General features: G+C 31.4%; 1 protein-coding gene and 1 long non-coding RNA gene across 2 annotated transcripts; both read left to right on the forward strand.

Annotated features, from left to right (window-relative positions):
* The first annotated feature begins 8,449 nt into the window (after nt 1-8,449).
* LOC134687552 (transcription cofactor vestigial-like protein 3) lies at nt 8,450-17,266 on the forward strand. The gene is made up of 4 exons (XM_063547935.1): nt 8,450-8,737; nt 8,942-9,230; nt 15,772-16,161; nt 17,015-17,266. Exons 1-4 carry the CDS (start codon nt 8,666-8,668, stop codon nt 17,059-17,061), a joined length of 798 nt encoding a protein of 265 aa, XP_063404005.1. The 5' UTR covers nt 8,450-8,665; the 3' UTR covers nt 17,062-17,266.
* A 33,283-nt stretch (nt 17,267-50,549) lies between these two features.
* Nucleotides 50,550-55,709, forward strand: LOC134686309 (uncharacterized). The gene is made up of 3 exons (XR_010101590.1): nt 50,550-50,717; nt 52,250-52,316; nt 55,528-55,709. It is a non-coding gene; the product is annotated as an uncharacterized LOC134686309 (long non-coding RNA).
* The last annotated feature ends 6,015 nt before the right edge of the window (nt 55,710-61,724 follow it).

Genomic DNA, 61,724 nt, shown 5'->3' on the forward strand with positions numbered 1-61,724 from the left:
CCAACAACCACGCATAAATGTTACAAAAATTAATAGTAAAACGGTATTTCATGCAAGGTAATATTTCTTGTTGTGTTGCAAAAAAGGAGGAGACGAATATGATAAAAGTAGAAAAGAAAAGAAAGGAAAAGAAAGAAAATAAAATGCTCAGTGCCAAGATCAAATTTTCTTTTGGATTCTAAAACATGTTTGGCATTATTTTTGTAATTAATTTTCTATTTTGGATCAGTTCTTTCAAAGGTGAAGCAACCGTCTTGTTATCTATGCATTGACAATACTAATTTACTATTATCATCCTTAATAACTTTTAATGGCATCAATTGGCCACTAAAATTGGCAAGCGTGACGACAGTCCAGTTGTTACCCATTTATCTGTAAATTGATTGGCGTATCAAATCACGCCGCTACTGTAATCCCGTGAGATCAAAAGTCATCTATGTCATTATCATTAATTGCAGCCATTATGATATAAAGAAATTTTAATTGAAAACATCACCACTGTGTTAGTGCGAGTATGATTTTATAAACATAAACTGTTTGATTTTAATATCAAAAGTTTCATTTATTGTTTATTTTGGCTTCAAAAGTTGATTTTATTCTGACAATGTTAAGATTAATTGACTTAAACCGAAACAGATCTCCAATGCACCAATGATCAAGTTGTATAGTAAGACTATACAGATATATTTATACTAAATCATTGGAGGCACAAGAAATGTATCGTTTACCAAGAGTTACTTATTAGTTGTTATCAAATCAAGGTTTTTATCAATGTTCTGGTTGGAATAGATCTTAATCAATTCATCGGATTGCTATCAATTCGAAATTTGCTTTGTTTTAATATTGATCGCGATAGACCAAACAAGATTTTGTGTTTAACTGAGACTTTAAAAGACCCTCACTTTCAGTTGGACCAATCATGGTCGCTTGTAATCTATAGCTATTCCTTATATCACCAAGAAACACTAATTGTAAATCAAGATCGGTTTTTATTTCCTAAGCATGAATTTAATTCTATAGACAATGTCCTAAGTCAGGAACCTGATGTACACTTGTTGTCGTTTGCTAATATGATATCATACATTAGACCGTTGGTTTTCCCGTTAGATTGGTTTTAAACTAGTATTTTTGGGGCGCTTTATAGCTTGCTATTCGGTGCGGTCCAAAGCTCCGTTTTGAAGACTGTACGTTGGCCTATAATGGTTTTTCTTTTACAAATTGTGACTTTGATGGAGAGTTACATCTCATTGACACTCATACCACACCTTCGTATGTCTAAATAATTTCATTAATTTCGTTTTCAGTTAATTATAAAAATTCAAGCTGACATTAATTGTGAAAATTTAATATTAAAATAATGAGGGAAAAATGAATGAACAGTATTTGTTATATAAGGTAGTTCAATAACATGAAAACCAATGTTTAAAAACTTTTTACACATATTTTAAATAGCAAACTTCTATTAAAATAGATTATTGATTTATTTTTGGTTTAAAAAAGGAAAACGGAACACATAATATAACACTGTTTTTGCGTAAGGTTTACTGACATTTCAAACGAAGATTTCTGTAAACACCACAAACGATCAAATTGCAGGAAATACATACAAAATCCACACAGATGAAAAATAATAAAAATATTTTGACATTTCTTGACATATGAACATGTGATGATAGAATGAAATCTTAACCCGTTGCGACATGGTCCGAGATTTCACGAGAACTCATTTCGCAGTCAATTAACATTATGGCATCCTATATTGATGAAGAGAAAACTATTTACATAGTTGTATAGCCAACATGTTTATCTACATATGCTTTAAATATCACCAATATCTTGACCAGTAATTGCATCAAAATATTTTTACGTGAAATATGATGGATTACTGTGGTCAGTTGTCATAACTAATATTACAACGGCTTTGAGAGTGCATATTACATTTTAGTTTACTTTATCAGTTTTTTTGAAGTCAAGTATAATGTGTTTACCGGTTGGAAACCATGCCGTAATACAAGGCCATGCCTGGATGTTAATATTTGCACGTGTTATATTATTCTTCATTTTTTAACAAACTCGGTCTGTTCGTCCAGTTTCTCTGCTGTTTAATTGTTAAACTGGTCTGCCGTTCCATCTTTTGTCAGTGTAGCGATAAGTGAACACAACAGGGGGCCAGTTTATTTAATTGTTCGATTGTATGTGAAATGAGTTTTTGCAAATTTCCCGGTTAGAGGATGGTAATTTTATCAAATCATTTAAAGTAATACTTTACTTCAGTCGGTAGTATTAAACTGTTCCAGTTTGAGTATAGGTGTAAAATAAAACCTAAAACAAATTTTTTTTTCAACAAAAAGATAGAAAAAAACTATTTAAAAAATAAGTATTTTTTTTTACATCTGATTTAATAGTGATTAATTATACAGTAATCTTAAAATTAACAACATCTTGTGTTCCAATCACCTTCCTCAAAACAAATTCCAATAAACCCACTATAGTCTTCGATTACAACATACAGCCGAGCAATAAGACAGAACACATAAGTTGCATTTTTCTTTAAATAACAAAAAAATCTTAAATTTCGATAAACACAGATTTGTCTGTAAATTAGGAAACCCATCAACTAGCAATGACTAGTTATCCTTTGACCTTTAGTTAAAGCCGAGAAAAAAACGTGATACTTTCATGCTTTATTTAATGTTCATAATGTTGATAGCTAGTTTATACATCCTTATGTTAAAATGTTTAGAGCCAGAACTATTCCCTCACTGAAAAGCAAAAAAACACTTTTTTTTTTTCCTTAACAAGATGTTCTTTTTGGTGATCAATTTATACATTCATTTTTGCAAGCACACGGTACCACAACATATAGTCGTTCCTCTACTAAAGTCTTAATTTTTTTTATCTTGCTCAGCCCGACAGAAAGGCTTTCGGTCGGTTTTTTTGGTGGTTTTTTTACCAACCCGCTTAAAAGTCGTGTTTATTCCAAACAAAATTCAAGTTCAGTGGAAAACATCCAAAAATGTACTACATTGTAGTTTGAAAATAAAAGAAGTAAAAAGAAAAAGTTAAAAAAAATATAACAATTAATAAAAATTAAAAAAAATAGTTTAAAATAGTAAGGTGTGATATAAAGATTTTAAGTCTCAATGACTGAACCCTAATTTTTCTTCTTCGATGTCCCTCCCGAGTAGTTCCAACAATTATTCCTGATCTAACGCTCACTATTGTGTGTAAATACACAAACATAAAAATAATTTAACAAATTAGTTTTCCTTTTTAACCTGTAGTTTGCTTCTATAATGATATAGTACAGCACAACTTTAACGTGTCATGGAAAATAAAACAAGCTCGGAACAGCATGAAACAAGAAAATTACACCGAACTTGTATAATACGACAGAAAACAGAACGCTGGAATGTCATTTACCAATAATAAATACTATTTAAAATGTTTTTGTATAATATTTTGTCCATCATAACTAATTAAACTGATGATGATTTTTCTTACATCTTGTTAGCCACAAGTTGTTTTTTCAGCTTGTCAAAATCTGCTTGAAGGTACTTCAACTTTTGTTTTGCATTAAGAATTGAGTCTTTGTCTCCGTTTTTTCGTAGTAAGATTGTTTTTTCACGCCAATTTTATCTGGTTTCCCAGCACAACACAGGTAGGCGGTGATTAACGGATCTTATGATGTAGATACAAAATTAGCCAGATGATGCCTTTTTATTACTGAAACGGAGGAATAGTGAAGAAAAACATTTAATGATCACATGCAGACAAAGTCATGACACTGATTCAATCCTGCCGATTTCGGTAATTAAAATACTTAGTTTTTATATCCATATTAATTACTTTTGGCCGTATATATTTTCAGAAACTAATTTAGAAGGCCTGGTCCACTTAATTATTTTTGTTTCTACAGATATTATTGAGAACTATCACCTCTGGTATAGGTCAATAATTTGTTTTTGTTATTAGCTACATCGATACGGATGTGTTCCACTTTTCGTACCATAATCTTACCCTTCCATGCAACATCGAACGATTCTTATTCCCAAATCTTTACTGAAGCTTGTCATTTCGTCATATTTTGTTGTTGGCTTTAATGCTTAGTGTAATGTTTCTTTCATCGAATAGTTTTCAATTCCCCTATCATCTGATATATTTCCTTTCCTTTTGGTTTGATGCTTTAGTAACTTCGGTATCTTATCCATATTTTCAAACTTTTTTCTGAAATTGTCCTTTTTTTCTAAAATAACTAAATGTTTAGAATGAGGTAGGTATTTATTATATTCAATGCACAAACGGCCTTAGCCAGACTTGACGAAATTTTGGGTTTCAGTGACCCTTAACTTAAAATTCGGTATTGCCTTTTAACTGTCTGCATGGATGGCGTACCGAATCATTAGCAAGGTATCTTCGATATTTGTTCAGCATTGGACCTTAGACGATGAATTTGCAACCTAAATATTGGTACACCAAAATTCTTGACTTATAATTAATTGATAATTGACTTAATTTTTAAATCAAATTGTGTCATTTGAAATAAAATTCCAGGAAACATCCATTAGTTTCTTAGCGGATGGTTTTTTTCGGAGATTATAAACTTGTACTTCATTTGAAAAATAACTACATACAAGTGTAAACTAGAATACCGAAAAGCGTAATCTGCCATTTGCATTATATTTATTTGGTGGCCGGATGCGGCCATTTCGCGTTTTCTCCTTTCACTTTTACGCGAAATCGAGGAAAGCGGGAAATAGGTAGTCGGGAAATCGAGAAAGAGAGAAAGCGAAATCGAGAAATTGAGAAATCGGGAAAAGAGAAAGCGAAATCGAGGAATTGGGAAATCAAGGAATCGGGAAATCAAGAAATCGTTTCCCATTTTTGCTTTCTTGCTTTCGCGTTTTCGCTCTCTCGATTTCTTGATTTTCCATGTTTAGGGCTTAAAATAATTTTTAAATTCAGAAGTCATCCAATATAGACGATTTGCAGCATCAACAACATAAGAAGTTTTGTACCCGTTTTGACTGAAAAACGTTGAAGAAAGATTTGGAAGGTAGGAAGGCAATCATTTATAACTTAAAAGATATTAATGGCGTTATATTGCATATATGCAAGGCAAAATGCATCTTTCGATTCGGAATGGAAACTGGAAAGCCGGATTTATCAATTGTTAACTACGAAATTAATTCGGAATTTCGATACGAAATTTCTTCATGCTATCAAGTTGTAGTTTATATTTATATGAATGTATATTTAACTTTGTAAAGGATTCAATATTATCGATAACTTCTGTACTATGCTGTCGTGTTATTTTTATTTTCAAAATGGTAGTGCGCGGTCATAAAATATGTCATGGGGATCTCTTAACTTGCACTAGTATAACAGTCCCAGCTCGGAAAAAAATGGTTTAATGCTTGTATATACCTTTCTTTTATGTATATGTGTTTAAATCAGTCCCTCGTAACTCTAATTAGAGTGGCTTATGTATACGCCGACGGTTATACATGTATATGTTTTATATGCATGTACATAAGGTGAGACTTTAATAAAGTATTTGTCTTGTTTTGTCTTGCATGAACCAACAATGAACATACGGAATGCAAATATATTGAACATTATGGTTCCTCTGATACATTTTTGTATATTAAAGTATAACCATGCAAACTCCATTACATTTACGTTTTACTGAATATTGTAAAATTGAAAAAACAACATACTGGCCAAGGTGATGTTCTCTTTGCAAAATGTATTGCATAACAGGTTTGTATTATAGAAATAGGTATAAGTGAGCTTCCTGAACCTTTTCATCATATCCAAATAAATAGTTTAAGTAAAACATATAATATGTACTTAATGCCATTATTGCAAATTAGGCTATTTACGACATTGCTTTAAAACTTTTAAGTACTGCAAATTGCTATGCAGCGTGACTCAATCAAACTAGTCTTTCACCACAAGGTACTTCTTTTATCAGACGTATTAATTTCATAAAGAAATATTTCTGTCAATTATACTAAGTAGTTTTGTTGTGGATTTTTAGCACACCACCCAGGGACAGAAATACTTGTTTCATCATTTGTGAATAATAGCAGCATGCACGACCATAATACGCTAATTTTTGTTTTGCTCCAAAAAATTTCTTCAACTTTTAATTTAAGGAAAATTATTTTTTAAGAAATTTGAAAGTTGGAAATGCGAAACTAATTGTTAGCATGAGTGCAAGTGCGAAAATAATTAAGTGACACAGCATTTTACATCACTAAACTGTCAAAAGGTAAACTTTTGATGACGAATTAATTAAAACCCTGCAAAAGTTTTATTTTGTATTATGCGTTCAAAGAGATTTTCAGTCAGTTGTCATAATGGCGTCGCCATTTGGGAAATTAAACACCAATGTTTTTATGACTATTTTGAAAATGATTTGTTTTAGAAAAGTGCACGAAAAAAAGGCGGATGGAATATTCGTTTTTCTAATATTGTACTTTTGATGTTTGAATTTCATTTTTAGAATACCAATAATTGATGCAAACTTCGTAATAAGTTATTTGTTCTAATATGATTAAATTGTTCGATAAATAAATTTTCTTAACGTTTATTTTTCATTCAATAATGCAAGAATATAAAGTTAAGCAACTGTCGCCGTGATTACCAAAGCAACTATGGCAAACCGTTGATGAATTTGTGAGTCGACATTTTCTCCCTAATTATCTAAATTTCATAAAAGAAGTACATAGTAAAACAATTTTTATATATATCTAATGGTTACCCTACAGCTGACTATTTTAAATGCAAAATAACGCTCTTTTATTTGGTGCGACATAAGATCGAGTCTGGATCCAACTTCACCTGGAACTCTAAAACCATGAGAACAGCAGAACATTTAAGAGGTATCAATATGTCTGGTATCATTGTTAGTATGACCGAAAGGGAGCTAAACATGTCAAATGTTTGACTAAGGGTAGGAAACTAAAAATTCTTATTTTAACACCAAATTCTTAATTTAGCAACAGTTAAGATTTTTTTTTAAATCGTTTTCGTATTTCGGTACGAAGTACTATGTCAAGCTTCTTAGTTGATAATACTATAGAAAAAATATTCACATCACTACCAATCCGTCGCCTGCAACTAAAAACTGTAATAATGACTGGTATAAAGATACTGACAGATAAACGTTTAGATTTTGATCTTGAATTTGGTTAAATAAGGAAAATCATTCATTATTTAGTTCTCTTAACAATGAAATATGCAAAATCTGGGAAACATTAAAGTATGTTGGATTTAAAGCAAATCGAATGCTATTGTTTCTTTCACGATAAGCACACACATACAGACTGATTAAACGATTACCAGTTTTTCATCACATTGAAATTTCAAAGTATACATCAGCTGCTCAACACGAATATAAGAAGCCTATTAGAATTCGCTCTCCGCGCTCACTGGACAATAAATCTTTGTACGGAAACAATATTAATTGCAATGACAATCTTTGTGTCCACTAGATGATTTGTTATTTGTGTGTTTGGGTTGCTGTCTCAATGCTTCGTTTTAGTTATATCAGAAAACGTTACCATTTTCGTGATGATGTGGAATTCTATTTTAAATTATTTTGTATGTAAATAAATTTTATCAGATACATAATTATGCATATTTTTATATTCGCAAACTCAAACTACTGGAAAAGCCATAACTATTTAGAATTAGGCATCAAATGTCCCATCAATTCGTCCCAACAAATGTCCCATCAATTCGTCCCAACAAATGTCCCATCAATTCGTGTTTAGTGCTTATGACTTTATAAAACAGTTGCATTATGTATTGTAAACCCCTCCTCCCCCGTTCATCATCCATATGATTTATTTGATACATTTTGACAAAAATTACGTAATCTGCTCGAAGACTATATTTAATTCTTATTGTCAAAACTCTACGAAGGTGATTGATAGTACCTATATTTGTATATATTTACTAGAGTTTCCATCTTATTGAAGATCTATCATGTATAACTGCACATTTGTGATGCAAAGTATATATATCAGAAATGAACGTCGACAAGGCGGCTAACCCTGTTCATGCATTCACGAGTCTCAGTTTATCCTGTCCATTGCCTCCATCCAGAAATGTGAACGTTACGTCGGTTTTTGTATATACATGTATATTAACTGTTATTATATTTCATTAAATATTTCATCAGATGTTAAATTCTAGTACCTTGTCTTTTATTATAAATTTTTTTACGATAATCGATTTTTTTCTTATATTTATATGAGATAAGTTAATAAAAATATTTTTTGTTGAATTCTAAAAAAAAATATTTATGCTTAGTCATTTTATTTTTAAATATGCCTTTTAAAAATTGTTGTCAGTTACACTTATACTGTGTGTTTAAGTCGTTTGCATACTTTAAGTGATTTTTTACATGTAAACATGAGAAAATCTGATAAAGAACCAGCATGATAAGGAGGAGCAATCGTCAAAACACTTGATTTAATTGGCTTTCAATAACTGTCATTTCTCATCAGCAATGGTTACACACGGATTGCATTTGTATCGCATTACTAGAAATTGCTAAAAGATATTCTGCAATAACACATAGAATACGATGCATTCCTATACATAGTTGTAAAGGAAAGTCGCGAATCCCGAGAATTTTTACATTGATAGTATGAGCTGCTCAGAATTAATGTACCAATTTTATCCGTCTGCTGTTCCGCATCGGACTGTGCCTGAATCATTGGTGAGTTTTTCGATACATTATAGATTAATTAAACAAAATATTTTCAATGTAAATATAGAAGTAAATATCTCATAACAATTATTCCATATTAATAGAAAAAAAAATGATTTTTAGGCTACATATTCCAAAAAAATATGTGAAAATGTTATATTCCTTTCCGAGTTATCTAAAATTTGTTTATAAACAGAAATCCTTCCTTTTTAGAGATATGGTTCCCAGACACTGGATTATACACCACACACCGGAAGTTATCCGTATTTAGGAGACTCTCGGACTGTTAGCAAAAGGGAAGTTACGGAAAGTGCAACGTACGATCCGGAATCAGAACCAAGAGGTTCTCAATATTTAAATGCAAACTGTTTATTATTAACTTATTTCCATGGTGACACTTCTACAGTTGTTGATGAACATTTTTCTAGAGCATTAAGTCAACCAAGTAGTTTTTCTAGCGACAGAAATGGAAATCCGTCATTGAATACGAAACGGCAACAAGGTATGTTAAATATATCTACATATATTTATTTTACTCTATATTGAAATTAAAATTCTTCATAAACTAACATCAATTAAATTCATGCAACACTAAATATTTGTTTGATATAATAAAAAAAAAGGGAATATGAAATAATTGTTTTGTTTGAATGAACTTATGGACTAACTATATATTGTAAGTGTAATACTAATAGTCCCTGGTTTCTAGGTTGGCTAGAAAAATATATATATATGCCGATCTGGGTCTCGTTTTAGAAAAAAAATAATGAAAAGAAATCTACAATTTTTTATGATTTAAAAAATTTAATCGAAGATGTTTTATATCTCATATGTTTATGATTGCTATCAAGCAATGTGGATGTAATGACAAACATACAACAACCATGACAAACATACAACAACCATGACTTGAATGCACTGAAATGTTAGCGGCAATGAAATGTTAGCGGCACTGAAATGATAGCGGCAATGAAATACAACTGGATCAAACGAAGAGATTAAAGTATAGACTCTTGTGGATTATTGCAATTGACTTAGCTCTCATTTGCAATAATTCTTATTATCCTTATAATTTCGTACATCGCAATATATGTTTAGTATACCAATTTTCCGGTTGAACATTTACTTAGCTTTGTCAATAATTACATTTGCCTATCATTTGTTCCGGTAAAATAGGAATATGTAAAAAAAAAAAATGATTTTTAAGGACAATTTTTTTTCCATGTTATTTTCCGCTCAGTTATTTCAATCAATAAAACAAGTAAAGGAATACAATCTGAATTCAAAGATTATTCTCAATTACAAACTATAGAAATACGATACAGAATTTTACAATTATCAGATCAGTGGCTGTAAAGAAAGTAATGATTATTCGAACTAAAAAAAGGCGTATGCGTAATACGGTTTTCAAAATTTTGAGTTTGGACCTGCATTTTTTATTTCTCAAGCATACTCTTCGTCAAGATTAACTTCAGCGTTAATAAATTTAAGTATTTTAACTCCGTTAAGTTCTAACAGAGGTATATCATAGTGTTAGTCATTTAATAAAATTATACAAAAATAATGAAGTTTGAGGTACACAGTCAAATTACAATCTTCTAAAAAAAATAATGCTATTAATATTAGTATACGAATTTGGTGCGTCGAAGCGCTTCTATAGATTCTAAACAGGGCTATATGTTACCGGTATGGGAATTGAGGGAACACGTCATTTCTGCTGGTACAATATAAAATTGTACTGGTTCTCAATATTGTATTTTAATGTCAATAATTTTTTTTAAACATGTAAAAGTTTTAATATTATTTAAGTATCAAACCGACCGTCTTTCACAGCAATATATATGGTCGGAAAAAAATAATTGCACTGATATTGGTAAAAATTATAATAAAAATATACTTGTATTATATATACAAGTCACTTTATTTCATATTATTTAAATTCACATTTATTATTTACTCTTTACCCACAATACATCTGTTTGAATCTATAACTATTGATAACTAGGTCTTACTTCTTTATATTTCTCAGTTTTACGCATTTTCTATGAAACATTTTGCGAATGGTTTACGGAAAACGGTGAGGGTTGTTTTTAAAGTTTTCCGGTCTTATATTACAAAATAACAGCATTTTGTTTATTTCATAAATTTTTTAAAAATAAGGAAATGTGTAATATTTGCTCATGAGATAGATATAAAACAAATGACGCAGATGTTAAGGTTATAACCCTTGTCCAATGAACAAAATCTACAGTGTATAATATAAGATGTAAAAAAAATTAAAGTCTTCTTTAGTCCTTGCGTTTAATATAAAAATGGACAGGCGGTATGATTGCCAATGAGACAACTCACCACTAGAGACCAAATGACACAGAAATTAACAACTATAAGTCACCGTACGGTCTTTAACAAAGAGCAAAGTACATACCGCATAATTTAGTCAGCTATAAAAGGCTCCGAAATGACAAATGTAAAACAATTCAAACGAGAAAACTAACAGCCTAATTTATGTACATAAAATGAACGACAAACAAATATGTAACACATCAACAACGACAACCACAGAATAACATGCTCCTGACTTGGGACAGACACATACATACAGAATGTGGCGGGGTTAAACAAGTTAGCGGGATCCCAACCCTCCACTAACCTGGGACAGTGGTGTAACAGTACAACATAAGAACGAACTATAAACACCAGTTGAAAAAGGTTTAACTCATCAAATGGATACAAATGGAAATACATCTTACAAAAACACAGAGTGGACGTGGCCGGGTACATGTATATCCCCACATCAAAAAGACACTAAGTACTGATCTGACAGTACTCGCAGTTTTTGACAGATTTATTTTTTTTTCAACGGAAACTGTGTTCTTGCATTTGCTTCGTGTACTCATAGATTGGTAATTTGTGTATTTTCCTCGCTGTTTTATTTGTTCTAAGTGTCGATCTGACGAGTCAAGCCCTTTATTCCATTCGTTCTATAATGTTATTCCAATAACAGTTGTCCCGGGTTAGAGGGATTTCGTAAGCATGTTTAACTCCACCCTTTCTTTTTCTTTCTTTTTTTTATAATTTATTATTTTTCCTCATGGATCTACAAGTATCAACATATATTTATATTGTGGCACAACAAGCAGACAAATGAAATAGAAAAAAGCATTATAAGCATTCTATGAACTAACACTTAGAAATCTATGGATTAAGTATAGTAATAACATTATCATTAATATAGTTATAGTAGTGCAAGAAATATATATGAGCATACATATGGTATGGTATAACAGTATACAGATAATTTCAAATGCTCATATACATACATGTTAAATTTAATTAATGACATTAGCCCAGGGGTTCCAGTACAAGTTGTGTTCTTCTACACTTAAGTATTTTGAAGAAATATGTTTCTCTAAAATCAAGTTTTCTTTTATGTAGTTTTGAAGACCTTTTATATTAGGTTTTATATCTTGCATCTTACATCTGTAAATAAAGTACTTCGTCAGTAAGATAACTTTATTTTTAATAAAGTTCAATTTACAATTTTCATAGAGGCCAAAAATGACAATTTTCAAATTAAGTGGAATTTCGATAAGAACCTTATCAAAAATCCATGAATTTAGATTGTGCCAAATGTCGGCTACAATATGACAACCCCAAAGTAAATGTTCTATAGTTTCAGGCTCTTCCTTGCAAAATGTACACAAATTACAACTAACAAGCTTCATTTTAAAACGTAAAGCATTTGTCCCTAAAATATAATGAATAATTCTATATTGAAACCAACATAACCTAGTGTTTTTTGAAACCTTGGTAACACACAAGTGTATTTTTTTCCAATTTTCTACAACTTTGTTAAGAATACCTTCCCATTTTTTTTCTGCTACAAAATCTGTAGGTAAGATTCCTTGATTTAAAATAGTATACATGTCCTTTGAGCCCTTTTCGGACTTGAAGAAAATATTAATATTAAAAGGTATAATAGCCTGATGTTTTTTTTCTCTTTCAGTGTTGATTCCAATATCTTGTAGCCACTTTTTTAGTGCTAATATAAGTCCATAAAACTGTAGAAACATGGGTTTAAAATTATACATTATTTCAAAATTTTGATATGTTAATATATTTCCATGTTCATCTAACAGGTCATTTACAGTCCATACCCCATGGTTTGCCCAATTTTTATAGTAAACGCTGACATTATCAATTTTGATATGTTCGTTATGCCATATAGATGTAGAAATGACTTCCTCAAAATAAAATGGATGTCTGAGTTTTGACATAGTTTTCCAGGCATGAAAAACTTCATCCCAAAATTTGTTTTTTGATTTTTTAGTAATTCCAAAATAAGCCAACTCTGTAAAATTTATATTTTGGGTGGAGGTAAATAATTGAATCCACTTAGATTTTGACTTTAATAATCTTCTAACCCAAGTTAGTTTTAAACCTTGTATAAAATTTCTCAAATTAATCATTTTTAGGCCCCCTCGGAAGTATTCCTGACATAGAAGGTCCCGCTTGATCTTGTCAGGCTTATCATCCCAAATGAATGAATAAATTTTACTATTAAGTTGACTTAGCATATTATCATCTGGTCCTGGGATAGACAGGAACAGATGATTAAATTTTGATATAATTAATGACTTTATAATTGTTATTTTACCAAATGGGGTAAGTGACTGTTTTGACCATTTTTGTAATATTTTTTCTATTTCTTGTATTCGAGGAGCATAATTTAGATTTAACATTCTATCTAAATCAACACAGAAAGTGATACCCAATAATTTGAAGGTACTGAAACCCCATTTCAGTCCCCACTTTACACATATTTTGTCTTGACTATGTTTTTTACTACCTATCCATATAACGTTTGTTTTGTCTAAGTTAATTTTCAGTCCTGATATCTCAGCATAGAACTGTAATATACGGAGAGATGCATCCAGCGAGGAAGGCGACCCATCTAAAATCAGTGATGTGTCGTCTGCATATTGAGACAAGATATACTCTGAATCGTCTATCGTAATACCCTTTATCTCCTCACTACCTCTTACCAAAATGCCTAATATTTCAGCACATAGCAAGAAAAGGTAAGGAGATAAAGGATCACCCTGTCTACAGCCTCTCTCAACACGGAAAAAGTCTGACAGACAGCAGTTCTGGGTGACGGTAGATGTAATATCATTATAAAATGTTTTTATCCAGTTCATAATAGAGTCTCCAAAATTAAAATACTTCAATGTTTCAAAAAGAAAGGCCCATGATATAGAGTCAAAGGCCTTCTCAAAATCAATGAGTAATAATATACCAGGGATATCATTTTCTTCTGTAAATTGTAAAATATCATATATAAGTCTACAGTTCTCCCCAATAAATCTACCCGGGATAAAGCCTGTTTGATCAGAATCAATAATTCTGTTTAGAACTGACTTTATCCTCTCAGCAATACAACTAGAAGCTAGTTTGTATGTTGAATTCAAAAGTGTAATTGGACGCCAATTTTTTAAGAACTGTTTTGACTTGCCTTCTTTAGGAATACATGTGATAACTCCCTGCCTCTGTGTGACAGACATTTCCCCTATCTGATATTTCTTTTACTTTCTGTCAGAAGCAAGGAACCTATAGTCGAGAGGTCGTCACAGGTTGAAATCTGTTATATATATAGTTGTTTTCGTTTAAATGTTATAAGCTTCAACACACTGGTCTATTTTTATCTTTAAATTGTTTTACATTTTGAGATTCCGGAGAATTTCTTAGGTTGCTATGTGTATATGGTTTTGAATTTGCTCATGGCGGATGCTGTACGTTACCTGTCATTTGATGACTAGCTGTCTCTTTGGAAACGTAACCACATGTTTTTATTTATATGCATGTAGGCTGAAGGACGCCTCCGGGTGCGGGAATTTTTCGCTACATTGGAGACCTGTTGGTGACCTTCTGCTGTTGGTTTTTTTTTGGTCGGGTTGTTGTCTCTTTGACACATTCCCCATTTCCATTCTCAATTTTATTATGTAGTAAAGAAGTATAAAAGTCACAGAAAGACAAAGCTAAATCGATTTTGCTGATTTTGAGATACGCATTTGAATATGAAATGTTGACATGAAATGAGTGTCTTTTGAATTTTAACAGAAAAAAAAACGTATTGAAAAAATACATGTATAAAACATGACAAAGATAAAAAAAAAAAAATCAGAATTGTATTTTTATTATAAAAGTGAACAAAATATTAGAGAAATTAAGGGGTTGCTGAACAACATTTTTTTAATGTAAAAAGAACACGGGTAAAACATTATTAACATTAAATACGTGGGCAGCAAATACTTTGAAAACATTAAAATTATGTGTACGATAAGCATAAGCATAAAACTTTGGAAATTTTATTTAAATAGACTATGAACAATGAATAATCACACAAACTGCTTATACTATACCTCCCAATGATATCTCAGGTTCATAAAAATGATATATTTTCACTTATCTTGAGAAGAATTTGTATCAATTTGTTGAAAAGGCGATAAATCGCCTTAATTTTGAGATAAGCAGTTGGTAGGCCATTTGTCAATCTCTGTTTATATGGGAAACAGAACTGCCAAAATCTTGACGGTTTCAACAGGCAAATTGTTTCTTGTAAATATTGTAAATTAAAATTTTCAAATTACTAAAAATGATTCATCAATTCGTTAATGAAAGGTGACAAACTGTATTATGCATCAAATTTTGAATTTGAAATTTAAATAATGAAAACATCTGGGCATGACATATTCATTTTTACAAATAATGAACTCATTTGTTTGAAACTTTTGAGTACGTTTTGTTTAATTTTACATGTTTATTCATATATGAACACAATAAAATATGTTCCCAAAAGCCGTAATTCCTTTCCGTGTTCTGTATTTTTGCAACTCGACATATTAGTGTGTACGTATGGCTTTATTCAGTACATTGGTGTATGCATAACAGTTTTATTTCACTGTTCTTACTTTATTTGTCATTGTCTAATATTTTATAGTGCCTAAATTTAAAATGACTTTTTTTTGAATATTTTATTACAGACACTAATTTAATGTGCAACAGAAAACTCCCGCCTTCATTTTGGATAAGTGATTATCAACCTCCAAGACCTGCCTACGGATCACAAGATTTTTCTAGAGACTTGTATTCTGCCTCATCATGGTATAACTGGCCATACCATTTCCCGCCATCTTCATATCCGAGTGGTTCCGAATTTTCCCGTCCGTTTCCATATTCACCTCTAGATCCAATGAGTAAATTGAGTCCAACATACCAGTCACTAATGTTACGGAGTGGGTTTGAATCAAGGAACTCTAAATATGATAGGACAAAAATCCCGGAATCATTATCCAGCCCGAGTAGTTACTATGGTTTAAGATTAGGAGCTGACCTGTCGTCTGCAAATATGAACTTTGAACCATCAACGCCTGGTGAGTGGCTATGTATACTAATGCTGCGTTAACACGTAATTCGAATTTGATTCACATTAACTAATTCAAATTGGCTTAATTCGCATTCGAAAAGTTTCCACCTAAACGTTCAAACGTTAATTCGTATTCGAATATGAAATGCGCGTCAAATTCGCTTTATTGTCCGAACGATGTGAACTTTTAAATCGTATGAACAAATTATTCTAATGCAAATTAGATAATGCAATTCGAATCAATTCGAATTAAAAAAGAAGAGTGTGTGAACGCGGTTAGCGAATTCGAATACGCATTCAATTCGAATTTAATGAAACTTGTAAACGAGGCATTATTTTGAAGTGTACATGTTTACAAGACAAATATTTTTATTGGTTGATAAGCATTGAAACCCTTGATAAGTTAATAAAAAGTACATCACCATAAATTCTATAGGATTTATAAGGTAATATAAATGTGTACTTTTTTTATTTGAGGGCGAAATGAGGAAAAGGGAGGGAGAAAAATTGAACATTTTCTTTTTTGATTATATAAAAAAACATGTATACCTATAATGGTTTACTTTTTAAATTGTTATTGGGATGGAGAGTTGTCTCATTGGCACTCGCACCACATCTTCCTATATCTATGAGAGAAAAAAAAAATGGACAAAGGGGAATAACTGTTTTTTTATAAAATAGGTTTTTCATGATAATGAACTTAAAATGAAAGACCAAGTAAAACAGTCAGCTGATTGACACGACATCATTTATTGTCTGTTACTATTTTTAATATACTACTAACCATTTCCTTACTGATTTCAATGTGATACGATTTGTATAGCCAAGTGTATTAATAACGATATTTTCTGTCTTTATAGGGCTGGATTATTCCTTACAGACGATGAGAAAAGAGCTTTGCTGGTGACAGTGACGTTGTTTGTGTGTGCATGTGTGTGTGTGGAAGAGAGAGAGAGAGAGAGAGAGAGAGAGAGAGAGAAAGAGAGAGAGAGAGAGAGTACTTGCTGATTGAAGGACTGATAGAGAGATGGAGGGATGGAAATGTAAGGAATATGATGAAAGAGAATAAGAGAGAAATATTTCTTGTGTCAAATGTATATGTAAATAAAGAATAACAAAATCTAGTTTTCATAGGTTCCATTTTTTTCCTAAATATAAAAATATTACCTTGGGTTTCGTGGTGGTATATTTGTCTCAATAAGTGGACGGTTTTGTTACTACGGGATCCAAATTTAAAACCATAGACTTGACTCTTAATTCAAATCCATAGAAATTTTTGATAATTTGTAAAAACGAAGTTTATGTCATGCTTTTTTTCAAAAATATAATAAAAAAGTATGGGCCACAGTGCTTTTTTTTGTGCTAAAGGTTGAACTAAATTGTCAGATTTTGAATAGATTATGCATGAAAAACACAAATTTACGAGATAAAAAAAGAAAACTACACCATAAAATGTTTAGATAAAATATGCGAATATAGCTCAAGTAATAAGAAAAAGGAAATAATGGGGTCACGGGACTCGTTTTCTTGCTACATAATAAAATAGGTAAATTCACAATACAGTCTATTACAAACGTTACTTTATCGAGTTATCTCCCCTTGTATTTTAGTTATCTACCCTTATATGAAAAAAATATATGATTAAAGGGAAACTTCGCAAAAAAATCAAAAATTCATATTATGTCCATTCTGTATAAAAATGCTCAAATTTATAAATATTAAAGTTTTATTCCGCTACATAAGAGATCACCATCGATTTTAAATTTTGAGTATCAGTTCTTTGCGTTCCGCCATTTTGTTATCTTGTCCAAATAAAAATCACGATATGTCTATAAACCATAAAGAAACAAAACTACAGTAACCGATGTTGTCGTAATTACGTGTCGATATCTTGTCAATCGTACGGTTGTTTTATCTGACTAACTAACTTGATTCGGAAAATGTTCTTATATTTTTAATAACCATATAGTCTGTTATTTTTAAACTGTTAATATTGGAATTTGTTAAAAAGTCAAAGTTCAAATCATAAATAAGAGTTCCGTGAAAATTGTTTTCGAAAATCTAATTCGTTCATAATTCTTTAAAGTAATGTACTTTATTCAAATAAATTAGGATCTTCGCTCCACTGATCACCCGGCTGGCTTTAGGTATTACTCCCAAAGGTATTGTGAGGGGTGTAAGGTGACACGACCAGGTATTCAAGCGATTTCCTGTCGGGCCTGCAAGTTCATGCATCGTTTCACTTCTGTAGGTATTGATCAGTGTACACGGCCGATAACTTATAACTTTCCATTTTGAACTATCAGGTGCATGTATAATATACATCTCTGTCTTGCGTGTCCGAAAGTGATATAATATACTAGTCATTACTTAACTTATACGCTTGTTTATAAATAAAATTTCTAGTGTAAAGAATATTATTTATAAAAAAAAAAAAAAATGATACCAAAAAAAAAAAAAAAAAAATTGAAGATATACAAATATACGTATTTTTTCCAAGGGTTAATTTGGGGAAAATCAGAGACATATAATTGTATTATATGTCTCTGGGACAATGTAATGTCAATAGTAAAGGACATAGTTGGATCATTCCAGAAATGTTGATTAAAAAAATGTGCGCACTTGTCGACGATTCGTGTATACGCCCGGATAGAAAGTTACGGAACTACATCGCAATTTGAAATATATACATGTATACATTTAACATAAGAAAGAAACATACATTTTGTGCAAATTGGGGTAAAAGTTTTGTAAATAGACTAGTCCACGTATACCAACAGTATGTAATCATCCAATTCGATAGACTATTGCATACCAAAAGAAAAAGAAGAAGAAGAGGACCAATTTGATTTAAATACAGTCGATCTATAACTTGCTTTGGTTCATCGAAGTTATGAACATAGTAAAATCACAGATTTATATATCAATTAGATTGTTCTCGAATAAAGAAAGAAATTCGTCATCACCACAACTGTTCCGACATATGCAACTGGACGTACACTAATAATCCCCGAGGGATGTGAATATTTTCTAGGAAAGCTATTGAGTATTAAAGTTTCAAATCATTTTCGGGATTTTTTTTTTCTTGATATTCAATGACAGCAAATTTAAAGAATAAACTGCTTGTCAGATATTTGTCCGCTTTAGGGGTATTCTTGCCAGTTGAACAGACTTATAATTACATTCAAAAATAGGGAAAGATGATATAAATTCGTTGTCTTTTGTTTTTAAACATCTTTGGTCAAATAGTTATTAAGTATTATACGTTGTGAGACGAAGACTACTTTAATAAGGACGTCCCCGATTATGATTAAATTTGGTTGACGTTTTTCACACTTGATAAAGAATATCTATTCGTAATTTTTCGATTCCATTCCAAGAAGACCTTAAATTTGCTGTCAATGTTTTAAGACTTCTCAGGTACAAAAGTATTTTTTCTTTATTCGTTCATATTATATTCCGCTTCGGTAGAGTTATCTTCAGTGAGTTCCAGTTATTAATTTGTACGTGGCTTTTAAAAAGTCTAAATCTAAGTGTTCTCATTCATTTATTTGCCTAATAAAGACAAATAAAAATACTTTGGTAAAGCTATTTATAATTTCTAAGTTCTCCTTTTTATTAGACATCAATCAAGGACAAAAGGTGTAAATCATTTCAATCGGACATATGAATTAAGTTTCCCGTCTTTAACCACAAATTGTGTATTTCGTAGTAAATTAACTTATTTGAATTCAAATAAATAATAGCGCCAAACATAATTAAATAATTCCACGGCGATCAATTTTTATTTGTCACCAACTTGAATATATATTTTAAATATGTGTATTGGATGCTCCCCTTGTCTTAAAATTCACTGATCCGAATAGACAGTCACACCTGGCAAGGTGTGCCCGAGAGGCGTGGTTAAATACCGAAGTGCAAATAACAATTTACCTTTCAACAAGCCATCTACGAGTATTGCTACAGAACCGTGAATACACACATCGTATCAACCAAGTCATAGCAGAGATAGTAAAAGGTCAATAAGAGTACACCAACATATTGTCTTTACAGATTATTGTACTTTACTTTGTTCACCTTATCAGTCCGAAAATAAATTAATTAAAAATCCATTTATAACTTTTTGTGTTGTCTACAAAAATAATTCGAATATATACGTTTAACATAGAAAATTTATCTCATGAATATGTACAATTGAACGTATGTGCGTTTTATCTTCTTATTATCGGATGGTTATTAGATAAAGCATAAGTCATCGGCGCGCTTACGATTACGTTAAAATATGATTAAAAACCAAGACTTTTAATGATTGTTTTTTAAATCCCGGCATGCAAAAACCAGGAGAAAACGTCACGACCTACAGGAAGTAGTTAATATTTTTTCATTAAATATTGAATTTCTCCTTTATTACTGCACATATAGCGATAAAACTTTGTGAATATATATATTATGTCATAATGAACATATTTAAACCATAATTAAAAAATCGTGAATTTTCCCTTTAAAACAAAAATAATTGGATTTTTGTAAAAATACAGCCGTTAATATGTTAAAACACATAGTTTTCTATATTGAAATGAAAGTTTTACACATGAGTTACATACTACTCTCTAAATTTGCAAATTTCATTAAATATCTAGACCGATTGTTATCTGCTTTTTCAAACCCAAGACGGAGGAAGACACCCGATCTTCCTGAAAAATAACCACGTACAATAAAATGAAAAATCAACTATCGATTTCACTGGCCGATTTTGTGTGATTGAAAATTGAAAAAAAATAATTATAAGTGGTATTGGTTATTGTATAGGTGTAATTTGCAGAGAAAAATGACAGAATATAGCATCGCCTTGTTTTCTATATTAAAAGTTACAAAAGAATATTTAAGGCTACAACTATCTACTAAATCAAGATATAATTCAGATTCATTTTGAAGAAAAAAATAGACTGTTGCAAATGGTAACTTTTTTTTTTAACTTTGAAATCCAATATTGATGGAAATCTTGTTTTTTAAAAATGAATGAATGTAAGACAATACATTGGGTTACTTTCGATAGAATATTTATTTGATGTTGAGTATGCTTTCTATTTATAGGTCGAATGAATACCTAAATTCATGCTAAAATCTTTTGAAATTATAACTTTTAGTCAACTATGTGAACTTAAATTTTGTTAAAAATTGAAAAAAAAGCAACAACCGTACATAATATTTAAAAAAAAAACACCTAAATTAACACTACTGATACTGCGAAAGTTCAAATTTTGGAGTTTCAGAAATGAATTGCAAATAGAAGAATAACCTTTCTGGTAAAAAAAAATAATCCTAAGAATAATAATGAAAAACAACCCAACATTGAATACAATGAAAAAATAACTAAATAAAAGCATGAAAAAAAATAAAAACAACAAAAACCATAACAGAAGGGAAATTGTTCATACAAAGGTAGCATCATTCATATTATATACTTGTAATTATAAAATGAATGTCCAAGGCAGTCAATCACAAATCAGTATTTGTAAATAAGGATAGCCAATTAACTTTGCCACAAGATCAAACTGTCCAATTACCCGTAGCTGCAACCGAGTGATTTATGAATAACCAATTTGTGTTTCTAGTAATTACTCTCCTGCTACATCCTTCAACCATCATTTCATTTAATCTATTCCGGCAATTTTCAAAAACAAAATTCTTCAGAGGAACATGCCAACAAAGTTTGTGGAACCATTAATCTTCTAGAAAGTTAATATTCTCTTACATTTTGGGTGTCAAAACACAACTGCAAGTAGACTTGGTTGTTCTGACAACTGGCACAGACGGTTAGTCCGGGGTAATCCGTTAATCTGCCAATGCCAATGACAGGCAATTTGAAAATAGCTAAGTAATTAGAAATGTGTGAAAACACATGTGAAGTCATAAATATACTGCACATTTATGGGACGGTGTTGAAATGTAACATGATTTGTGTGCATATTATGATTTTCAAGAATTGATTGACGCGTCGGTGATTATTGTACGAATTATACCTTTCTCATGCAGAAGGTCAACGTTAAGAAAAAAACATTGAAATTTTCATTGTGATTGAGCATAGGGGACATTTGGGAACAAACTGTAAAGGGAATTTGTTTTTTATAACAACAATGTATATGAAACACGCCTAATTTTCCAGCTGAATCAGTTCGGTGGGCTTTGTGTTGCTCAATCTTTAAGATTCAGTTTGTTTTGCCATGTTATTTTTCTTCCTATGAGACCTTGGTATTTTCTTCCATTCCGACCATGCCTTTGGGCCATTTAGTACATCCTGTCTCTCTTTCACATCATATGTGGACCTTACAAATTAAATGTAAGAAGTAAGTGTGTACCAGGCACTTTCATGAAACATCTCAAAAGAAGATAATTCACAACCAATAAGTGGTATGATGTTTTATCACATACATATAAGGAAAGGTATTTTATAAAAAGGATTTGGGTACACTTTGCTCTAGGATTTAAGTGCTTAAAAACTTGTTTTTTCGTCAAAATGACATAATCCTTTAACTTTGGATTAATATATTTATATCATTAAGTGATATTTGACCGAAGTGACTTGTGAAATAAACGTATATTAGCAGTGATGTCTTCTTTAAATAATCGAAGTGAAAAAATTACATATATCTGTAATCGAATAACTTTTCTGGTTTATTTATTTAAAACATTTCGCGTCAAAAGGCGATGAACATTGCTGATTATACAATATTGCCGTTAAAAGTTGTATAGATAGTACAAATACTCTATTGTTGAATTTTAATTTTCATTTATTAAGTAAAATTCAGTTCTTTTAAACATTAATTGCGTCGGACCAAAAAATAAAAAAACCCAAAAATACCCGAGAACAAAAAGGTGAAAGAGAGCAGACAAGTACAAATTGTAAAAAAAATCAATGCTGTTTTCTCATTCTTACGTATTTATCCAAGAAGCGCCAAAGTATTTAAAAAATGTCCAGAAAGTTTTCCTACTGGCGATGTATTTGACATATATATGTTACTAGTTACGCCTTGTTGCAAATGTATATGAATATTGTACTAATGTTTCACAGCGCCATCTATCAAAAATGACACCAACCATATCATAAGCTATGTTTTCTACAAAAAATCTCGTTTTGTAATTACTGAGCTCAAAATACAAGATTTAATTGAGAAAACAGGAAAATGTGTTTGTCTAAATACCGAATCTGTTCTGCTATTTGAGAAGTATTTTCTGCCTCCACGCCGCGATGACTCCCTGAAGTCTTTATTTTGTAAACTTTATAACTTTTATCTTTTCTTCTAAATGTCACATTTGTGCAAGAAGCATTACAATTCACTTAGCCATGTCCAAAACTGACCAGAACAGTCTGAATAAATGTTCCAATGAGCCATTTCCGCCAATTGAAGAATTAAGATAACAGTTGTCATTGTTGCGCACCACTAAACGAGAATTTTTTTCCAGCTATTTAATATAATTTTTACCTTTAGGTTTAAACTTCTGAGATTTTGATAATTTGGTCTACTTTGATGTATGGATAAAATTCATGTGATCGAAAAAGCGTACAGTACCGATTTGGTTTTATGGAAAGTAGGAAAAATAATGAAAATATATTAACACTAGTAAACTAATTTTGATCTGAAACGGTAGTTTATGTTTTTATAAGAACAACTCTTAGATAAGAAAATAGTATGAAGTAATTTTCAGTCTTTTATTCAATATACAGACTTATTCACTGCAGGAAAAGTACTGTTCAGGACATTCGATTACAATTAAAATCTGTTCAGTCTATGTCAGAAGTTTTTATTAATCTGTTCACATCATAATTATACTAAATTGTCTGAAAAGCTACCGAGCTGTACTGAATTGTACTGAATTGACTGCAAGCAAATTTTCAGAACCATACTGAATTTATCGCAGTGGAAAACTATGTAAATTGACTGAAAGACTGAATATGACTGAATGATTTATTGTTCAGACTTTTCAGATGATGTTAAGATTTCAAAAAGACAGTTTTGACAATTATTCATTTACTAAAGTGATTGAATTAATAAAAAAACATTATTCAACGAAAGACATACAAAACTGTGTCTGAAAAAATACACGATAAGATGATAATAGTCTGAATAAAACAATACTCAAAGGACTAAAGCTTGAGCAAAATAACACATTATAAAAAAAAAAAAATGGGCTTCAGAAGAGTATGCATTTTCTGCTTTACAGGTGGTACCCGTTATGTTGCTCACGTCATTAAATGTTTTGCTGATAACACGCATTTGGTGATACCCATAAAGGAGGGAAAGAAAATGAGACTCAGAAAAATGGAACATATAAATGATCATCTTAGAAACCGGATATATGTCAATACTGTGCAATTAGTAGCATATTTGCTATAGCAAACTGGTCATAGCACCAACAGTACATTTTCACATAACTTTAATTTTATTGATTATCCTCATTGTATGATATCATTGTGAAACTATGGTCAAATTTATATTCAAAGAAGGGAAAAAATGTTACCCCCTCTTTTTTTGAAAGTGAGAGACGTAGACTGTTTAAAACTTCCAAAATGTAAATTTGCGTATTCAAGCATTGGTGTTGTCTTTACTCTGTTTATATTAATTTTTTTATCTGTGCGTACGCATCGTGTAATGTCAAAAAATTTTCACTTAATGAATATTTTAAACGAATGCAAAATTATAATATAATTAAAGAGAAAAAGCTGATAAGATGCCCTTAGATTCTTTTTTTTTAATTCAGTAACGAACATAGTTGATATACGTATACAACATTTAAAAGAACATTTTACTCCTAACAACAACTGTAATAACCCTATTTATCGTATCAAACATAAGCTAACAACTCAACTCGCCAAGGAATTTGTTTTTGTCCCGGCTGATAAGGCTGTTGATAGTATCATTGTAGTTTGACGTAAATCTTACATTGAGGTTCTGCAAATAGAAATCACGAATTCAACCACATTTCAACTTTTCCAACCATTTTTGGGAAATGGCTTCCGTAACAAACATAAACTTTTAGCAGAACCAAATACAATGAAAGTTCCAACTACGTAATTGCTTCCGAAGCTGCAAAACAACTTCTTTAAGTGTAGATTTATTTCGTCATCAAGCCATTGTTCCCATCCAAACAGGCGATTCCACTTAATAGTAAACTTAGTACATTCCAAAACCTGGTAATAAATTATTGAAATAAGGCATTTGAAGTGACAAAATTCGTTAGAAGTACTTGATAAATTGCATCGTTTGTATTGTTTTGATTTTTCTACCCTATATACCACTTTGCAACACAATCTTACGAAGAAAAAAACTATTAGATGGGCATTTAAAAAGTCTGAATCGGAATATAAATGATCAAATTGTTTTAGTAACATCAAACAAATATCTATGTCAACTGGACCTGCTTTGATATTATAACTGCCCTTAAAACATTGTTTGCTGTGGAGATTCCATATATCGTCAAAATATCGGAATACCAATGGTCACTTATTGTGCACCACTTATTGCACACCTGTTTCTGTTTTGTTGTGAGTTACAATTTATTACTAAAACCAGCAAAAAAAAAATTAATGACACTTTAAGATATTTGGATGATATATTGACTCTTAATAATGACGACTTCAGTATGCACACTCAAGAGATTTATCCTGCTGAACTGACTTCAAATAAATCTAATACTAACAATGAACACAGCCCTTTCGTGGATCTTGATATCTTTATCTTCAACGGGAAGCTTAATACCAAATTAAAGATCAAGAGATGATTTTTCATTTCCTACCGTTAATTATCCATTTGAGAAAGTGAAGTTCCCTTGTCGCCATCGTATAGTGTTTATATATCTCAACTTGTTCGTTTTGCTCCTGTATGTTACAACGTACTTGATTTCAACGAAAGAAATCTCTGTTTTACTTAAATAGTTATCTAAGGTATTATAATTATGATTTAATACGCCGACGCGCGTTTCGTATACATTAAAATCATCAATGACGCTCAGATAAAAAAAAGTTATAAAGCCAAACTAGTTCAAAGTTGAAGAGCATTGAGGACCCACACTTCCACAAAATTGTACCAAATACGGCTCAGGTAATTTATTCCTGCGATAAGAAAATTCTTAAAACATTATTACACAAGGGTTTTCGATATCACAATCTAGTCGAACTATTAACTAAATATTATCATCGATATCAGGATCTGATTCGAAAATATAAATCAACATGCAGATCAGGTATTTCACATCCAATCTTTATGGTAATATTCTTTACAGAGCATTCACTTCAAAAGCTACAGTGGATTCATTTATTTTCGTGGGTATCAATTTTCGTGGATACAGTAAACATTGCATTTTCTTTAATATTTCATTTCATGGATATTTGACAATGCTTATGGTATATTGTTTAAACACTCTATTCCCATTTTCCTCGTCAATGATAGATCACACATTTTGACTTATAAAATTGAGAATGGAAATGGGGAATGTGTCAAAGAGACAACAACCCGACCAAATAAAAAACAACAGCAGAGGTCACCAACAGGTCTTCAATGTAGCGAGAAATTCCCGCACCCGGAGGCGTCCTTCAGCTGGCCCCTAAACAAATATATACTAGTTCAGTGATAATGAACGCCATACTAATTTCCAAATTGTACACAAGAAACTAAAATTAAAATAATACAAGACAAACAAAGGCCAGAGGCTCCTGACTTGGGACAGACGCATCTGTTTCTGATGTCTTTCATCATTTTTCATCATCATTTTTATTCTAATATAACTAACACGAAATATACTAGATATGAAACATACACTGTTTCTTCTATGTCAATTAGACCTGCTTTGATATTATAACTGCCCCTGGATTTGTTTGCTGTGGAGATTCCGTATATCGTCAAAATATCGGAATTCCAATTGTCACTAATTGTGCACCACTTATTGCAGACCTGTTTCTGTATTGTTGTGAGTTACAATTTACTACTAAAACCAGCAAACAAATTAATAACACTTTAAGATATTTGGATGATATATTGGCTATTAATAATGACGACTTCAGTATGTACAAAAATAGATTTATCCTGCTGAACTGACTTTAAATAAAGCTAGTACTTACAATAAACACTGTCCTTTCGTGGATCTTGATATCAATATTATCTTCAACGGGAAGTTTTATACCAACATTTAAAATTCAAGGGATGATTTTTCATTTCCTACCGTTAATTATCCATTTGAGATAGTGACGTTCCCTTGTCACCATCTTATAATGTTTATATCTCTCAACTTGTTCGATTCGCATGTGCATGTAACAACGTACTTGATTTTAACGAAAGAAATCTCTGTATTACTTAAATAGTTATCTAAGGTACCAGGATAATGATTTAATACGCCGACGCGCGTTACGTCTACATAAGACTAATCAATGTCGCTCAGATAAAAAAAGTTATAAATCTAAACTAGTACAAAGTTGAAGAGCATTGAGGACCCACAATTCCCAAAAATTGTGCTAAATACGGCTAAGATAATTTATTCCTGGGATAGGAAAATCCTTAAAACATTATTACACAAGAGTTTTCGATATCACAAACTAGGCGAACCTTTACTTAATATTATCATCGATATCAGGAACTCATTCGGAAATATAAATCAACATGCAGATCAGGTATTTCACATCCAATCTTTTATGGTAATATTCTTTACAAAGCGCAAAATTGTTGGCATTCTCCTCAAAAGCTACTGTGGATTCTTTTATTTTCGGGGGTATCAATTTTCGTAGATACAGTAAACATTTCATTTTCTTGAATATTTCATTTCGTAGATATTTGACAATGCTTATGGTATGTTGTTGCAACACTCTTTTCCTACTTGCCTCGTCAATGAAAGATCACCCATTATGAATTAATCTGTTTGTTTTTTTTCATCATTTTTCATCATCCATTTTTATTCTAATATAACTAAGACGACAGATATTAGGTATGGAACATACACTGATTCTTCTACTTGGTACCTGATTTAAATTTCAGATTTCCTGTACTGGGAACCTGATTTAACTTTCAGTTTTAAGTGAGGTGTATTTTCGTCTTTCACGTCATTTCACTAGTGGCCATTGACATTGTTTGTCCTTGTAGATAAATATTTAATTTACCTTATACCTTACATGTTTTTTTCATACCTTTATTTACGAACAACATATAGCAAGAGTAACGTATATACGTTCAGAGTAAATATACATTTGGTTAGAAATAAAACATATCTAAATGTATTCAAAATTCCACATAAACGTACACTCCATTTCTTATGCTTTTAAAAATGTTTTTGATAGACACAAAGAATTTCGGTACGTTTGAATTTGTAGACTCTAAGGGTTTTGTTTAGTTCTTTCCTAAAAATGAATTAGTTTTGATTGTGATTCTTGATATGGTAAAATCGTATTAATAAAACTTATGTTATGGTTTGTTTTTGTGTTTATAAAGCTTATTTCTAGAAAAAAAGCTTGCGTATGACAAAAAAAAAACTTTGAAAGTCAAACGCAGCACAAAAAACACAAATGGAACTAAAAAATTAGTAAAAGTCGTCTGAGATAGTTTTTGCCCGAGGTAGTGGCAATTTTAGTTTTAGCCCAGTAACCATGCAGTATAACCAATACTTTTGGATTTACGTTCGTTTATTTACAAACAGACACGTTCGGTCTACTTTAAGACGATGCATTCGATCCCTAGTTTAGGGGGGGGGGGGTGACACTCTTTCAGCTCGTTACAAAACCTTTCAGCAACTAATTTGTTGGTCCACGTGTGTTGTGTTGCATGGCTTGAAGTCCAAATTGTCACTCTCTTTAGGTTTATATACTCACTGTGCAGAAACTACCGCTTGGATATTTGGTCAATGCTTAAAAATACTGACTTTTTTATTGATTTAGCGTAAATAAATTACATGTGGTATGTTGTATAAAGATAAAACGCTGTTTTATGGAATTCAAATTCAAATGACGTTTTCTTTTCCCCTTCGTTTTATTTTTAGTTAATGCTTGTAACGTTTTGGGTAAAACGTGTTCATATTTTTTAAAATCCTAAGTCAAAATCATTGATATCATACAATGGCGAATCATTTCGGCGATTTTACGAAACTGTCGAAAGTTTACATATTCACTGTTACACATATATATGTAAAAAGTATTTTCTACTTTGAGGCATTTTGTAAAATTACGAAATTTTCAGGCAATTTATTAAATGGACAATATATGAAATGACTAAAAAGACATAGTAATTTTCGTGAATGACTGAAAATTACAAACAAACTTCAACAAATTGCCGGGTCATTTTCAGGTAATTTATAGAACAAAGGTACAATTAAAATGTATATGACCTTTAAAATATGACAATACTTTTAGATATTTGGATGATGTATTGCCTCTCAATAATGTCGAGAAAATGTATACTGACGAACTGACTTTAAATAAAGCATATACTAACAATGACCACTGCCCTTTCCTCGATCTTGATATCTATATCATTAACGGGAAGATTTATATAAAGAAATATGATAAAAGAGATGATTTTTCATTTCCTATCGTCAATTATCTATTTTTTTATGCTGACATTCCCATGTCACCATCGTATGGGGTTTATAGCTTTATGTATCTCAACTTGTACAATTCGCTCGTGAATGTAACAACATACAAGATTTAAGCGAGAGAAATTTATGTATTGCTGAATTTTAGTACACCAGGGTTTTCGATGTTACAAACTTGTCAAAACATTTACAAAATTTTATCATCGGTACAAGGACATAATTGGTAAATGTAACTCAACATGTAGACATCTTATATTATTTTATCTTTTACGTTCAGGTATTTCCCATCCAATATTTTATGGTAATATTCTTTACAAAGAACAAAATGTCAGTATTCACCTCAAAAGCTAACAAAACCTTTAAGCAGACTTAGACGTCGAAACTAAACACATTCATTCTAAAAACAGTTGTTGGCATGACACGGGTTATGTTTTTCTCATATATGTTTTGATGGTATGATACTAAACCCCTAACGGGAAGGATTGTGCCTGATGTTAATATGATGAAATCATAATCTTTCAGTCAGTTTAATTGAAGTCTGGAGCTGGCATGTCAGTTAACTGCTAGTAGTCTGTTGTTATTTATGTATTATTGTCATTTTGTTTATTTTCTTTGGTTACATCTTCTGACATCAGACTCTAATTTCTCTTGAACTGAATTTTAATGTGCGTATTGTTATGCGTTTACTTTTCTACATTGGTTAGAGGTATAGGGGGAGGGTTGAGATCTCACAAACATGTTTAACCCCGCCGCATTTTTGAGCCTGTCCCAAGTCAGGAGCCTCTGACCTTTGTTAGTCTTGTATTATTTTAATTTTAGTTTCTTGTGTACAATTTGGAAATTAGTATGGCGTTCATTATCACTGAACTAGTATATATTTGTTTAGGGGCCAGCTGAAGGACGCCTCCGGGTGCGAGAATTTCTCGCTGCATTGAAGACCTGTTGGTGACCTTCTGCTGTTGTTTTTTTTATTTGGTCGGGTTGTTGTCTCTTTGACACATTCCCCATTTCCATTCTCAATTTTATTATTAAGAAGGGATAAAGCTAGAAAACTGTTGTCAGGTCATTAAAGATTGCATATTTTGGCTTAAATATTGCTACACTTATAGGGTCTTTGCATGGGAATTAAACGCATTTATTCTAAAACCAGTTGTTGTCATGACACGGGTAATGTTCTTCTCATATATTTTATGATGATATAATACTAAACCTCGAACGGGAGGGATTGTGCTTGATTTTCATATGATGAAGACATAATCTTTCAATCAGTTTAATTAAGGTCTGTATAGCTGGCATATCAGTAAATGCTAGTAACCCGTTTTTATTTATGTATAATTGTCTTTTTGTTTAGTTTGTTTTGTTACCTATACTGACATCGGACTCGGACTTCTCTTAAACTGAGTTTTACTGTGCGTATTGGTGTGTGTTTGTTTTTCTACATTGGCTACAGGTATAGGTGGAGGGTTGGGATATAAAAAAAATGTTTAACTCCGCCGCATTTTTGCGCCTGTCTCAAGTCAGGAGCCTCTGGCATTTGTTAGTTCTGTATGATTTTTAATATATATTTTTTTGTGTATAATTCGGAGCTAAGTATGACGTCTATTATCACTGAACTAGTATACATATTGGTTTAAGGGCCAGCTGACGGATGCCTCTAGGTGCGGGAGTTTTTTGATGCATTGAAGACCCATTGGTGACCTTCAGCTGTTGTTTGCTCGATGGTCGGGTTGTTGTCTCTTTGACACATTCCCAATTTCCATTCTCAATTCTATTAAGGAAAAAAAGTATTGTTTGCAATAGTTAAAATTAGGTTTATATAAGAAAACCAGGTTGTAAATTATTCTATTTTTATTTCTGAAAAAAAAACCCATAAAATAGTGTGGTAACACGTACTTGTTTTAAAATCCCTGAAACAGCAGTTTCAAACTAGTACCAATCAATTTGAATTTAAAAATACCTTTGATGCGACTTTCTGTAATTTATATGCGAAGAAAGATAACTCTTACTTTACTCGCAGAAATTGCAAATTTCACAAAAATGTTTTGTATCGGAATATAGCAGTAACTGATTTTTTTTATATCATACAGATTATCCAAATCTTTTAATTCGATATAATATTGTTTTGTTAAGAAAGTATTTCTGGTATCCTTTATTATAAATGCCTAATATCTTTCACAATTTGCAGTTTTCATAGATGCGGATTTAGGGGGAGCCCAGGGGGCCCGGCCCCCCTCTTGAGAAAAAAAACTTGGTGGCTTATATAGGGAATCACTGAAGCGTGACGAAATCGGCCCCCTCTTAGGCAGCCAGTGGGCCTCCACTTATGAAAATTTCTGGATCCGTCACTGTTTCAATCATCTGCAGTCTTCTCCAATTGAGCAACGTGTCCAGGATACGCTACCATGCTTTTGGAAATAGAAATACAACACACATACTTAACTCTAAGACAAATTAAAAAAGGGGGAGTTCATATATATTTGAAAAAATCAAAATCCATCAATCAATGGATGATGTGAAAACAACTGTCATATTCCGGATTTAAGACAGACATTACCGATGAAAACAGTGGGTTAACTTGGTTTCATAGCTTATTAAACCTCCAATTTTTTTGATAGCTAGTAGTTCAAAGTCAGAGTGTAAACATAAAAAAGGAAAGAAGAGTTAATAATTGGCATATTCAGCTATACTAGGGCCACACAATGACAAATGTAAAACAATTCTAACGAGAAAATTAAAGGCCTAATTGATGAACAAAATGATTAACGAAAAACAAATAATATGATACACATCAACGAACGTCAACCACTGACTTACATGCTCCTGACTTGGGACAGACACATACATTATGTAGTGATCATTTCACAGAAATCTAAAAACCGGAGCAACATGTCAGCCTCACCAGGGGTTCTCATGAAGCCATATCGGGGGCTCAGAGACAGTGGGACACATTTTTCGATTTCATACTTCCCTTTTGCCGAAAATGCATATTAAAAAAAAAGGCACTTATTTGGAATTGTCAAAAAATCTTCTCCCCCACTGCATGCAAGTATATATCGGAATTGTTTCAGTGCAGGGTTTTACTGCCTTAAATAACACGAAGGTAGAAAAGGTGACAGAGGAACGGTTTAAAATTCTAGGGTACCTGAGTTTTTCGATGGTTATTGATAGAGTTTGTGTTTTTAGTCTCCTACTGACGCAGTCGAAGGGGAATTTATGTTTGCACTCCGTCTGTCTGTCTGTTCGTCTGTCTAACTGTCAGTTTGTTTGTTTGTCTTTTTGTCCATCCGTCAGTCCGGCAAATCAGTTTTCCACACTTTTTTCCATTGTTCTTGAAGATATTGATTTGATATGTTTATAGTTTTACAATGACAAGTTTAAGATCAAGCTCGAATTTTGTTCCGGTCTGACGATTTAGTCCAGAGTTATGATCCAATATGTAATGTAGGCGTACTATATTAAACACTTGTTCTGGTCAAAGGGAGATAACCTATTTTTTAAAAGACATTGTATTCAATAAATGACATTTTTTCTTTTTTTTTTTCTTTTTTGAAGAATTTTGTGACAGGTTTGTTTATTATTCTGTATAAACTAATTTTCTGAATACTATATATATAATTATTTTTATAAAGTGAAATCCTTTTATTAGATAAATATCTATTTTTAATTAGGTATTTATTCCATTACATTATAACATTGTGTAGATAAAAAGTTTTATACATTTTATAGATAAGTTACAAATCTATAAAAGTTTGTGACATATGAAAGAAAAATATTTGGTACTATTAGTTGTACTTGATTATAATGGGAATAAAGATATACCTAGTGTAACATCATATCTGATGTTAGAGTGTTTTCCAAACTCTTTTTCATCATTCTTGAAGATGTTGATTGATACTTGGTATATAGTTTTATCATTACAAGTTAAAGATCAAGTTATGATTTGTTTCGGTCTGATAATTTTGTGCAGAGTTATGGTCTTTGGACATGAAAAGTTTACTCATAATGATATATTCAGTTTTTCACACTGTTTTTAGTCATGCTTGAAGATATTGACTTGATATTTTGTCTAGTTTACACCTTGAAAGTTATAGAACAAGTTGCATTTTGTTCCGGTTTATTGGTATTTTACCTGGTAGGGGACTGTGTATTGCTATGCAATACTCTCAGAATGCTTGTTCACTGTCAATTTTTTATGAACTATAATCTTTGTTTTGTTCTATCGTCGTTTAAATATTTAGCAATGGTGTTGTCCGTTTAAATGAACTTATGATTTTCGATTATCCAGTAAGTCTATATTTTTTGGATCATCACCTGCGCGAATCTAATTCTCTTGAATAGTTTGTCCCGAGAACATCAGCCGCATATTATAATATTTTTGGACGAAACTTAAAACATTCGTCTTTCTGTATAAAGAGCTCCGACTTACGTCATATTCATTGTCCAATTCCCCAATATGACTTTTATAGCGGTATTTTGTACATCCAACATTCATGTTTTCATTTTTTATGTTTCTGATATAGTTTCGGTTAGATAATGTGTTATGTCTTATCGTTTGTAGTCCAAATAATTGTAAAATTGCCTTTCCATACCATAATTGTCATGAAATACTTTGGACATGTATTGTGACTATAATTGTATAAAGTCGAGATTTTATGATCGTTACGTAAGCGCGTCCCTGTTTTTGATACTCTGTGGTGTCTGTCGTTAATGGAATAAGAGTTATCAAATGTACCAGGATTACGGCTAAGGTAATCTATGTCTGGAATAAGAAAATCGTTATTTTTTTAAACCCATATTTTTTCTTAAAATGTTTTTTGCCAAGTCAGGCATATGGCAGTTGTAATGAAATAGTTCGTTTCTATGTATGTTGGTGTTTGTTTTTGTTGCACCTCAGTGTTATTGTTGTTACTTTGTTTTCCTTTTATAGTTGATGTGTTTCCCTCGGTTTTAGTGTGTAACCCAAATTTGTTTTCTCTCAATTTATGACTTTTGAACACCGGTCTACTACTGTTGTCTTTATCTATGGCAAGACGTCTATCGAATTGACAAACTGCACGGATTTTTAACGTTGCGATCATCAGCATAATGTGTTCAAGCGTGACCATGTAAACTTCAGCTAAAAGATGTTTAACATTTTAATAGATCCGAACAACGTGGTCTTTTTTTCCAAAAGCAAAACATATGACTTTTAAAGCTTTTAAAATGTTGATGACGTCCTCAATTTGCGAGCTATTTTACAAACAAAATTATTTTACTATTTAGCCATGAGAAGCGAAAATGAAGAAAAACATTTTAAAAATAAGAGCTTAATCTTTGTGGGACGGTTTATGTTGGTGAAAAAAAAGCACTCCAAATAATCTTTTGTGCGAAAATTAAGGATGTCATTAACATTTTATACAGTATTCTTTCTATTTTGGTCACCGTATAGTGTATACTCTATAAGTTTGTACTATCAACGACAAAAACACTTTTTTTCTTAGAGACGTGATTGTCTAATTTACCTTACTGATGAGTCTTTTTGAAACGAAACGCCGCTCTGGCTTACATAATTGTGGTCTTAGCATCTGTCATGAGTTATAATTTTTCCTACACCTTTTTTGTCGAATTTCAATATCCAGTGTGTTGTATGTTTGTTCGAATTTTTATGTCAAGTGTGTTGTATGTCTGTTCGGAATGTTTTAACAGTTTTAACTATTGAATCATATCTATTGTCACATTATTGTCACATTATTATATAATGTCTGTTTAGATTGCTTACTCAATTTTGTAAATATAACAGAACCATAAACAACTGTCATGCACGAGGGAGGGTAAGCAACCTAAAAAAACAGGTTAAGTACCAAGATAGGAATATGGCAGTTGTTTTTCACTTGTTCTGTTGATTTTTGACGTTTGATTTTGTCAGATTTATATGAACCTCCCCTTTTCGAATGAGTCTAGGTGTTCAGTATGCTCCCCAAATAAAAGGTACATTTTTTCAGTATGTGCATGATCGGGTAGAAAAAATTCGTTTCCATACGAAAGAGTTTATCTTTGGTAAATTATCTGTATAGCCACTGCCTCAGATAGTCATATCGATAAATTGCCGTGAGTATCATAAAATTGAGAATTGAAATGGGAACCTGTCAAAGAGATAAAAACCGGACCAAAGAGCAGATAATAGCCGAAGGCCACCAATGAGTCTTCAACGCAGCGAGAAAATCCCAAACCCAGAGTTGAGCCTCAACTGGCCCCTAAATAAAAAAAGTGTACAAGTTCAGTGAAAAGGGACGTCATACTAAACTTCAAAACATATAAATGAACTAAAATAATAAAAAAAACACTCAAGACTAATAAAGGACAGATACTCCTGATTTGGGAGAGGCGCTAACATGCGGCGGGGTTAAACATGTTTTGTGAGATCTCAACCCTTTTCCTATACCTCTAGCCAATGTAGAATAAAGGAATACACAGCAAATAAACTCACTATAGATACCCGGACTAAATTTTATATATACGCCAGACGCGCGTTTCGTCTAAGAACACTCATCAGTGACGCTCGAATAAAAAAAGTTAAATAGGCCAAATATAGGACGAAGTTGAAGAGCGTTGGGAACTAAAATTCCTAAAAGTTTTGCCAAATACAGCTGAGATAATCTATGCCTGAGGTAGAAAAGCCTTTGTATTTCTAAAATTCAAAATTTTGTTAACAGTTAATTTATAAAAATAAATATATCAATGCTAATTCATGTCAGCACAAAAGTGCTGACTATTGGGCTGGTGATACCCTCGGGAAAATAATTCTCCACCAGCAGTGACATCGACCCAGTGGTAGTAAAAAAACTCATCATAGATACCAGGACTAAATTTTGTATATACGCCAGACGCGCGTTTCGTCTAAGAAGACTAATCAGTGACGCTCGAATAAACAAAAGTTAAATAGGCCAAATATAGGACGAAATTGAAGAGCGTTGAGAACTAAAATTCCTAAAAGTGTTGCCAAATACAGCTGAGATAATATATGCCTGAGGTAGAAAAGCCTTAGTATTTCTAAAATTTGAAATTTTGTAAACAGTTAATTTATAAAAATAAATATATCAATGATAATTCATGTCAGCACAAAAGTTCTGACTATTGGGCTGGTGATACCCTCGGGAAAATGAATCTCCACCAGCAGTGACATCGAGCCAGTGGTAGTAAACAAATTCATCATAGATACCAGGACCAAATTTTGTATATACGCCAGACGCGCGTTTCGTCTAAGAAGACTCATCAGTGACGCTCGAACAAAACAAAAGTTAAAATAGGCCAAATATAGGACGAAGTTGAAGAGCGTTGAGAACTAAAATTCCTAAAAGTTTTGCCAAATACAGCTGAGATAATCTATGCCTGAGGTAGAAAAGCCTTAGTATTTCTAAAATTGGAAATTTTGTAAACAGTTTATTTATAAAAATAAATATATCAATGAAAATTCATGTCAGCACAAAAGTGCTGACTATTGGGCTGGTGATACCCTCGGGAAAATAAATCTCCACCAGCAGTGGCACCGACCCAGTGTTAGTAAAAAACCTCATCATAGATACAGGACTAAATTTTGTATATATGATGATCTTCCCATTCCCAAATCCAAACCTTTCTGATTGGGATCCCTTAATATATATCCTTCAGAAATAGAATTAAATAAAAATCAGACACTGCTTCCTCTGTCTCATTTTAGACGTGTACCTTCGAATTTGACATTAGCAGTCATCTCAGTACCTGGATCTATGACAAACGAGACGATTTTAATTTTGAAATTTTCAATATCTTCAACTTTAGTACCAAAATACCAACTCCAATCTGCATATGGGATATGCATATCAAAACTCATTCGGTATTCAACTGATACTAAGAATTAGTAAAACTTTACCAGTGTCTGAGCAGACAGGGGTATATGTCAAATAAACTTATCATAGATACCAGGATTGAAATATTATAAGAACGTCTTGTACTTTTTAATCAAATAAAGTTTATCCGAAGATAACCAGACCTTGTTGATAAATATATCACATCAACTTCACAAATAATACACAACGGTCTTGAAGTATGGATTATCGGCACCGGCGTTGTTTATCATCTTGATAATGTGTTATAGTTTTCCTCTATTAGTGTTATTACCTGAAATTGTACAGGCAAATTATTACTTTTACAGTTTAGTCTAATTCTGGGAGTGTCCATTTGACGTGGATCTGTATTTGTACATTATTTCATTGTGTTATTATGCGTTGGTAAATTTTTGTTTTTTGTATTTGCTAATGTGCTTTGTTTTTATGTCTACTTCTTTTTCTTTGTTGACATGTTATTTTTAGTTATAAGGATTAAAGCACAATGTTGACCGCTGTTCCACTTTTTTTGACATGTTTACCTATGATGTCTGTTTGTTTTGTGTACACCTCGTTGTTCATATAATGAAATTTAATGGATCTGTCATATAAGTGATATGTTTAGCTAGCTATACAACCAGGTTAAATACACCATTTCTACCTAAGAGAGGTCAGGCATATTACAGTTGTAATCCAATCTTGTGATGTGTTTGAGCTTTTGATTTTGCCATTTGTTTAGGGACTTTCTGTTTAGAATTTTTCTCGGAGTTTGGTATATTTTTAATTTTACTTTTAACTATTAAAATAAAAACAGGCAATACAATCACGCATAGTCTGTAACTCATTCAGTGCAAACGTTTGACAAATTATTTTATAAGATAAGCATCAATTTAAGTTTTGTTTAAATTGCTTTGAGGATGGTAAAAAAAACCATAGGAAATAAAATAAGCCTACCACCATCGATATAGTATTATATTAATTGACATGGTAGAATTAAAGATAACAGGATACCATATCACGCTAGAATGAAAATTTACATATTGATGAATCATATTAGTTCACTACTTCTTATATTTAGACACTCTGGTATCAAAGAGGAAGACAGTCTAAATAATAATAATGAGCTATTGTTAACCAATAGAGATATTTTTTCATCAGTGGTAGTAATTATGACCTTAATTTGAATGTGGAATAAAAACCGATCCATAATTGTCTTTCTAAATTTTTTATTATATTTAGCCTATGGTGAATTACTTATGTCGAAGGCTTTATTTTCCATACAATAAGTAAAATCACTATATAGACGTGCACTATCCATATTTGAAATTCGCGGTTAGTTGACTTTTCACACTTCCGTTGAATTTGCATATATTGAAATCTATATTGTTTATCAAAGGTAAGAAGTTTTTGTCATTTAATGTGAATTTCATGCTCAAATGTCAGAAAGTTATAAGATACAAAAACTTTATATGTATATAACTGAGATTGCCACTGTATTAGACTGTAATCTTATGAAACATATCTGACATATTTATAGAGCTAAATGCCATGTCTCAATGGCCACGTCATCATCTGACATATTCATATTGTTTAAAATGAATAACTCCATGAACATGTTATGTTAAGCATGTTTAAGGGGCAAAATTAGAATGAATTGGAATATATTTACATGCATGCAATTTGAAATAAAAATTTGTTATTTCACAGTTGAAGTTGCTATACGAAACTTTACACATTTTATGTTACTATAAATAGTAACTGTTGGGGCTTTCTACTTTTATTTTAAGACATTTATTTATGATCAGAGGCGTAGTAATTATTTTAAAACACACACTCAGCCGCTTATCTTAATTACTTAAATAAATTTGTAAAATTCTTATATTTTATGATTTATTTGTATTTTGCTCTCCGTTTTCGACATTGTCTATATAATAATGTTAGTTGGGGAAAAAAAACAAAAAAAACAATAATGCCCATCCACTACTCTTGATTCTTCACTTGAAATGCCTTTTGATAGTAATGTAATGGAGAAATCTGCACTTTTAAAAATACATAATTGTATGTTTGAAAGGAAAACACAAAAAGGTATATTAACGACACACTTAAGTCTAGTAAAATAAATACTTTTGGTAAGCATTTTATTTCTGAAAAACTGATTGTTCTAATATCTCTGAGTCTAATATATTAACCCCTTCAGTCTTTTAACTTATCCCAAGAATTTGCATCAAAATGATTTTGAATAAAAAGTGAACTTATCTCCTGCACCACTTAGAAAACACTATAATTCAAATTAAACTGTCACATCAGTTGTATTGTGTTAGTTCAGAGATATCACATGTTTTTTTTTATCTCAATCTATAGGTGACAATTGTTGCAAGAAGGGGATACAATGAAATACAAAATACCAATCAAGAAATATATCTTTTTTCCCCATTGATATATATGAGTTTGATATTTGTTTGTTTGTTGATATTTTCAATAAATGCCAAGATAAGAATATTTTGATAAAATAATAATTAAAAGTAATTAGATTTTCAAATAAATCTTGAAAGTCAGGGTAAACAATATCTAAGAATATTTCCAAAATAAGAATTAAACACAAAAGAATAAAAAGAGGGGGGACAACCCCAGAAGTGCCTGTGCATTTCCAATTTTTTTTTAAAAGTTTAACAATTTTGTGTTTTAAACATCTGTTTGTTAAGTAATATTATCAGTCGCTTTATAAGTATGAAATGCTAGATTTGTAGCCCTTCTTAACCATTTTATACATTCTTGTGCATGGATGTAGGACTGCCCTTGGAAGAAAATATGTAGAGGGATCAATTTAGCAACTCCTTCATTTTCTGCTATGATAAAAAAAACTTCTATTTTTTTGAGAGCTAAATCAAAATAAATAAAAAAAGATTATTTGTACTGTATATTTCATTTTGGCTAATATACTCCAAAGGGGTTATTGTAATCAGTTTGGAGACTGTTTTTAAACAGCTAGCGTAAGCAGCCTTCCTCGGTGTCTATTACAGCTAAGAACTAACTCTAACATAACGTTTGCCTTAATCGGGGTCGTGATGCCGCACATAATGATAATCACCATCTGAAGACGGAACATTCATAATTGCCTATTTTTATCACTCGTTTGCTTTAAAGAAGTTATATGTAGTATAGGGATATCGAGCGGACGAGGAGGCAGTGAACAGATGGCGAAGAGATGCCGCATAATTTGTCTTATTTATTACTCTTTTGTGTAGCTTTCAAAATAGAACTAGTAATTTAAATAGAAATTGTACACACAATATTAAGGAAATCTTTTAGGAAGCTTTCCTATTTCACCAAACGTGGGAGCTTAGTCATTTTATACCGATATTTTCAAAATATAGTATTTGTGAATTTAACTCTTACTGTACAGTTTTCAACTCGCATACCTGAAATTTCACAGGCGAATTGCATACACATTAAATTTGTTTAATGGCTACTATGAGGATTTTCCCCAATTTTCCGATTTTTGGAAATCATCCAGTTATAACAAAGATGACAAAAGATGTTACCAGTTTTGTGTAATCAACTTATTCTACAGTTTCACCCCATATCCTCAAATTCAAAGACAGAGTTTTCGCATGTTAAAGTTGTGCAAAAGCTGTTTAAGGATTATTTAACCAATGTTCCCTATATTATGTATATTATATAATTCCGTTTTGAGAGCCCAGGTGGTCGTGTGGTCTAGCGGGACGGCTGCAGTGCAGGCGATTTGGTGTCACGATATCACAGAAGCATGGGTTCGAATCCCGGCGAGGGAAGAACCAAAAATTTGCGAAAGCAAATTTACAGATCTAACATTGTTGGGTTGATGTTTAGACGAGTTGTATATACATTATGTACACAGCCATGTATCACCATCATTGATGGCGATCCGATGGATACATCTGTTGTAGGGTTGTCACTGACTCAGACGTACTTATGAATATAATTATTTTCTGTGACTGTATCTTACATTAATTTGTAGGATCCTTTACTATAGATAATTTAGCTGATCTGTAACAATAACATCTTCATGCCTTATATATCATGTACTGTAGTACGCCGCTAGATTAAAACTGACGTGGAAAGGTAACATATGGCCACCGAAAGCTCTTTTTTTGAGAGCCCAGGTGGTCGTGTGGTCTAGCGGGACGGCTGCAGTGCAGGCGATTTGGTGTCACGATATCACAGAAGCATGGGTTCGAATCCCGGCGAGGGAAGAACCAAAAATTTGCGAAAGCAAATTTACAGATCTAACATTGTTGGGTTGATGTTTAGACGAGTTTTATATAATTCCGTATATATTCAAATGTTTAGTTTTCACAATTTCCAAATTGAAACAGTCTGCTAAAACCGACAACCTAAGTTTTAAGACATCTGTTTTTTTTAATCATCATTATTATTATTTTACTGGTAATATACCTTAAGCTTGCATTCTTATACTGCAGTGCCTTGATATGAAATATATAACTAAAATATAATAGTATCTTTGCATACCGAGAAACATTACTGAACTTAACATTTTGTAAATAATCATAATGTTTAAAACAAACCAAACAGATACGTGATTACGTTGAAAATTTGGGTCAAATAATACTAAACCATTCTATGCCTGTGTTAGAAAAAGTGTTTCGAGTATAATTTCGACTTCTATCTCATTAATCCAAGACTGTTCGATAACCTTGTCTTTATAAAGTCCTATAAATCTTTTATTCTTGAATATATTTCTTTCAGGCTTTGATTCCCTTTTCAGAATTTGGTTTAGCTCCTATTAGTTTGGCGATAATGTTTGAAAAACTGACATGTTTGACTTTCAATATTTTGTCCTCAATCATCACTGAAGAGATCTTTATTGTCGAACTGTGCATGGGGTGATTTAATTGGCGTAATCATCGTGATTATTTTCATTTATTGCTATCTCTGTTGGTGGATTGTGAGTCCCTCGGAGTATCACTCCTGAACTGCTGCACTGGTATAAAAATACAGATAAATTGTTTTATAGAAATTAATTTTAATGGTTTTAATCATGACTTTTAATACATGTTATACATCATATCGAACAACATGAAAAAGATATTATTTTTAGGAAAAAAATCACCCCCTAGTTACTGTTTACTGTCTTTTTAATAATAAGCTTTTTAATAATAATTTTGCATATTTCCAAGAATGATTGAAAAGGCTTTTCACAATATTTAATTTCTACTGGAAATCACGCAGTCGCAATAATTGGTTATATGTAACTTTGACATCAATTTTGTTCAACTTTAGACATAGAAAGACAAAAATAAGCAACCGGTTTTTGTAGTTGGGACATGACTTCAGTCCCCTGTAGTGTAAGTATCCAATTCAGGGAGTGCTTGAGTACATTCATACTTACAGACATATGCATATACCAAGTCATATGACTAATGTTATCTATTCTTTTGATGTTTTTGAGATTTTGATTCTGCTATTTCAGTCTTCAAACTAAGCCCAAGAATTTGCATCAAAATGATGTTGAATAAAAAGTGAACTTATCTCCTGCACCACTTAGAAAACACAATATTTTCAAATTAAACTGTCACATCAATTATATTATGTTAGTTCACAGATGCCACATGGTTTCTTTCTCAATTCATAGGTGACAATTACGAGAAGAGATTAAAATAAATACACAATACCAATCAAGAAATATATCTTTTTTTTCTTATATATATGTGATTTTGATTTTTTTACAAAATTTAATTTTTTCAATAAATTGCAAGATCAAAATATTAAAAAAAAACATATTTAAAAATAATTGGGTTTTCAAATTAATCTTAAAAGTCAGGATAAACAACATCAAGAACAATTCCAAAAAAAAATTAATTAAACACCAAAAATTAGGAAAAAAGGGGGAGGGTCAACCCCATAAGTGCCTGTGCATTTTCCCTAAACTTTAAAAATTTAACAATTTTGTGTTTTAAACATCTGTTTGTTGTAATAATATCAGTCGCCTTATCAGTATGAAATGACAGATTTATAGCACTACTTAACCATTTTGTAATTGAGAGAAGATATGAAATTTTCACTTTCTTGTGCATGGATGTTGGACTGTATTTGATTAGGGACTTTCCATGTAACTCTGTGTTCAGTATTTTTGTGATTTGACTTTTTTCCAATTCTTTTTGTATACATGTATAGTTGAGAAAAGGGAAATAAAGTATACTTTTTTTTTTAGTTTACCATAATACAAGCAGTTATAAAAATAAAAATCCAAGCTAATAATGATTTGCTCTTAAAGTTGATAAAATATAATAAAAAAGAGTCATTGAAAAGATGGTCAGTAAATGTATTCGATCTAAATGACAGCTATTTATGACATTTGCATTGATGAAATGCCTATAAAAAATTATTCAATCAATAAGGGAACACAATTACACATTTCGTTGTACTACTTTCCATGTGTTTCCCTATTATATCTATATTGTTCACTCATCAGATTCATTGTCTGAACTAGCTGTTATTCAAGACACAACATTTTACTTCAGGATTATATTATATAACCTACCAATATTTAATTGATAAATTCAAGAAGACTTACGTTTCATTTATGATATTTTTTGTTAAATAATCAAGAAAATTCTAAAAAAAAACCTGCAGAAATTAGTCCTAAGAAACTTGCTTCGAAAATATCATTGTAAATGGTAATAACTGTCCTTTCCTAGATTTAGATATTTCTGTTTTACACGGGAAATTTCACACTAAAATTGATGAAAAAAGGGACGCGGTATTTCGTTCCCTATTCGTAATTTTCCTTTGTTTTTATGACGATGTTCCTTTGGCACCATCTATAGGTGTTACTATTTCATAACTAGATCGCCATGCCTCTGTCTGTTGTGAAGTTTCAGATTTTAATGAACGTAATGTATGTTTGACTGGTAGATAATCATTATAAGATAAATTATTAAAGTATTAAATCATTATTACATTATAACATTGGAAAAAAATAAATAAGTTAAAAATGAGATTATAAAATTGTAATCATTAAATTATATAATATTACTAATATTATCAAAATTGTGTGAAACAGAACAGCCAAAAACAATATCGTATGTACAGGTCTTTCGCGGTTTACAGAATTACCGAATTTGTCCTATTAAAATCGAAATAAGTCATGGCATCAGTAGATTTGTTTTCATTTAACCATGTGTTGGGCATTTATATTTGTATTTAACCCCTTGCTAACGCTCAGGTTAAAATACTCGAATATAAATGCTCAACTCATGGTTTTACAAATAAAATAAAATCTACGGCTATCATGAATTATTTCTTAAGGAAGCTTGCTGATTAGTTCCAAAATAAATAACTTTCAATAAATCTAGTATATAAATAGGGGATAAATTGAGGAATAAAAAAAAAAGGATATTGGTCAATTAGCTTGCTTTCGAAATATTAGCCTTTGGATGTTGGCGGGAAAATGTCCTCTCTTGACTTTGTAATAGCTTTATTGAACATTGAAGTTCTCAAAAAGTATCAAAAATTTTAATAAAATAAATATAATATTAATAATGTGGTCATTTCTGGTGTTAACAAAACATTTATTTTTTCGAAAAACTAAGGTTTTTCTTATCTCAGGCAAAGATAACCGTAGCCGTATTTGACACAACTTTTTGGAAATTTGGATCCTCAATGCTGTTCAACTCTGTTCTTGTTTGGCTTTATAAATATGTTGAAATGAGCGTCACTGATGAGTCTTATGTAGATGAAACGCGCGTCTGACGTACTAAATTATAATACTGGTACATTTGATAACTATTATAAGACTTTTATAAAGGAGTTATAATTATACATGCATGTAAAAGATTTATATAAAAAGGGGTCCATTAGCAAAAGTTTTTAAGGCATTCAAATGGATTAAACCAGAGGATTTTGAAAATCTGACAAAAATGCCAAAACATGACAAGCAAACATCCTTAAAACTAAATAGTGTTTTAAAGGTAAATACTAATTATCGTCATTTCAATTAAACAGTATTTTGTGTCATTGCGTTTTCACTAGATTCGGAGCTGACTTAAGTCTGATATCCCATGTCAGTTTCAATTTATCTCAAGTTTTTATTTTCGCTTTTATGTTCGAAATACCAAAGGGGGTCAGAGCAGTGGAATCATTGTTTTCTTACAATAACTTTGTTTAACATTAGATTCTGATGCAGCTTTTCTCGATATGAAATACTCCTTTGACTACATTTGGAAATGCAAGAGCTGAATGTTAGTAAGTTTCAGTACGATTTTGATGTAATTTCTCTGCAAAAATTTCACATGTAAACATTTCTCATCTTTTTTTAATGAAAGCAAGGATTCCTTCAATAGGAAATGTAGTAGATAATACTTTATAATTAGTTGAGTTTAAACTTGATTGCAAAAAACATTTTTGTTTACATTAGAACGCAGTCCGTGTATTATGCTTTAACGTTTGCTTTTGCTTCAGATTTTACCATCTGCAAATAATATGACTTAAAAGAGAAAAAATTTAAAAAATGACAATAAATTATCAGTACGAGTCATGTTTATCTTGTCTTGAACTGAGTGGATTGTATATTCTGCAATTTATAAGCTGATCAGCAATGGAACAAATGTATTTGCAGACAATAACGAATAATATAATTTTCAGTGAAAACACGTGTGTCGTGATTTTATTATCCAACGCAAATAACCTTATTCGTATTTGGCACAGCTTGTTGGAATGCTGGCCATCAATGCTTTCATCTTTGTTTTGCGTTTTTTGTTATTTTGACCTGAGCGAAACTGATGAGCCTTATGTAGACGTAACAAGCGCCTTGTGTATTAAATTATAAGCCTGATATCTGAAATAACTATTAACTTGTCGTTTCTCTGTGTTGTTTGTCACCTGATCACGTTTAGATAAAGGATAGGTATTTATAAGTTGATAAAACTAGTTCGATATAGTCGATACTGATCATTATTCATTCACCGATCGAAACAGTATTATTTTTTAAATACCTTTAAATTTTTCGGAAATATCTTTTTGTTATGTATATACTCGAGAGGTCAACGAACTCCAGTCAGTACTTATGAATGAAAGAATGATCTAATATGTCTGGTGAACGTACAATTATTTCGATAAGAAAACAGATTTATCCAATGGTGTGACGTTGACGACAATTAATGAAGGAAAAAAAGTTTGACTGTGAATACACTAAGCTTTTTAACAGATTCAAACCAAGACCGACGCTTTTCGTTTTTTTCCCGTTTTTTTTTAAATTTAAACATATCTTATTAAAAATCACCTGTTTCTTCAACCCTAATTTGCCTAGGAAACAACTAAGGGGGCCCTGATTTTAAGAGTCTCATTGTCCGGAAAAAAACCCTCCCACTATAAATTATTAACATCTATCTGTTAAAATATCATCTATCCTTGTACAAATGTACATGTACGTGCAAATATTATCGATATATATATATATATATATATATATATACAACTCGTCTAAACATCAACCCAACAATGTTAGATCTGTAAATTTAATTTGCTTTGTAGGATCCTTTACTATAGATAACTTAGCTGATCTGTAACAATAACATCTTCATGCCTTATATATCATGTACTGTAGTACGCCGCTAGATTAAAACTGACGTGGAAAGGTAACATATGGCCACCAAAAGCTCTTTTTTTGAGAGCCCAGGTGGTCGTGTGGTCTAGCGGGACGGCTGCAGTGCAGGCGATTTGGTGTCACGATATCACAGTAGCATGGGTTCGAATCCCGGCGAGGGAAGAACCAAAAATTTGCGAAAGCAAATTTACAGATCTAACATTGTTGGGTTGATGTTTAGACGAGTTGTATATACATTATGTACACAGCCATGTATCACCATCATTGATGGCGATCCGATGGATACATCTGTTGTAGGGTTGTCACTGACTCAGACGTACTTATATATATATATATATACATATATATTTATCCCTCACACCATATATAATTATATGAATAAAGTATGAATTTTATCTGTATTTCTCTCTCACAAAAGCTACTTGTATTTATTGGTCGAGTGATCTATTACCACTTGCGATTCATTGAAAATTATCAGAAGAATTTAAATTATATACATCATTCTAATATATTGAAAATATGTATGAACGAAAAACGTTAATTGACGCACGAAAAAATAAACATGAGATAGTTTAGCAGGATATAACTATTCAGATATATATTTATCACCCAATATCACACTATAAGTAAATGAATAGTTGTACAAAAGTTTGTAATATGACTGCGTGGGAGTTATAGTTTGGCGATAAAATCACTTTCACGACGTGAATGAAGGTTAAGCTATTGTGTATATCTGTGTATTTCTATCAACCTGAATATTTTTTTATTCAACAAAAAGCTGAGGTATGTAGTTATTTATTATTACGAAACTAATACATTTAACCCGCTCGAATTCTAGAAAAAAAAATTGAATTGACTTATATTATGCTAATAAAGTATAATTTCCTATTCTTTCATTTATTTGTTATAGTAGTCCTGTCATGTAATGTTGTCTTTTAATGTTATAGATACCAGTACCAAGTCAAGAAAATGGTCATTTTTTTTTATATTTCATTTATGTGTGTGTTGCATTTTAGTGTTTCTGTTGTGTCGTTGATCATGTATATTTGATGTGTTTCCATCAGTTTTAGTTTGTAGCCCGTATTTTATTTCTCAATCGATTGATGAATTTAAAACAGCGGTATGCTACTGTTTTCTTTCATGACGATGTTTGCCATGTATACCCGAGTCGAACGTATTGAACAATCAAATGTATTAAAATGTTAATAGCATCAAAACCAAAAGATGTTAAAGTTCTATAAAATCTAAATTCATGAAAGATACCAGATTTCTCATTCAGTACACCAAACGTGGATTTTGTCTACAAAAGACGTGCATCAGTGGTGCACATATCAAAATATTTTAAAATCCAAATTAATAAAAACAAAAATTCTGGAAAGGTTGTAATGATCAACCAGACTTATTTTCGTACGATCCAAGATTGGTATATTGTATGAAGATTGAAATTCAAAACTAAATAGATGTAATGTTTTAAAGAAAAAGGTATAACTGTTGCTTGCAATATAACATTTTAATATATATTTGTTTAATAAAATTATTAATATAAGAATTTAAAACGTGTTCTATTGACTAAACATCGGAACTAAACACATTTATTCAAAAACCAGTTGTTGACATGACACGGGTTATGTTCTTCTCATATATGTTACATTCTTAACCTGGACAAAAGATTAACACAAGGTTCAAATGATGATTTAGAAAAACCCTTTTTTAAATTTTACTCCTGAAAAGGTTCACATTCGATATTGTAAATATGTACTTGGTGCCACGAAATATGCTTCTAATATTGCCAGTATGGCAGAACTTGGTCGTTATCCAATCTCTATATTTGTTATTTTGCAATCTCTTAAATACTGGCTATATTTGTATAAAGACCCTCTTTTGAATTTTTCAAAATTAGCATATAAGTCAATCGAAGAAGTTGATTGTACCTTTCCATGTACCTTCAATAAACACATTTTTGAGTTTCTAAAATTTATTAATTTTGATCATGTTTGGAATAATAAATGAACTTTGTCAGAAGGAAAACTCATATCTGCAGTGAAAAAGATATTACAAGAAAGATATGGAAATTATTTTTTCTCATGTTTGTCAGGTGAAAAGCAAAACAAACTACGCACATATTACAAGTTAAAAGAGGAATATAAACCTGAGACTTATACAAAGTTAAATATCTCAAAACAATATATTAGACAATTATGTAAATTAAGCATGTTAAGAATTTCTAACCACAATTTACACATTGAAAAAGGCTGATATAATAAAACGCCTTTGGATCAAAGAATATGTAAACATTGTATTGATCATGTTGATAACAAAATTGAAGATGAGTTTCATTTTATATGTGAATGCAACCTCTATCACGAGGAGATGGAAAAGTTTTATGATGACATTGCTAGTATTATACCATGTTTTTGCAATTTAGATAATTTTGATAAATTTAAATATTTAATGAACTGTTCGGAGACTGATGTTCTCACCAGATTTCTTATATATATAGACAAATGTATTTTGATTAGACATTCATCAGTGGGAATAATTGCACAAATGTTGCATAATATTGAAGTTTGAGTTCTGTCTCTTGCTTGTTATAAGTGTCAAAATTGTTGGCTGTTATGTTATGTTTTATTTTTGTCTTGTTTTGTATATATGTTTTTTATATGTGTTTATGTGTTTCAACGATGATCCTTTTGTACTGGATTTTATACTGAATAAAATTAGTTAGTTAGTTAGTTAGTTATGTTATGATGGTATGATACTAAACCCCTAACGGGAAGGATTGTGCCTGATGTTCATATGATGAAATCATAATCTTTCAGTCAGTTTAATTGAAGTCTGTAGCTGGCATATCAGTTAACTGCTAGTAGTCTGTTGTTATTTATGTAATATTGTGTTGTTATTTATGTATTATTGTCATTTTGTTTATTTTCTTTGGTTGCATCTTCTGACATCAGACTCGTATTTCTCTTGAACTGAATTTTAATGTGCGTTTTGTTATGTGTTTACTTTTCTACATTGGCTATAGGTATAGGGGAAGGGTTGAGATCTCACAAACATGTTTAACCGCACCGCATTTTTTCGCCTGTCCCAAGTCAGGAGCCTCTGGCCTTTGTTAGTCTTGTATTATTTTTATTTTTAGTTTCTTTTATACAATTTGGAAATTAGTATGGCGTTCATTATCACTGAACTAGTATTTATTTGTTTAGGGGCCAGCTGAAGGACGCCTCCGGGTGCGGGAATTTCTCGCTACATGGAAGACCTGTTGCTGACCTTCTGCTGTTGGTTTTTTTTCTATGGTCGGGTTTGTTGTCTCTTTGTCACATTCCCCATTTACATTTTCAATTTTATCATCTATTCGATTTAATATTTCAGTGTCTGCAATGATGCTGAGAGATTCAAGAAGCATTTAAAGAACAGAATACATCTACACATCTGTGCTGAGCCTGTTTTGATAATATTTATCATAGTAAAGACGAATAGAATTGCTTTGAAAAGAACAATATGTCAATGAGTTTGACGTTCAAACACTTGACGAACAATATTTGGAAGGTTAGTATTGACAATGAAGTAGTCAGTTAGTATTCAAATCATGAGTTTCAATATCCCCGTTATATCTTCTCTCTCTCCTTTGCAGATGGGTCATTATAAAAAAAACCATGCAAAACTATGTTATTTGGTATGTTTAAGTCAAAAGACATGAAAATATATATAAAAATGTATCAAAATACCATTTGCATATGTTAGATATGAATGTTTTGTGATACACTATATACAGTTGATCGTATGAAATGTTATAAAAAAAATCCTGAATGTTTTCTTAAACCCTTAAATAAAACCAGAATCAACTGTTATTTTTTTACTATAAATCCTTTCCGACCTGAAATAGGACTATTATTATTACCATTTGTTATAAGAATTTATCAATTTTTATTGCATTTTGATACATACAAACATTTTTTAATGATTTGAGAGGTGTATTGTTGGTTTTATAATAAAAGATTTGACCAAAAGGAAAAGTCTCTAAAGTCAATAGTGTAACCAAAAGACAAATTGGTAGGGAAAGAATTATGTTTCTCAAGATTTAAGCAGTTGCAATAGTTTTTACCTTAGCAATGTTACCTGTAAGCATGTTATGCAAAAGAAAATAAACAGTTATCATTGTTATGTTGAACATTTAGTGAAAAAACTTGAAAGTAAGTAAAAGTCATATCAAAATTGAAAATAGTGTCCATGGTGTATCCTTATAAAAATCATATTTTGAAAACATTTCCTGACCTTGGAATTATAATATGAATATATAAACATGCACTAATAACAACATATAGAGTAGATGAAGTGAGCACTTATTTCGTAACTTTATCTTAAAATACACCTTAAATCATTGGTATTACTGTCAATGATGAGACCATTTTGATAAGATAACTTCATTGACCAGTTTAGTAACACCACTTAATATATCATGAAAATCAGCATTATACTATTACTCAGGTAAGATTTTCCAAAATTGCAGACCCTAACTTTGCTACATCGAGTATTAGCCCGGATTTCAAAACGTTGACATGGCCTTTACGCTGAATTCATAATGATTAAACTGACGCTTATAGCTTGGATCAGTCGTCGTGGATTGACCAGAACTTATAATTTCCTTTTTCGGTTTGTTTGTGTAACAAAGAAACAACTATTGTTTCATTCATTAAAAAAAACCACTGTAAATTGTTGTTTCACGATTTATATCCTTTATTAGTAGTTTTCCTGTTGCCATGCCATCGCAGTAATATGTATTAAGCGTAATTATATAATATAAAGACAGAAGACAGAAATTAGAAAGTCTTAGTAGTGGAAACTGTAAAGTTTGAATACAGGTTTTTACTTAAACATTTTAAGCTTCTTCGGTTGATCTAAACATATAATTTCGGTTAGCTTGACACACACACACTGATATGCATTTGGTTAACACAGAAGATCGTATTTCATAAAATTAAATATGATGTATGTTTTGTATTTGCTTGTAACTTATATTTGAAGAGCATCAACACTGCTTTCTTATTTATAAACAAAATATTTTTTTTTGGTATTTTTAGGTCATTCTTCTATGCCTGGTATACTTTATGTGCATAGGAACAGCAGAAAACAACATAAGCATTAAAGGTATCATTTGTGTGATGTTTACATTTCATAAGTAGTGATTTAAAAACAAAATTCGTTATGCAATTAATACATCTTAAAGATACATTATCAAGATTTTGAAGATGGTGAACCTTTGATTCGCAGACTCTAATTTTAAATATATCTGTGTTTTTTGTATCGAAGATCTCTAGATAGGCTGTAACTTTGTTTTGATTTGCAGAAATCATTACATGCGACTTTCCATTAAGCATTTAGATCGGTGCTCCTCAAAAATAAATTGTATTAGATATAGACCTTTAACATTCCACACCATTAGAATGGAAAATATGCCATATGAGTGATTGGACCGTATTTAGATATATAATTCAACATATTTTCTATACATACGTTTTCGTCAGAATGATAATTACAGTCATTTTTATACCATCGCAAAAATTGAAATTTTTTTGGTCGTATATTGGTATCACGTTGGCGTCGTCGTCTGCGTCGTCGTCGTTATCGTCGTCGTCGTCATCATCGTCGTCGTCGTCCTACTACTTTTAGTTTTCGCACTCTAACTTAAGTTTAAGTCAATAGAAATCTATGAAATTTGAACACAAGGTTCATGGCCACAAAAAGAAGGTTTGGATTGATTTTGGAAGTTTTGGTCCCAACTGTTTAGGCATTAGGGGCCAAAAAGGCTCAAATAAGCATTTTCTAGGTTTTCGCACTTTAAAGTCATAAGAAACCTCAAATTAAAAAAAGTTATGCATATATTTTTTTTATAACTAAATGGATAGTTTTCATTATACAACTTATGTACATATTTTTTTTTCTGATGAAGATTCTTTGATTTGTCTACATTTAGAAGAAGTTTATTTATTTTTAATTGCTTGCTTGTAGGAAGCAATTCGCCGAAATATTTCCCGTATGCATAGTGACCTGAGAGTAACCCTCCTCGTAAAAATCCGGTGATCGCAATACGCATGGATCTGCCATTAAAATAAACAATTATCTGATTGTATATGTTAAACACGTGCTCAATTCCCATGCTTCTTGTTATTTGTTTACTATAAGGTGACAATCGGTAAACTTCGGCTTCAAAACACGGCATTTAATTAGCAGCCATATTTGCCAAAAATCATAACATACAGAGAGAGGAAAAAAATGACGATTATACCATATATTTGCGTACAAAATGATAAAACCGTGCACAGAGGACTAAGTTTATGATATATACATGCATTGGTTCAAGAATTGGATAAATATTATTTTTTACCACTCACTCGTTTCATATGACTTTAACTTTAGTGAAAGGCAAAAGAAAAGTATGAAATTTTGACATAAAGTTTATGACCAGAAAAGGAAGGTTGTGATTGATTTTGGGAGTTTCTTTCCCAACAGTTTATGAATTAGAGGCCAAAAAAGAGTCCAAATATTCATTATTCTTGGTTTTCGCACAATAACTTTAGTAAAAGTAAATAGAAATCAGTGAAATTCAAACATAAAAAAATTTAATGAACACAAAAGGAAGGTTGGGATTGATTTTGGGAGTTGAAGTCCCAACAGTTTAGGAATTAGGGGCTAAAAAGGGGCCCAAATAAGCATTTTTCTTGGTTTTCGCACCATAACTTTAGTTTAAGGAAATAGAAATCTATGAAATTTAAACACAGGGTTTATGACCATAAGAGGAAGGTTGGGATTGAATTCGGGAGTTTTGGTCCCGACGAATTAGAGGCAAAAAGGGGCCAAAATTAAACTTTGTTTGATTTCATCAAAAATTGAACTATTGGCGTTCTCTGATATACCGAATCTAACTGTGTATTTAGATTCTTAATGTTTGGTCCCGTTTTCAGATTGGTCTACATTAAGGTCCAAAGGGTCCACAAATAAACTTAGTTTGATTTTAACAAAAATTGAATTCTTGGGTTCTTTGATATGCTGAATCTAAACATGTACTTAGTGTTTTTTTTTATTAGGGGCCCAGTTTTCAAGTTGGTCAAAACCAGTGTCCACAATTAAATTTTGTTTGATTTCAACAAAAATTCAATATATGGGGTTCTTCAATATGCTGAATCTAACCATGCATTTAGATTTATTCAGGACTGTTTATCAAATTGGTTCACATTGAGGTCTTAAGGGTCCAAAATTGAACTTTATTTGATTTCATCAAAAATTTAATTCTAGGGGTTGTTTGATATGATGAATCTAACCATGTATTTAGATTTTGGATATTGGAATACCACAAAGGGATGGTAAGAATTGTATTTGGGAATTATGGCTCTAACCGTTAAGGAATAAGGTGCAAAAAAGGGGGAAAGGGGTTTTCAGGTTAATGACCAATTACTTTATTTCAAAACATAATTTAAAAGCAGTGTAAGGTTGATAATTTAAACTCATTTTAATATCTCACCTAAACTGCTCTTAAATTATGGGTATTGTAAATTTGCCAAAAAACTTTATTATCAATAAATTCCATTGGAAATTTGCCAAAAACTGTAGGTTAATTAACTTCATTGGAAATTTGCCAATATAAAATGTTGCATTGGAGTTATCTTTCTTTGTCCAGAATAGTAGTTAAATTAACTTAAATCATGACTGTATGACATTTCATTTTTTATGATGCACTTAAATGCGTAGTTATTGTTGAAAACTCCATAAGAAATTTGAATTGAGATCATTTTTGGAATAAGAGAAAGGGGGAGGTGAAAAAAATTGGTGAGGTTCAATTTTTCTTATTTCAGGAATGAAAAAGAAAATTTCTTCAAATATCAAAGGATTTATATTCAACAGCAAACTGAATTGCTCAAAAGCAAAAAAAGTTCATTAGACCTTATTCATTCTGTGTCAGAAACCTATGCTGTGTCAATTATTTAATCACAATACATATTCAGAGCTGTATCCAGTTTGAATGTTATGTCCATACTAGCCCCAACCGTTCAGGGTTCGACCTCTGCGGTCGTATAAAGCTGCGCCTTGTGAAGCATCTGGTTTGACAAGAAAATTTTAAAAGTTTACATCATTAGCAACACGCACCTATGTTGCAATTAGATTCAACAATGTTCTTCATTTTTTAACAGATTAATTACAAACTTCTTTTTATTTCGTTGGAGACTGTTACCCAGTCGACGCACGCAGTCTGACTCTATTTACAGTACAATTACTGCAGAGTTTTTAAAACCTTGACGTGTATCATCTAAAAAGATTTAAAGAATTGGGAAACGATTGACATTTTTTAAATGATTTTTTTCAGAATTGATTCTTACATTCCGTCCAACAAAGACAACAAGTATTACATACAATGAAGTATTTAAAAACTTTGATTTTCATGTTTGCACAGAAAAGTTCTTTAAACGTATACAACTTATCTCAAATATGGTAGACTTGAATAATTTTGTTCTTAGGCCTAAAAGAGGACGTATAAAAGAAAACATAAGGCAAGTATTAAGTGGCAGGGTATTTAAGTATCATATGAACCATCAATAAGAATTATGATTTAACTGTATGTTTTACACCAGTGAAATGTGTTCGTTATTCCTAAATATGTAAGTCTCATGATGGATTTTTAGTTTTCTTGTTTATTTGTATTTGTATATAAATACATGTATTTATATTTGATATGTTTAAATGGTTTAACTTTTCCTGTCATTTTTACATGATTCAGAAAGTTTCACATATATTTAATTCTATAATTGTAAGTTTCTGCCTGCTGATATCACGTATAAAAAATCATTTTACAAAGTTTCTGAAGTATTTGATTTCAACTAACCATAAACCTAGAAATTCAAGTCATAAAACAAGTTCGATTATAAAATAATAGGCTTTTGTTCTTCATTTTTCTGTAGGAAAACTAACCCCGGAAAATCATCAACGAATTGTTTGGTGTTCATTTGCATTTTGGTTTTGCTATTTGTAATATCAGTATTAACGAACTGGCATCATATAGAATATATGGAGTTGATATTCTATGCCATCGTTTCGGTCAATGGATGTTTTATATATTACACAAATGGGAAAGCCGAACAAAGAAAAAAGTTAGAAAAGAACAGATCAAAAGAAAGGTAAAATACGTATGATAAGTAAAGTTGCTAGTAAATGTTTGTAAGCATTGTATTATAAACAAAAGACAGTACAACTTGAGACGACAGTACACTATAATTTACCCAGTAGAAAGCTCTTCAGTAATGACATGAACTATCATCGATACGGCCATGTTTATAAATTAACTGTTTGCAAACTAAATGTTTTCTCCTTCACAAATATATTACCGGGAATTTCGAATCCTTAATGGTCTTCAACTTGTACTTTATTAAACCTTTTAACTTTTTTTTTATTCGAATGCGTTTTAGTCGAAACGTGCGACTGACGTATAAAGTTATAGCTTAATATTTTTAGTTTTTTTTTCTTATACCGGCGACACACATCGGCGTATAGCTCCGACGTACGCCAGGCGTGTTAAAAGATCATGTACGATGCCAATACGCTTGTTATGTTGGATGCATTCAACCTGCCAATCTTATCTGTTACGTGTGCACAATGAGCTTTAATCGTGTATTGGGCGTACGAGAAGCGTACCTAAGCGTTTATCGGGCGTTCAAGAAACGTATGATTGCGTATGCCTGGCGTTTGTCTAACGTAGATGGAATGAACGCTACGCAGGAAATGTTTCTTCAACGTATTTGAGACGCGTCCCGGTCGTATCTTTGACGTTCTACTATGGGGTGTTTGATACATCACACCCGCATACGTTTTAGTTAAAGTCGAACAATCTTGAAGCGTATACAATGTGCCTTAAACGTGTCTCAAAAGTATCTGTAGCGCGTTAAACGTGCTTGTAGAGAAAGTATAACGAGCTTGTAGCGTACAGGTATACGCTAAACACACGCTTGAGCTTGATGAAAATATTATGCTACATAAAAATTTCCTTGAGTTGGATCGTTTACCAAACGTGTACCTTTGTATTTCGACGTATTTCTATTTTATGCAACACGTGTATAACGAATGCTTAGCGTTCCTCTGGTGTGCAAATAACGTATACCGACTTCGTCAATTTTCTCTGTACGTTTGGTGCACGCATATATTTACAGTAACGATCGTATCAATGATATGTCATGTCAACATATAATTAAAATCAAAATTTACAGATCAGGGTTAAATTCGTTTATGTGTATCTACACTTAATGCGATCTCGTCTTTTTCGTCGCGGTTTTTGAAATTGTGTAGCCATTATCGGCATTGTAAATCTTCAATACCAAGGTCTAATTATGAAGTCTTAACACCTAAACAAATCTTTGCCATTTTGTATCAGATATATTTCTGCCAGATCTGTTTTACTTAGAAAGTACCTATACCATTTTTGCTAGAGATTTTTTTAATTGATAACGAGCGGGGTCGAAATATATTAATGGGCACCATTTATTCAATGTTCAATTAGAATATTTGGTTCATGGGTTATTCCGAAATTGAAAACGTTCGAGCGAAGACCTTTTATTCCAATTCCCGCTTTGAAGATGTCGGTCTCTCAATAACTAATATTGATCGTGATGTTGTCGCTATTATAGCGGAAGGTTGCAAAAAAACGTGTTCAATCAACCTTTCATCAAAAGTCTTGTGTCAAGTCAAGAATAAAGCTGTTGTTACCACACGGTCCGTTTCTATATATGCGGGCGTTCGGTTTTGTTTGTAGTTCAGTTTTTTGGTGTATTCCGTTGTTTTCCTCTTATAGTTGATGTATTTCGCTGGAATTCGTTTTTGCCTAATCGAATTATGACTATTGAACAGTATACTACTGTTGCCCTTATCTTTCCCCGTGTGAAAGACACACACCCACAGCGGATTTATTTGAGCTGTTGAATGTTTTAACTACTCACTTCGAAACTTTTGGTGCGCACTTAAATCATTATTATGTGTTTATATTGCTAACACTGAGTAAGCACAATAGCTAATGATCATGTGTTTTACATGAATACTTCATTAAAGAAATACGTGTAATCCCTAAACACAAATTTTAAAATACATCACAATTTCAAACGTTTTACTGTCTCTTTAACAAATAATTCGATTGTTGTTGATAAAATGTTTAAAATTGTCTCATTTATATTCAGATTGAAGATTTTTTTTTCTTTGCTGACATGTATATATTCGGTGATCGTTTCAACTGTGACAGCTATTATTTTCCGTAAGTATAAAGATACCTACAAGTACATATATACGCATATTGCGCTGACAAAATACAAGATCTAATGATATAATCCATTTATCAGCAAAAAGAACTTTGAAAATTATTTGATATGACTGCCAATGAGACCGCTCATTAGCTGAGTTCGAAATGAAGCGTAGTAAGCAATTAAAGGTCATTGTGCGGCCTTCAACAATAAGAAAAACCTAAACTGCATATTCGACTATAAAATACCATGACATGAAAAATAGAAAAGAAGTGAAAAGAGAAAACTACTGGCTAAGTCTATACTTTTTTTCCATATATGAAACTATACCTATATCGTGAATCAAATTGGAAACGGATGTGAAAGACTCTCGTCAATAAAACCTGATTTCGATGCTCAATCTAACAAATAGAAAATCTTAATAAATATTGACGAATAAAATTGCATTTGAAACATAATTTTATATAGTTTAGTCATGATATTCTAACAACAAAAGCGGTTCCGATGTATTTTAACAGATAGCGAAGAGAATAAGGAATTTGGAGTGTATGCGCAGGAAATTTCTTCATGTTCTTCATCTAATGGGCCGAAAACAACAGTTTTTAAATAAAAAGATATAAGAACGTTTAAATGCGTGATACATTTTACAGCTCAGAATTAAGCTTAATCGTGTCGCGATATATCAAACTCTTCCTACAACAAAATGATTTTCAAATACTATAAATGATACATAATACACAATATAAAGTTCAATGTAATTTTGTTAATAGGAAAGATCCATTTGGTTCCATTGATAACTGTCCAATTCATAGTATGTGTATTGGTCTGCCTTTGGACCTTTTACATTTTTCAAGGTTTGTATAATATATGTACGGAAATTATGAACTTGAAGATAACAAATTAATTCACAGAAAGGGTCACTTTAAAAAGAAACTTTATTGAACGACTTTTCTGTTCATATTACTTTGCTAATATGAACCGATATGATGTAATCTGACATGAAAATAAAGTGTGGAGGTATTTAACAACAAAAATATATTTAAAAAGTACCGGTTTATCATTTTTTATACGACCGCAAATTTGAAAAAAATTTCGTCGTATATTGCTATCACGTTGGCGTCGTCGTCGTCGTCGTCGTCGTCGTCCGACTACTTTTAGTTTTCGCACTCTAACTTTAGTAAAAGTGAATAGAAATCTATGAAATTTTAACACAAGGTTTATGACCATAAAAGGAAGGCTGGTATTGATTTTGGGAGTTTTGGTCCCAACATTTTAGGAATTAGGGGCCAAAAAGGGCCAAATAAGCATTTTCTTGGTTTTCACACTATAACTTTAGTTTTAGTTAATAGAAATCTATGAAATTTTGACACAAGGTTTATGACCACAAAAGAAAGGTTGGGATAGATTTTGGGAGTTTTGGTTTCAACAGTGTAGGAATTAAGGGCCAAAAAAGGGCCCAAATAAGCATTTTTCTTGGTTTTCGCACCATAGCGTTAGTATAAGTAAATAGAAATCTATGAAATTTAAACACAAGGTTTATGACTATAAAAGGAAGGTTGGTATTGATTTTGGGAGTTTTGGTCCCAACAGTTAAGGAAAAAGGGGCCCAAAGGGTCCAAAATTAAACTTTGTTTGATTTCATCAAAATTGAATAATTGGGGTTCTTTAATATGCCGAATCTAACTGTGTATGTAGATTCTTAATTTTTGGTCCCGTTTTCAAATTGGTCTACATTAAGGTCCAAAGGGTCCAAAATTAAACTTAGTTTGATTTTAACAAAAATTGAAACCTTGGGGTTCTTTGATATGCTGAATCTAAAAATGTACTTAGATTTTTGATTATTGGCCCAGTTTTCAAGTTGGCCCAAATCGAGGTCCAAAATTAAACATTGTTTGATTTCATCAAAAATTGAATAATTGGGGTTCTTTGATATGCCAAATCTAACTGTGTATGTAGATTCTTAATTTTTGGTCCAGTTTTAAAATTGGTCTAAATTAAAGTGCAAAGGGTCCAAAATTAAACTAAGTTTGATTTTAACAAAAATTAAATTCTTGGGCCTCTTTGATATGCTGAATCTAAACATGTACTTAGATTTTTGATTATGGGCCCAGTTTTCAAGTTGGTCCAAATCAGGATCTAAAATTATTATATTAAGTATTGTGCAATAGCAAGTCTTTTCAATTGCACAGTATTGTGCAATGGCAAGAAATATCTAATTTCACAATATTATGAAATAGCAAATTTTTTTTTAATTAAGAGTTATCTTTCTTTGTCCAGTATAGTAAGCAAGAAACATCTGCAAGAATTTTTTTTAATTGGAGTTATCTTTCTTTGTCCAGAATCAACTTACATCTTTGTTATATACAATATACAATGTATATTCACTTTTTACTACCAACTGATAAATTTAAATAATCTTTACCATTCAGTGATAACAAGCAGTTTTTTTACATCTTAATATTTAATGATGTATTTAAATAAGTAGTAATTGTTGCAAACTCCATTAGAATATTTTAATTGAAATTTGTTTTGGAATAAGGGAAAGGGGGATGTGAATAAAAAATTGGGTTCAATTTTTCTCATTTGAAATTTCATAAATAAAAAGAAAATTTCTTCAAACATTTATTTGAGAGGATTAATATTCAACAGCATAGTGAATTGCTCTAAGAGAAAACAAAAATTTTAAGTTCATTTGAATACATTCATTCTGTGTCAGAAACCTATGCTGTGTCAACTATTTAATCACAATCCAAATTTAGAGCGGAATCCAGCTTGAATGTTGTGTCCATACTTGCCCCAACCGTTCAGGGTTCAACCTCTGCGGTCGTATAAAACTACGTCCTGCGGAGCATCTGGTTTTAATATTGAATGTGAAAGCCAGCAATCTATTTGACTTCTATATATTTGCAGAAAAAAATTCTTTAATATTCATTTTTAAAAATTCATAATTTTTTTCTTGATGTATGTTAATATATGATATATACGAACTCTGACTATTAATTTCATAATTTTGGTCAATAAATAAAAAAGTTTCCCATTAGGTCTCTATGTTAATTTAATTTTTTGAAGTGTTGATTACCTGATGGAGTAAGTATAAGTAGTGTAACGGCCTTCCAACCAAAACAAAAACAACATACATGTGCTTTTAAAGTTTGTTTATTTGTACCATGTGACTTTACTAATTTAAATATTAAAGGACACCAATGAAAATAATCATCACTTCAGATTATTGATTTTATATCATTATAATAAAAAAGTAAAATCACAAAAATACTGAACTCAGAGG

This window comes from Mytilus trossulus, chromosome 10 (assembly GCF_036588685.1).
Source record: "Mytilus trossulus isolate FHL-02 chromosome 10, PNRI_Mtr1.1.1.hap1, whole genome shotgun sequence".
Classification (NCBI taxonomy): domain Eukaryota; kingdom Metazoa; phylum Mollusca; class Bivalvia; order Mytilida; family Mytilidae; genus Mytilus; species Mytilus trossulus.

Coding starts and splice junctions, on each gene's coding strand:
- LOC134687552 (XM_063547935.1), top strand. CDS start 8,666: ATGAGCTGCTCAGAATTAATGTACCAATTTTATCCGTCTGCTGTTCCG. Junction 8,738..8,941: donor GGACTGTGCCTGAATCATTG/GTGAGTTTTTCG, acceptor CTTCCTTTTTAG/AGATATGGTTCCCAGACACT. Junction 9,231..15,771: donor GAATACGAAACGGCAACAAG/GTATGTTAAATA, acceptor ATTTTATTACAG/ACACTAATTTAATGTGCAAC.